Here is a 72089-nt window from a genome sequence, read left to right as displayed (position 1 = left end):
TATATGTGGAGTCACAGCCAAAATCATTAGTTATAGAAGCACCTCAAACACCAAATTCTCCCACAAACTCTCTGGATGTGGATATGATCAACACATCAATTCCTGATTCCCCTTCTTTAACTTTGTTGGGGAAGCCAAAATCTAGTGCAAGTGAGCATCATCTTTTGGATGATTTGTTGGCTCACTTGCCAATTCTTTCAGGAACTGTTGAAACATCTGTGCCCAAAATCTCATCAATCAGCACAGAGTCCACAATAGTTTCAATTCCAAGTTCATTCATTTCTACTCTCTCGATGGATATTGCTCATCCGTCGAGTAGTGATTGTATCTCGACGGATAAGCTTAACAGCATTTATCCGTCGGATAGTCAAACTGCTAACCTGATGGATATTCCTTATCTGTCGGGTGTCTCTGCACAACTTCAAATTTCATCTATTATCTCTAGTGCAGAAGACTTAGTGGTTGTACAATCACTTTTAGGATTGAGGGAAGAGAGTGTTATGAGTGAGAGTCTGGGTTGCTCCCAGGAAAAAGGAGAGGAAAAGAGTGAAGATAAGCAATCCAGTTCTTCAGGATTGGAAAAAGAGAGTGAGAGGATTCCCACCTTAGATGGTGAAGGTGAGGGTGTGAGGGTGTGGAGCCAGGGTGAGACCCTGATGCAACAAAAGAGAGAACAAGAGAGAAATGCAGGTACAAGAGCTATAAGGATGGATGTCATTGCTAGTGAGTTAATGAATGTCTAGGATGCAGACAAGGAGGGACTATCTCAGCAATCTCAAGTTGTTATAGATTCCACCTCCCTTGATGTTGAGGCATTTACTCACCCTGTTCCAGCTTATCAACTTCTAGCTGAATAGGGCAATGGTAATGCAGAAAGGATGCTCAATTTGGTGCATACTACTCAGTCAATGCTAAGAGCTAAGGATTCCATCACAGCTTTGCCCTCTACAGCTGGTGATGTTGATTATGAGACTGGTGGTTCAGCAGATATCTTTGGAGATGAAGGTGGAGATAGTGAAGAAGAGCCATTGGACATAGGGGAGAAGTAGGTTCCAGTTCAAGATCAGGCATGCCATCATGGGCATTTTCAAAATATTATGATAAACACTACTTCAAGACAACCCTGATCCAACTCATAAATCAGACAAATTCTGCTCTTCAAACCACTACAAATGCCAACACCAAGAAGCTCCTTCAAGCACATCTTGCTTCTCTGCAACTACAACAGATTCAAGGCTTCCAACATGCTAGGGATGTCAACACCATCAAAGGAGATATTGATGAGATGAAGAAGGCTATTTCTGACAAAATGGACTCTAATCTTTCAGAAGCTACAATGCTTGATATTAAGAGATAGCTCATGAAAAATTCTGATCTTGCCATAAAGATAGATGCTTTGGATACAAGGATGACATCTATGGAAGCATCTCTTACAGCAATTCATCTGCATCAAGCTCAACAGACAGACTTGCTTCAGAAACTGGTGGCTGCTCAAACCTCCTCCTCTACTCAACTTGATGATAACAAAAAGGGGGAGAAAGGACCAAGTGAGGGGGAGAAAGAGCTTAACATTCAAATCAGTAAAGTATTTGTGCCTACAATTTCTTTCATCAAGCCACCAGTTACAGACATCATTGAATAGATAAATAAAGCAGCAGCCAGTTTAAGAGCAGCTAAAAAGGAACAGTTGAAGCCAATCAACTGGGAGAAAATTGATGAGGACATTAAAAAGAAGTTTGGGCTAGTAAAGAAGCCAGAAAAGTCAGCCATTCATCACTCTCAAGTCAGGCAAATCTCTGTGAATGAAATTAGCATGAACTATCTGGAAAGGGGACAACCATCCTGCATCAAATCTCCAAAGGCTTAAATAATTCTGAAGCCAATGGTAAACTATCCAAAATCATCATTAAAGAACCCTTTGGATACAGTGTATGAGACACCTAAGCCTGATGAGAAGAAACTATTATCAAGGTCAATTGCCTTCTACAAGGATGCAGCTGATTCAGCCTTAAAAAGGATTGCTAAAGTTTTTAGGAATGGGAAAGAAATTTGTGTGGTGGCTGGACATCCTCAATTTGCTCAAGCAAAGAGAGAAGAAAAGGCAAGATTTAAGCAGGAAAAGAAGCAAGCTATTCTAGATGCTAAAAAGGCTAAACAAAAGAAAGAGCAAGCTGCTATCTTGGCCAGGCTATAAGCTGTGAAACCAACATAACAAATTCCTGCTCAGCCATCTGAAATCACTGAATCTCAAGATCCAAAGAAGCAAGTAGAACCATAACAGAAGAAATCTCAAAGATACAAGGAATTAGCCAAAAGAACCAAAAGGAAATTGAACTTTTTTGGTAAGGAATTGGAGGATCAGTTTCCCAAGGAATCCACTCCAACTGCAACTCAAGCACCAAAACCCTCAGTGGTATTTGAAGACATTAAGGTGGTGGATCCTTACAGGAACATTCATGCTGAACCTATTGTGCCTAAGGATGAACCAATAGACTGGGAGAGTCTACCAATTCCGGACTTCAATTTGCCAATCCTTAGCAAGCCAAAAAGAACAAAGTCAAGAGCAGTCAAGAAAGTGAAGTTGTCACCTCTCAAATCCAAATCTCTAACTAAAGCTTAATCCAAAGTCAACAAGGGAGATTGCATGTACTTATGTGACATCAAGGAATTATCTGATCTAAATCTCTATCTAGATGAACTAGAAAAAGTGAGAGGAATTGATGCCTACAGGAATCTACCTGAAAGGTTAGTTTTCAAGTACAAGGGAGGAAAGGAGATTCAATGGACACTTCATAGGATCCTTCAAGAAAGCCAAGCTGTACTGATAAAGGTTGATTCATCATTCAAGAAGAACTTTGGATTCAATGTAACTGCAAGAAGACTGGTTCTAAAGAAGATTGAAGAACTGAGGAGTATTAGAACTAAAGTTGCACTCCCAAAGACTCTAATTATTCCTTACACATGAAGTAGAGTGCATCTAAGGCCCTACTGGATGATGGAGTTCATGGATGACAAAGGAGTGATAAGATTTTTCAGATTAGAAGACCAATTGAGCATCCCTATAAATAAGACTCTTTTGGAGATGCAAGAAAAGCTAAATCTCTCAGAATCTGATGAACTGGAATTCCACAGACAGCTCCAAAATCAGATAGAAGAAAACAATAGAAAGCTTGGAAAGAGATCCAGACCTTCAAGGAACAAGATAAATCTGCTCAGACTAGAGGAGTATCTTGAAAATGAATGTGTGCTGATCTTTGTACATTTTGTTATTTGAAGCACTTTACAGTATTATCTACTTTCTTTTAAAGTTATATTTTTAGGGTGTTTTGTTATCATCAAGTTTCTCTTAATTTATGGCTACAATTCTAGTAGACATAAATTGGAGGAGATTGTTGTGGATATGTTGTGAACTTGATGATTTCATTAACAAAACACCTTAGTAGATTTTACTTAGTGAAAAATGTAGCACTCGACGAATAAGGATTATAGTCCCGACGGATGACTCAATATAGTCCCGACGGATGATGATTTATTATCCATCGAGTGAGTAGCTTATTTAACTATAAGTCTGTAGCACATTTCTGCATACACATTGTTTAGATTCTGTAGTAGTACTCAAGTCATGTTGACTTTAATTAGATATGCAAAATAGGTTGATTAATTGTACATAGATGATGTCTTATAAATGTGTAAATAAAATGAAGTCAAGTGCCAGATTGCTACCCGATGGATAAACAACAATGCCACTCGACGGATGATCAACTAGGCAACCCGACGGATGATCATGAACCCAACGGATATAGAATTCAAACATCTGTTGACAGTGACAATATAGTCACATACGTTGACTGTATGCAAATGGAATGTGGAAGCCTATTCAATTGGGTTTTAGAGAACAAAGAAGCATTTCCATTTCCATGCTATTATGAAGATATTCAAAGATGCTGGAATAGAGTAATGAAGTAGCATAGTATTAGGCTTGATAGGTTTTGTTTTATTATCTTGTCTTATTACTTTGTAATCTTGGTGATATATAAACCAAGAAGTAGCAAATAGAATAATGAACTAAGCAACCAAAAGAGAAATATTTGTAAGCTGTATTCTTAGCATTTCTCTGCAATCTTAGTTGTTCGAATTTGTAAGCAGCTGTGAGCTAATTGCTACACAGAGTTCTCTTGATATAATATATATCTCTGGTGGATACTTTCAAATCCACCAGAAAGTTTTTAAAGACTTGTGTTTTTAATTACTTGTGCATTGATTCATTCCAAGTTACTATTCTGCAATTTGCAAATCAATTCACACAGCTATATATTATTAAGATAGAACATTTTAGATCTTTGTGAAAAAGTTTCAAGAATTCCATTCAACCCCCCTTCTGTAATTCTTGTTGCATTGTTAGGGACTAACAGTATCAAGGTTCATCAGTTCGATAAATCGAGATATAATCTATGGAAAAAGAAAATGCTATTGTATATTCGGGCGTCGAATCCAGAGTATATGAGAATGTTAAGAGAAGGAAGACATGTGCCGATGAAGGATCATCTAGAGTTGCCTAATATGAGAATGTCATGTCTTGAAGCAGTATGGAGTGCTCATGACAAAGAACTGATAGCTTTGGATGAAAGCCTACAGCTTATTTTGGTGGATTCGATGGATGATGATATGAGCCAGCAAATTATGGTCTGTGAGAGTGCCAGGCACATGTGGGAGACCATAGAACTCCTTATGGAAGGAACTGAGGATGTCAGGCAGAATCGATTGGATATATTGACTGCGCAATATGAGGCATTTAAGTTCTTTCCTGGAGAAAGCATAACTCAAATCTTTGAGAGACTTAATAAATAGTTAAATGAATTAAGTATTCATGGCAAGATTTATCCTCAGATAGAAGTCTACCAGAAGTTTATGCTAGTCCTACCTCACCACTTGGAGAATAAGGCTTCATTTTTTCGTGAACGAGTTGATTTTGAGATCATGACACTTGAGAAGTTGTATGGTAAATTGAAGACACATGAGATGGAGCAGGAACAAAGGAAGATCATCTCTAGTGGTGGTACAATTGATAGCAAGAATGCTGAACTACTCAAGACAACTGCTCCTGTAGCCAGTGGAATCAAAGAGCTTGACGTTACTGCTGAAAAGCCTAAGTTTAAAGTTGAAGCGCTCTTTAAAGCTGAGAAGGATGATGGAAACCTCTATGGTAATCCGAGTGACTACTACACCATTGAGGAGCTGCAAGGAATGGAAGATCCTAATATGGCCAACTTAGCTGGGATGTTCAGTAACATCAGGTTTAGAAGGAAGCAAGGCTTAAGGGGTTCAGGAAGTAGCAACCGTGGTCAGAGGTCAAGTTCATCTTCTGGATCAGGTTACAAGACGGGGATGGTAGACAGAAACAAGTTCAGATGCTACAATTGTGATGAGGTTGGGTACTTTGCCACTGAATGTAGGAAGTCCCAACAAGCAAGCGATAAATGCAAAGCTTATTAGAAGAGGGACTCAGGTAGCTCAAGGTAGTATCCAGTGAAATCTTACGTAGCTGAGGGGAAGAGCTGGGATGACACTGATGATGAAGAAGAACAATATGAAAATCTTGCATTGATGGCAGAATCTTCATCTCAGGTAACATTTCAAACTATTCGTGTTTTCCCTTCAGATAACTTGTGTGAGAATGAACACTGTGTTGCCTTCAGGCAGACTGTCCTAGTGTATGGAAATGATGTTTCTCATCACTATCTTAAGGCATGGTGCAATACAAAGGAATGCATTGAATAATATGATGTCGTAAAAGAAGTGTATAGAAATGTTAGTACTATACTAAGATGTACTCTTCTTGATGTCAAAGAACTTAAAGTAGAACTAAAGAAAGTTAAAGATGAAAATGATAAGTTAGTTCTAGATAGGGTCAGTGTTGAGAATCTTAAGCAAACCAATAGATATTTAGAACTTAAAATTACTAAGCACCTTGAGACAGAGGAAGAGCTTAAGAACAAGAATACAGAATTAGAAACTAAATTGCATGATTTTACTGATTCTGCAAATCTTGCTAAGAAGCTCATAGCTGATCAAGTAGTAGGTGGAAAGGTTGGGATAAGTCTAGAATATGACGAACTTAGAAAAGCTTCTAAGAAACGATTAGTTGAATTAACCCTATAGAGAAAGTTGTTAATCCCCCTGATACACCTCATATTCTTAAGGAAGATAAGAAGCTTCTATTTAAGAAAGCTACTGTTGAGCCCTTTGATGAAGATAATCTTTATATTCATCACAAGATGCTTGTTGAGGATCTCGAGCTCTCAAGGAGACAAAAGGCAAAGAAACCTATGTCTGTTGCTAGTGACTCTGACTTATCTTTTGACGGACTAGGTTTTACTTCCAAGAATAAGAAGAATAGAAGTAGAAATGGCAGGATAGGAACTAATGGCCCTAGAAAGTTATGTAATAACTGTGGTTCTACTCCTTACGCATGATTGTAGAAAGGTTAAAATAGACAATGTTAAGAATGCTTATGTGCATAACATGCCTAACATGCCTAAAGTTTCTAAGTGCGATACATCTGTTTGCATGCCATGTGTAGTATCTTTCATGCACACTTATCTTGATTCCACACACAAACATAATACATCTCATGATAATGATAAGCATGTTAGTAAGAACACTGGTAGATCAAAGACTGTAAGCCATCTTAAAGCTAGGAAAGTGGCACCTATCACCAAGCCCAAGAGTAAGTCTGTTGGTGCTTCTGAAACTGATAAGGAAATAGTCAATGAAAAAGCAAAAACTGTTAAGCCTGTCAATATTGTTAAGAGAAATTTTATATATCCAAATGCTTCTAAGTCTTCTGGACCCAACTTAGTTTGGGTACCAAAGAAAACTTAATCATCTTTGTTTTCAGGGCATTAAGTAGAAGAAGGTCATGTGGATTCTAGACAGTGGATGTTCAAGGCATATGACTGGAGATAGAGCCCTTCTATCAAAGGTGGTTGAGAAAGATGGCACAGTGGTTAATTTTGGAGATGAGAGCAAAGGTTATACTACAAGATATGGCTGTTTGTGTAACACCCCCAGATCCGGGGTCGGGGATCCGGGTCGTCACGAGTTCCATTTCCCTTAATAACACCCAATCTTAATAATTACTCAACTACTCTGTACTATGACCCCACAATAAACACACACACCACACGTTATAGTCTCAGAGATGAACATCCAAAAATAACCACAAGTCATTTTATTCCACAATTATCTGCCAATACACCTTAAAAGGTTTTCTGAATAAATTTACATTTCTTTGCCATTATTACAATTCATAAATATAAATAAATCTGGTACATCAAAAGTTGAAAGCCTAGCCTATTGGTAGTTCCTACCTCAGCTACGGCGGCATCAATGCTTCTAGAAAACTGCGGAACGTCTCCTAATCGCTTGCGAATCGGGAGCTTGGTTCTGTTCATCTTTTCTATCTGTTGTTGTGTGATGAAAGAAGAAAGCAAGGGTGAGCAGCAAGCCCACCAAAATAATATGTATAATGATTAATAGTATATGAGCCTTCTCATAGTACTCATGAAAGTCTTGGTCAAAAGAAATGAACCAAGTTGATATCTTAATGCGATGAAGTCGCAAAATATTCAGTATATATACATATATACTTTTCAAAATCTTGGAAGTCCTCTTCCATACATAATATACACAGAGTTCCAGTTTATAACTGTATAAAAATATTGTTGCAAGGTGATCTCATATATCTAACCTTGTCTCAACGTTTTTTTTCTGAAAATCTTTGTCATGCATAAGATAATCATTTACTAGATATAAGTTTAAAAGATGAACTTACAAGATACTCCAATATACTTATATCTTTTCCAAATACTACTTGAACTACCACCGTTCAAGTTATAATTAGTTTCAAAAGTTCATCACGTAGATGAGACTACAAGACCAGATTTGAATAGATTAAATCTTTAAAATATCATCAAAATAAAATGAAGTTACGAGATACTTCATTTGATGCAAACATCATTTTAAAAACTTGACCCTGCCAACACTCAACAATCGCCCAGCCATAGCCTTTCTATCGAAGTGCTCTGGGTAGTGTTGCAGAAATATCCAATTGGATGATGAACTCATTACGGGAGTTTGCCGCGCCAGGAAGACCACTTACGATGATCAGTCGTAGTAGTACAACCCCACCATTTTCTACATGTAGAGGAGAACCTGTCGGATTTACTTGTCAACCGAACACTGAACTCCTAAGGAATGGACCGCCTTAGCGGAACTTCTAGGCCATTTGGGCCAATATAATAAGGCTGGGCCGGCGCCACTCGACCACTTACGCCACTCCTAGTTCAGATGAAATCCATGACTCTGAAACGTAAAGCTCGTTCCCCCTTTCCCCAAGTAGAAACTTGTTGATACGGCTCCACCAAGAAGTCGTATCTAGTTGGAAAGGAGAACTTACCGATATTTCCCAGGCGATGCCTGTTAATGGATTAACTTGTTCCAAGAATTTTACTTCCCGAGTGTTGGGTAAGTAATCGATTCATTTAACAAAACAGCAACCATGTTGCGAATATAAAATACACCACAGAGCCGGATCCCTCAGGTTTTGAGCGAGTATTTAAATCCCCTTCGAAAGGAGGATCTTAAATATAAAAATGAGTTTTGGGATCCGCTCTAACTTTTAAAAATCATTTTGAAGACTCGCAAAACATTTTTAAGAATGTTTGGAGTGATGCTGATTTAACAAAATAAATCAGTCCCAATATATTAGAAAATATCTGAATATTATTATTTAAATAATATTCCCATAAAGAATAATCTTTATAAAAATAATCGAAGTAGAAGTATTAAAACTTATACTTGAAATGGATATCAAATAACCAAAGATATACTTATATGAAAGTACTATTTTTATTTGAATAATCAAAAATAAGTTTGACTATTGACACCTTATTCTTTAATAAAATAAGGAATATATTTCAGTAATAAGCGGAGTCATAATACCTCGAATGAATATAAATAATATTCATTAAATAAAATAAAGGAGTCATACATCCTCAAATGAATATTCAAATAATATTCAATAATAAAATAAAGGAGTCATAAGTACTCGAATGAATATTCAAAATAATATTCATTAAATAAAATAAAGTTATCGAATAAACCTTATTCGATTAATAGTTTTGAAAACTATAACCATATATTTATATAAATATATATGTATATATACATATATACAAAATCTACTCGGGATCCTCGACTCCCGGTTTAGAAAATATTTCTACCTTTTGGGTCCCTATACTAAGGGTATATGCAAGTTACCGCTATCCTCTAGCATAGGTATTATCAACTGAATCAACAATTATATATGGAAAGAATATGAAACAGGCATGCATATATATACCATAGCAGCATGCTTCAATATATTGCAACATTTGCTAATATAAACATCATGCATCTATCGCAAGATAATGCATATACATATATACATCACAACAACAGTATAACGGGTAGAAAACTTGCCTGAGCGACTGGGGGTTACGAATGGCTCGGGACGAGTCTGGTAACCTATAAACAACAAGTAAGTTGGAATTAAACCAAAGTCACTTGTAAATCTATACTTTAACTAACTTAGACTCTAACGCTTGTTTTGCGCTTACTGATTCTCTTAAGTCACTCGAGTACCCTCGGCTCCACCATTTTTAATAATTTAACCTTTACGAGTTTTAAGGCGATTCCTTCGCGAGTGTCTTACCAACTGCCTAACACACTTACCATAAATGTTTCATACATTAATTAACCCCTTTTGGTCTTTAACCTATGTTTCAAAGTAAGGCGAGGGGAAAAGTTTCGTTCGCGAAACGCCGTTACTTGAAACGGTTGTTTCTCCTAAACCGTGCATCGGAATCGAACGAACTATATATCAAAACGAAGCTCGTAACATGAGCTATCTAAACATGGCAGTGGTCATAATCTAGAAGGGGGTTCTCGGGTCCTAATGTTATGCACAAAAACAGTCCAAAGAAAATCGGACGTTACGACGGCTATGTTTACGCGATTAACAATGTTTAAACTACTCCAATTAACCACCAACCAACTCATAACCATCAATACAACAAAACTTCACCTAAACCATACCACATCAGTCCATAATCTCCAAGGTTTTCAACTCAAAAAACCACAATCAAGACCTATGAACTATAATCAAGCTTCAATTACCAAAATACTTCCAAATCAAACCAAACTACTAATAATCACAATCCATGCTTCTCATTTCACAACACCAACCATTAAACTTACTAACAAATAAAGTAAAGGCTAGGGTTTGAAGTTTATACCTTCCTTGGGAGGTGTTAAGTTGCTAGGAAGCCTTAGGGAGCCTCCTACAAGCTTGATCTTTCCAAAAAAATCAAGAACACCAAGTTAGGCTTTGAAGTTTCTAAAAGTCTGATTTAAAGAACTGTAAAAATGAGGGTCTTACCATGATTATTTGGACGAGACTTGTGAACAAGAGTTGTAGACCATCTCAATACCTTTCCAATGAGCTATAGAACACAATATTTGAGTGAGAAATGAAGGAGATACAGCAGTTTTAGTGTTCTGGTTCTGTTTTGGCCGAGAGCATGAAGAACAATGCCTTGGTTTCTTTTTGATTTTGATGAAAAATGATTTGCTTGGCTTGGTTGGTTTGATTTTTGTGTTTGTTTTAGTAAATTACCTAGTTGCCCTTGATTTTGTGTGGTTAAAAAGCCACCACATCTCCTTCCTTCCCATGTCATGCTTGTGTCATCCTCATGATGTCATCCTCCCCTCCTTGTCCTCTTCTCATTGGTTGGGTGACATCATCCTCTCTAATCCCTTTGATTAACTTCCTAATTGTTTGCCTAATGACCGCTGATCTGTTATACGGTTCGCTTAACTTTCGTTTTCGTTTATCGTTTGAAGGATCATACCCGGGATCTTATTACTTAGGTTCCCTTAACCTTTCTCAATATATTATATTCCTTTTATGATCCTCTCCTATAATCCTTTAATTTAAATCCTTTTTATCCTGTTACCTTTTTCTCAAATCTTTCCGTATCTAGTGTATTTCCGGGAAAAATCAAAGTGTTCGGATTTGGATTCTGACGATCTTTACATACACTTATATCCCATATAAAGTACTAATAAAATCTCAGAATATCCATATCAGAACCCCTACATAGTGTGGCATGAAAAGTTTTCTCATTCAGCAAAAACACTATTCATAAGGGTTTCAAAAATTTCCCAAAAATTGGGGTTATTACAGTCTCCCCTCCTTAAAAGGATTCCGTCCCGGAATCAAATAGAAAATGAATAGGGATACTCTCTTAGCATTGCACTTTCTAACTCTCGAGTAAATTTTCCCACATTGTGGTTCTACCATCAGACTCTTACTAGTTTGATAACCCTTCTCCTAAGCACTCGTTCCTTTTTACTCTATACCCTTCCTGGTTGTTCCATATAGGTTACGTCTGGTTGCATGTCTATGCGCTCATATGCCCCTATTTGTCTGGCATCCGAATTACACTTCCTTAACATTGATACGTGGAACACGTTATGAACTTGCTACAGGTTCGGGGGTAGGGCTAGCTCATATGGTAACTTCCCAAACGTCTTAATATATCCAAGGGTCCAACAAATTGTAGACTTAGCTTTCCTTTCTTTCCGAACCTCATCAATCCTTTTCAAGGGTTTCCAAGGGGATACCTATAACATTACTAGGCCCCCTATTTCATACTCTTTGTCCTTTTTGAGTCAAATCAGCATACCTCTTATGTCCATCTTGGGTTACTACCAGCCGTCCTCTGATTAGATCTATTATATCCCTGGTCCTTTGGACTACTGCGGGTCCGAGCATCTTGCGCTCTACAACTTCATCCTAACATAAGGGAGATCGACATTATCTTCCCTCAAGGATCTCATAAGGTGACACCTCGATAATGACATATGATCTATTGTCGTGATATAACTAAATCCGCGTTAAGTGATCATTCCAAATTCTTTCAAGTCTATTGCACAGACTCTCATTATAGCGTTTAGCATTAGAGCTTTTGCTTCTCAATACCCATTCTTTTCTAGTTCGTAATCGCTACAACCTTCCGTTCCTAATATTATACTAGTTATACTTTTGCTCGTTAGCGTTCTATAACCTTTTAATGACCACGACAACCTTAGTATCACGAATGTGTTTCCATTCCGCATACTACCACCACTTTATTACTCCTTTTTCAGTTGTTTCTATTTTCCAAAATTTGATCAATCAAATAGAAGTAAAGGAATTTGTTGAGAGATCACTATGATCATGAACACTTGTTATATTGCATAGTTAGTACAGAAGGTGGCCAGCCTTTAGTACTTGACAAGCAATTAAACAATAGATGGTATCCTACTAGGCTTCTATCACACAGATAGATAGTCATTCGGCAATACCTCCCCTTCTGGAAGGGTTGTTCTTCTCAGATTACATGAAATGAAAAGAAGAGAAAAGAACGAACTGAAGAGAATTGTATATATAAAAAAATATATATACTGCCACAAAATATTTGGCTTGGAACCTACCTCTGAATTATAGAGGTTTGTTATAGGAGAACAAAACATAAACGTATTTATATCAGCATCAAGTATTATAGCATCGTATTTCCCATGCCTAAATATTTCTATTCCGTTCATCATTCTATGGACCCATGCTCTTCCTCGAGCTTATACACAATCACCTTTGAAACTCCCTCGACATTGAAAATCGAATCTGGGATCTCATTCTAGACCTCATCGTTACTAGAACCCATTTCTATACCGCAACCTTCTTCGTATAATAATACGACTCTCTATTGATAAGAAAGAATAAATATTCACTAGGTAGATACTCTACTTAATTAGTCTATCAATGATAACTTATACACTACCACGACCCGATTAGTGGTACTCAATCTCAACATCCATTCCAATACAACTCTCACGGTTGTAATCAGCTCGTTACTCGCAGAATCATTGCTGCCTTACTATGGTCCACCACTGACCCACTGTCATCATTCACTTTCCATGAAATCTTAATAGCTAACCATACGGAGTCCATACATGTCGTATCAAATCCTTCTAAGGAGGTAACATAATCACCATTCATGATTCATGGAGTACACTCCTGATTCTGACATACATACATGACATGAAGCAGATAAAATTTGCAGAAGAGTTTCGCTCAAAGCAACGATAGCAGGTTAATACCATTCTTAATCATATGCCTTCAATAGAAGACTTAACTCAAAGGTTTGTTTAGTCCTTTTTGAAATATGGTCCTGGCTTATCTCAAGATAGTATCTTCTGAGATAGATAGCCCGCTCATGGCGATTACACGAATTAAACCTTTACTAACTACTATTACGGCTGGGTATTGCACAGTCATCAGAAGGAATGTCAATCTTCCAAACCATAATACAACCTTCAACTTTTAACCATCATCACTGTATCCTTTGGCACAAGCGCCTACAATTATCCTTTTACCGTTAAAGTGTCGGCCACCTCTTTGGCCTTTCCTGGTAGTAATAGTTCCTTACAGTCAATGTCATTTTAACCACCTCCAAATAAATTTTCTACCTTATTTCAATCACAGCTTATGTGAAAATGCTTTTCTTTAATATCTGATGAGTAAATAAAAAAAATATCACCATTTTTCCATAAGTTATTGCCTCAATCTTTAGAGGCTAATCACTGTCAAGACTGACTCTTAATCATACTTAGAACATCTTTTATCTTAAGTCCTAATTGCCCTGAACAATTTCGACCATTACTGGTTCGATCCATACTTTCTCGTGGTTTAACACGTGCCCCACTTGGCAACATTATAATTACGTCATATTTTCTTTATCAACATTTCTATTCTTGAGAATTTTGAATATTACCTTTCTCCTTGTAAAACCTCTAAGGTTATCCTTCAATCGTTCCTCCTGTATTCCCTAGATACAGGGCATATCAAGATACCATTTATTAATACCAGAATCATTGTCTATATACTTCTGAAAAATTTCTCCACTGATTCTTAAAGGTTGTTGTTACCTTAACCCTTTCCCAATCATTCTGTCAAAACTCATACTGTCCCTATTAAGGGTGAAATGCCAACCTTTATGCATTCCCCTAGGATTCATTTTAAGTTACCGATGTTCTATCCTTAATTCCACCTTTAAAAGGTACCTGCATCCTTCCATGGATAAATCAAGTCATATATCCCTGATAAGGGTGTCTTATTCAATCATTTCCACCTCGATAGTCTATACCGAATTTCACAATAGCATCCTCATTCAAGTTAAGGTCAATCCACATGGCCTCCAAAAGAGAAAAATGGTTATCCACTTTTCTTTCCTGATTTGGTAATGATCACATGGATGATCTGGAAGATATTGGTCGTGTTCAACGTGAACTTCTTCTTAATAAATCCTTATTTACTTTTGTTGTTTATCTCAACAGTCATCTCAATGTTGGGATATCTTTCATACCTGGCGTCTCCCTTCCTGGGTATCAAGCCACCGGTCTTACACTTCACATTCTTGAAGGTCACATCCTTCATCCAATTTTCCTAATTTCTTACTTCCTTGTCTCCTCAGTCTATCCGCGTCTCAATATTTATCCTTCGAACTATCTCAAGGTTTTCCTCGAATCCTCCCAACTTAAAGGGGATAAAATATACATAACTCTTATGCCTTCAACCATCAATTTTAACTCATGGTGAATCACCCTCATCCTGACGATTACATACTCTTCTATTTCTATTTCTACGAGTCTTTAGGGTTTCCTCATACCCAACTCCCTTATCATTCCTCAAACTCTCTTGCCTTTATATTCCTTTCTCTTATCGTTATTTCATGAACCAACACAACATAAGCATTGATTTCAAACATCCCGTCATTCTGGATTCGTGTCTTCAGAACGAATCTTGATAACTTTTACAACTTAGATTCATAATTCATCATACTCGTCTGCCTTTGTTCTGGCTCTAAAGCTTTTACACTATTCCATAACCTTGGGAATTACTTTCCCGAAAACAATTGGCTGAACTTTAATCAGTTTATTATAATCTCTTGGTCCGTGCCTTCCTTGGCCTTTCACCAGCAGGTGGTCTCTCTCTTAGGAGGGTGAGTGATAAAAACAGTCTTTTGTGATTCGTCAATCATTTAGAATCTCAAATGATTCCTATATTTCCTTTAGCCAGGCTCTTGCCTCGACTAGGTCAACCTGTTCCTTGGAACTCTGAGAGCTTAACGATTTAAAGGTCATGAAAGAATTTCCTGCCGCATTGTCCCCTCAGGGTGGTGGTTGGGGATAATAGTCTAAGTTCTGTCTAGACAGGTCCATAAATTGCCATATAGGAGTACCGTCTCGGGTCTCCTTTCCTTACTCGACTTTCTGTTTCCTTAGTATGAAATGTTTCAACCTTCTCCCATAATCGGGGTTATCTTATATATTAAAAACCATGTTTTCCACTCTATTATGTTATGGGTTCTTTCTTTCTTGATGGCAACCTCCCTGACTATCACACTCTGGGTTTGCCCTAAATCCTATTCCTCAACTATGGCTCTCATCTAAGTTCTCATCCTTAAGCTCTTGAACTTTCGGAACCCAAATTCTATAGGAATACCTCATTATTCCCTTATCATCTTTCTCAGTATTAATCTCATATTTATTTGTTGGCTCTCTACCTTCATTCATCACCTTTTTCTGGCACAATATGCTCTTTTCCAATAATTCGGTCTCTATTGCAATCTCAAACAGCTTTTCGGTACCGGCTCCGGTTACCTTCACTACTATTTCCATTTTCTCAAAATCTCTTATCAACTCTCCCAAAGACATTATCATCTTGAGTCTCTCCTTTTTACTAATGGCATCAGCCACCACATTGGCTTTCCCCGAATGATAAAGAATCTCCCACTCATAACTCTTGATTAGCTCTAACCGCCTCCTCTGGCATATGTTGAGCTCTTTCTACGTAAAAAGGTACTAGAGCTCCTATGGTTTGTGTAAATCTTGCACTTCTCTCCATACAAGTAGTGCCTCCAATCTTTAGGGAAAAACTATTGCCACGAGCCCAAGCTCATGGGTGGGGATATCGAATTTTATATTCCCTTAATTATCTTGACGCGTACGCGATTACCTTGTTGTGCTGTATAAGAAGCACCCTAATTCCTTATGCGAAGCGTCACTACATTTCACAAAATCTCATTTTCCATCCGGCAACGCCAACATAGGGAACGTCACCAACCTTTGCTTCGGTTCTTAAAAGTTGTTCTCGCATTTCTCTGTCCATTCGAACTTCTCAGTCTTACGAGTAAGCCGTGTTAAAGGGGCTACTATCTTTACAAACTTGAACGAACCTCTGGTAGTGACCGGCCAATCCTACCTCTGGTAGTCGACCCAACCAGGGTCATCAATTCATCAGTGGTCCTTTATCCAATCTCATCAGGATCCTCCATGGGATCCTCCTCAGCAACTATCCCTTCTAGGACAACATCCTCAACCGCTACATCCTCAATATCAACATCATCCGGTCCTGCGTTAGGACGCTCTATTGGATCCACAATCTGATCTCCAATTAGTAATAAAACATCATCGCGTTGATGTTCCTCAACTTCAGGGTTCGGAGTCCCGCTACCATATACGATAACGAACTACGCTTCTATCGCTACATTTATAAGGGTTCCCATAAGGGTTTTAACTGTCAGTACTACGTTAGGTAGTCCGACTATGAACTTGGCAAGAGTTCTTATTATCTTAGTGAACTTATTATCTTAACATCCCATCATCTCTGAGGTTTATAACGCTTAGCTCTGATACCATTTCTGTAACACCCCCAGATCCGGGGTCGGGGATCCGGGTCGTCACGAGTTCCATTTCCCTTAATAACACCCAATCTTAATAATTACTCAACTACTCTATACTATGACCCCACAATAAACACACACACCACACGTTATAGTCTCAGAGATGAACATCCAAAAATAACCACAAGTCATTTTATTCCACAATTATCTGCCAATACACCTTAAAAGGTTTTCTGAATAAATTTACATTTCTTTGCCATTATTACAATTCATAAATATAAATAAATCTGGTACATCAAAAGTTGAAAGCCTAGCCTATTGGTAGTTCCTACCTCAGCTACGGCGGCATCAATGCTTCTAGAAAACTGCGGAACGTCTCCTAATCGCTTGCGAATCGGGAGCTTGGTTCTGTTCATCTTTTCTATCTGTTGTTGTGTGATTAAAGAAGAAAGCAAGGGTGAGCAGCAAGCCCACCAAAATAATATGTATAATGATTAATAGTATATGAGCCTTCTCATAGTACTCATGAAAGTCTTGGTCAAAAGAAATGAACCAAGTTGATATCTTAATGCGATGAAGTCGCAAAATATTCAGTATATATACATATATACTTTTCAAAATCTTGGAAGTCCTCTTCCATACATAATATACACAGAGTTCCAGTTTATAACTGTATAAAAATATTGTTGTAAGGTGATCTCATATATCTAACCTTGTCTCAACGTTTTTTTTCTGAAAATCTTTGTCATGCATAAGATAATCATTTACTAGATATAAGTTTAAAAGATGAAGTTACAAGATACTCCAATATACTTATATCTTTTCCAAATACTACTTGAACTACCACCGTTCAAGTTATAATTAGTTTCAAAAGTTCATCACGTAGATGAGACTACAAGACCAGATTTGAATAGATTAAATCTTTAAAATATCATCAAAATAAAATGAAGTTACGAGATACTTCATTTGATGCAAACATCATTTTAAAAACTTGACCCTGCCAACACTCAACAATCGCCCAGCCATAGCCTTTCTATCGAAGTGCTCTGGGTAGTGTTGCAGAAATATCCAATTGGATGATGAACTCATTACGGGAGTTTGCCGCGCCAGGAAGACCACTTACGATGATCAGTCGTAGTAGTACAACCCCACCATTTTCTACATGTAGAGGAGAACCTGTCGGATTTACTTGTCAACCGAACACTGAACTCCTAAGGAATGGACCGCCTTAGCGGAACTTCCAGGCCATTTGGGCCAATATAATAAGGCTGGGCCGGCGCCACTCGACCACTTACGCCACTCCTAGTTCAGATGAAATCCATGACTCTGAAACGTAAAGCTCGTTCCCCCTTTCCCCAAGTAGAAACTTGTTGATACGGCTCCACCAAGAAGTCGTATCTAGTTGGAAAGGAGAACTTACCGATATTTCCCAGGCGATGCCTGTTAATGGATTAACTTGTTCCAAGAATTTTACTTCCCGAGTGTTGGGTAAGTAATCGATTCATTTAACAAAACAGCAACCTTGTTGCGAATATAAAATACACCACAGAGCCGGATCCCTCAGGTTTTGAGCGAGTATTTAAATCCCCTTCGAAAGGAGGATCTTAAATATAAAAATGAGTTTTGGGATCCGCTCTAACTTTTAAAAATCATTTTGAAGACTCGCAAAACATTTTTAAGAATGTTTGGAGTGATGTTGATTTAACAAAATAAATCAGTCCCAATATATTAGAAAATATCTGAATATTATTATTTAAATAATATTCCCATAAAGAATAATCTTTATAAAAATAATCGAAGTAGAAGTATTAAAACTTATACTTGAAATGGATATCAAATAACCAAAGATATACTTATATGAAAGTACTATTTTTATTTGAATAATCAAAAATAAGTTTGACTATTGACACCTTATTCTTTAATAAAATAAGGAATATATTTCAGTAATAAGCGGAGTCATAATACCTCGAATGAATATTATAAATAATATTCATTAAATAAAATAAAGGAGTCATACATCCTCAAATGAATATTCAAATAATATTCAATAATAAAATAAAGGAGTCATAAGTACTCGAATGAATATTCAAAATAATATTCATTAAATAAAATAAAGTTATCGAATAAACCTTATTCGATTAATAGTTTTGAAAACTATAACCATATATTTATATAAATATATATGTATATATATACATATATACAAAATCTACTCGGGATCCTCGACTCCCGGTTTAGAAAATATTTCTACCTTTTGGGTCCCTATACTAAGGGTATATGCAAGTTACCGCTATCCTCTAGCATAGGTATTATCAACTGAATCAACAATTATATATGGAAAGAATATGAAACAGGCATGCATATATATACCATAGCAGCATGCTTCAATATATTGCAACATTTGCTAATATAAACATCATGCATCTATCGCAAGATAATGCATATACATATATACATCACAACAACAGTATAACGGGTAGAAAACTTGCCTGAGCGACTGGGGGTTACGAATGGCTCGGGACGAGTCTGGTAACCTATAAACAACAAGTAAGTTGGAATTAAACCAAAGTCACTTGTAAATCTATACCTTAACTAACTTAGACTCTAACGCTTGTTTTGCGCTTACTGATTCTCTTAAGTCACTCGAGTACCCTCGGCTCCACCATTTTTAATAATTTAACCTTTACGAGTTTTAAGGCGATTCCTTCGCGAGTGTCTTACCAACTGCCTAACACACTTACCATAAATGTTTCATACATTAATTAACCCCTTTTGGTCTTTAACCTATGTTTCAAAGTAAGGCGAGGGGAAAAGTTTCGTTCGCGAAACGCCGTTACTTGAAACGGTTGTTTCTCCTAAACCGTGCATCGGAATCGAACGAACTACATATCAAAACGAAGCTCGTAACATGAGCTATCTAAACATGGCAGTGGTCATAATCTAGCAGGGGGTTCTCGGGTCCTAATGTTATGCACAAAAACAGTCCAAAGAAAATCGGACGTTACGACGGCTATGTTTACGCGATTACCAATGTTTAAACTACTCCAATTAACCACCAACCAACTCATAACCATCAATACAACAAAACTTCACCTAAACCATACCACATCAGTCCATAATCTCCAAGGTTTTCAACTCAAAAAACCACAATCAAGACCTATGAACTATAATCAAGCTTCAATTACCAAAATACTTCCAAATCAAACCAAACTACTAATAATCACAATCCATGCTTCTCATTTCACAACACCAACCATTAAACTTACTAACAAATAAAGTAAAGGCTAGGGTTTGAAGTTTATACCTTCCTTGGGAGGTGTTAAGTTGCTAGGAAGCCTTAGGGAGCCTCCTACAAGCTTGATCTTTCCAAAAAAATCAAGAACACCAAGTTAGGCTTTGAAGTTTCTAAAAGTCCGATTTAAAGAACTGTAAAAATGAGGGTCTTACCATGATTATTTGGACGAGACTTGTGAACAAGAGTTGTAGACCATCTCAATACCTTTCCAATGAGCTATAGAACACAATATTTGAGTGAGAAATGAAGGAGATACAGCAGTTTTAGTGTTCTGGTTCTGTTTTGGCCGAGAGCATGAAGAACAATGCCTTGGTTTCTTTTTGATTTTGATGAAAAATGATTTGCTTGGCTTGGTTGGTTTGATTTTTGTGTTTGTTTTAGTAAATTACCTAGTTGCCCTTGATTTTGTGTGGTTAAAAAGCCACCACATCTCCTTCCTTCCCATGTCATGCTTGTGTCATCCTCATGATGTCATCCTCCCCTCCTTGTCCTCTTCTCATTGGTTGGGTGACATCATCCTCTCTAATCCCTTTGATTAACTTCCTAATTGTTTGCCTAATGACCGCTGATCTGTTATACGGTTCGCTTAACTTTCGTTTTCGTTTATCGTTTGAAGGATCATACCCGGGATCTTATTACTTAGGTTCCCTTAACCTTTCTCAATATATTATATTCCTTTTATGATCCTCTCCTATAATCCTTTAATTTAAATCCTTTTTATCCTGTTACCTTTTTCTCAAATCTTTCCGTATCTAGTGTTTTTTCGGGAAAAATCAAAGTGTTCGGATTTGGATTCTGACGATCTTTACATACACTTATATCCCATATAAAGTACTAATAAAATCTCAGAATATCCATATCAGAACCCCTACATAGTGTGGCATGAAAAGTTTTCTCATTCAGCAAAAACACTATTCATAAGGGTTTCAAAAATTTCCCAAAAATTGGGGTTATTACAGTTTGGAAATTGGCAATGTTATCATTGAAGAAATCTCTCTGGTTGAAGGTCTTATGCATAATCTCCTTAGTATCAGTCAGTTCTGTGACAAAGGATGCAAATTTTTGTTCAAGAAAGAGAAGTGTTTGATCTCTAATCAGAAGAATGAGAAGCTGACTCTCAATGGAGTTAGAAAGGGTGATTTGTTTGTAGCTGACTAGAATTCTGTAGATGGTCAAGTAATGTACTTCTACAGTAAAGTTTCTACTGATGAAAGTTGGTTATAGCATACAAAGCTCTCCCACTTGAACTTCAAGACCATGAATACTTTGGGTAAGAGGGAATTGGTGAGAGGATTTCCCGAGATGGAATTCAGTCCTAATGGACTTTATGAAGCATGTGAGAAGGGAAAGTCAAAGAAGGCATCACATAAGAAGAAAACAATGACTAACATCTCTGAACCACTACAACTCCTTCACATGGATTTGTTTGCTCCTGTCAACGTCATGTCTATGTCAAGAACAAAATATGGCTTAGTGATTATTGATGACTATTCCAGATACACGTGGGTGTTATTCTTACATTCAAAGGATGAAGCACTTGATATGATTATTGATCACATCAACAAGATTGAGTTAGAAGTTAGGGTTCCTGTGGGAACAATCAGATCAAATAATGGAACATAATTCAAAAAATGAAAATCTAAATGATTTCTGTGCCGAGAAGGGCATCTCAAGACAGTTTTCAGCACCAAGGACACCACAACAAAATACAGTGGTTGAGAGGAAGAATCGAACATTGGTTGAAGCTGCAAGAACTATGCTTAATGAAGCAAATTTTCCTACCTACTTCTGGGCTGAAGCAGTTAACACTGTATGCTATACTCAAAATACAACCCTGATCAACATGATGTACGAGAAGACCCCTTACGAGTTAATGGCCAACAAGAAACCATCAGTGGAATACTTTCACGTGTTTGGAGGATAGTGCTTTGTGCTTAAGGACGATGAGCATCTTGGCAAGTTTGATGCTAAAGCCGAAGAAGGTATCTTTCTGGGTTATTCTCTGGAGTCAAAGGCTTACAGGGTGTATGTGATTAGTGATCAAAAGGTCATGGAAAGCCTTAATGTAACATTTGATGACGTCAAGCTCCCAAGTATTCAAAAGGAAGATGATAGTGATAATCTTGATGTTGAAGGTCTTTCTGATAGAGAAGATGCGCCTGAAGTTGTTCCAGAAAACAATGAAAATGGAAATGATCCTGATGATCATAATTCTGATGCAGACTCTGAAGGTAATGGTCATGAGACAAGTAATGATAGTCACACTATCTCAGGGACTGGTCCTCAAGCTTCAGATTCTGGAGATCAAGTTGGCAACAACTCAAGGGGAGCAAAACAATAAGAAGAACAAGGATCCGGTAGTCAGACATAACACAACTCTGGAAATGCTGAGTCATCCAGGGATAGTCTACCAAGACATAGAGTATGGTGTAAAGATCACCCTCGGAACTTGATACTTAGTAATCCTGACAGTGGAGTCAAGACTAGAAGAGCTACAGAAAATGAATGTTTCTATTTTGGGTTTCTATCTCAAATGGAGCCAAAGAAAGTAGATGAAGCTCTTGGGGATCCTAATTGGGTGATTTCTATGCAAGAGGAACTCAATCAGTTCGAAAGACAGAAAGTGTGGAAGCTTGTACCCAGACCTAAAGACAAATCAGTGATTGGCACAAAATGGGTTTTCAGAAACAAGCTTGATGAAGATGGAATTGTAACAAGGTACAAGGCAAGATTGGTTGATAAAGGATATTCTCAAGAAAAAGGGATTGACTAAGATGAAACCTTTGCACCAGTTGCTAGACCTGAAGCCATCAGGATGTTTTTAGCATTTGCATCACATTCAAACTTCAAGGTATATCAGATGGATGTGAAAAGTTCTTTCCTGAATGGTGAGCTTGAAGAAGAGGTCTATGTGGAGCAACCCCCGGTTTCATAGATCCTGAATTTGAAGATTTTGTTTATTTTCTCTTCAAGGCTCTTTATGGTCTTAAGCAAGCACCGAGAATATGGTATGACACTCTCTCAAAGTTTCTTCTTGAAAATGGTTTCATTAAAGGTGTCATAGATAAGACTCTGTTTTATAAGAATCATAAAGGTGATACCATACTTGTGGAAGTCTATGTTGACGACAGTATATTAGGGTCTACGAATAATGCACTTTGTGCAAGGTTTGCTAAGCTTAAGCAGAGTAGGTATGAGATGAGCATGATAGGTGAGTTGAACTTCTTCCTTGGACTTCAAGTGAGTCAGAAATTAGATGGTATCTTCATTTGTCAAACTAAGTACATCAGAGATCTTCTGAAGAAATAACAGTTGGAAGATTCAACGCCTGCTAAGACTCCAATGGCAACTACCACAAAACTTGATCAAGACAAGGCTGGTAAGATGGTGGACATCACTTACTATCGAGGCATGATTGGATCATTACTCTACCTAACTGTGAGTCATTCATATATTATGTTTGCTACATGCTTGTTTGCACGGTTCCAAGCTGATCTGAAGGAATCTCATATGATAGCCGTCAAAAGAATTTTCAGATATTCGAAGGGTACACCTAATCTAGGTATCGGGTATCCTAAAGATACGGGCTTTGATCTCATCGGTATACAGATTCTGATTACACTGGTTGTAAGATTGATCAGAAGAGCACTTCAGGAAGTTGTCAGTTTCTTGGGAGAAGATTGGTTTCTTGGTTTAGTAAGAAACATCATTCAGTTTTTACATCTACTGCTGAAGCTGAATACATTGCTGCTGGTAGCTGTTGTTCTCAACTTCTTTGGATGAGAAACCAACTCCGAGACTATGGACTTGATTTGAAGAATATTCCTATCTTCTGTGACAACACAAGTGCCATAGCAATCTCAAACAATCCTGTTCAGCATTCAAGGACCAAACATATTGATATAAGGTATCACTTCAATCGAGAGCATATAACGAATGGTATTGTGGAACTTCATTATGTTCCCACAACGGACCAAATAACAAACATTTTCATACTGCCATTTGATGAGGCTACCTTCAATAAGTTGGTTAGTGAACTTGGCATGTTAAATTTGTCCAATTAATTGGAAATCAATAAATGTAATTTGGTGCGGGTAAATTTTACTACCCCTATAATGATGCTTTGAGGGGAAAGTAAGTTTACAAATCTATTTATTATATATATCCATGTTTTTAAACTTGTTTTGAAGCTAACCGATTACCATGCCTTACATGTTATATGCTAGTGGTAAGTAAGTTAGAGTTTTTGATGCAATATATGAGTTGCTTAAATGTTTACATGCTATATGTTTTCTCTGATGCAAACACTCGTGATATTGATATTTATTTTAGCACACACATATCTCAATATTGTTTACACTCTGATATAAGACCCTGTAATCTCATTTGTGATCTTATCATAATTCTGATTTATAGGCTTAGATCCTGCTTAAGATTCTGTACAACTAGATTGACTACTTTGATTAGATTCTGTGTTATTATATCATGTTTCTGAGTGATTTTACATGATTGTTGAGTTTCGGACCCTAGGTAACTCTTACAACAGATTCCTTGGCCACTTTGATTCTTTGTTTATGCTAGAATAACTCTGTCTGTTTTGTGCTAGAATAAATATGCAGCATAACTAATGATAGTTGTGATATGATTATGTTTGGAGTAGTTTTAATTGGTTCAGTCTTGTCTTGACTAATCAATTGATGCATACTTGTTGGATATAATCTTGGCATAATTGATTGATTTTAATATTTATGTGTTGATCATGTATGTAACTCGTATGATCTTTCTACGCTTATACTCTGTTTTGGTTATTAAATCCTAATATATTTATTATATTCTGATTACTTTATGCAAGTCTTATAAGTTTGGAACAATGTTTAGTCTCTTTCCTCTATAATATTGATCTATATTGGACTAATTTGAACTATTTTGAGCTAATGAGATTTGATTGAGTAATACTGTCAAAAGAATCAGAAAACATGATCTTCTGAGACATCCTTCATGAATCCATATTGTGGTAAGAAAAGGTAATAGATCTCTGATTCTGAAATCACTTTGTTCTTAATCATCAAACTCTATGATATGGTACTTCAGATGTTTGTGATCTTCAACATCCTCAGTGGGTTTAGGAACTGACTAAGAGCCTATCAAACCTCATAGGTTCTAACCCAAGTCATTAGAACCAAACATTTCTCAAACAGTATTCCATTACCTTACTCTGATACATCCCCCCAGAATTTGCTCTGATTCACTTAATTTTCTTGAGATATCAACTCAGTGATCAGACAAAATTACCATTTGGTATTGGAGTTGTGTTGAGAATGAGGAAGATAGTGCCAAGAAGCACCACATAAGGAAGGAAAGGTCAACCCTACAGCTCTATCTCTCACAAAGAAGTGGAGTATCTATAACCTGAGACATCTGTAATCCCATATGTATTCTCTCAAAAGGATATAGAATTGAAAGAGGTATATAAACAGTTACTAGGTGCATTCTCCCAACGGAATGTTATCTATTGAAAATTCGCCTGTCAGCCAGGGCATCTATACAAGAGTCACTACCCCATGATTAAAATGTTTCCAATGCACATGTGAGATTTACACACACAAGGCAGGTATTGACACATCAATCACTGTCAAACCATATCAAGGTCAATGGCAATAGGTTGAAATCCTTGATCATGTTCTACTCTTTATCTCTGATCTTGAATGAGAACATATGATCCTGGTTGGTTATGTTGATTGATCCTTACAGGCTTTAGAAGAAATCTTTGATTTATTAATCAAAGAAAATAAATGGGTCACAGGAGCTGAGCAAAAGATGCATAAAATTATTTGCTTGTTTACAAATGACCGTGGGACCCGCATGCATCTAAGTACTGAAAGAAAATAGTGAATTTTTTGTTGAATAAACAAGAGAAACAGTCAGCTCTGTAAAAAAATCCATGTGATTTGTACAAGAAATTGGCAAGCTAGCTCGGGTTCTTCCGAGAGTGCGCACATGGCGCGTGCAGTGCATGCACCACTCCTTCCTCTTTCAATTTTCCGCGTACCGCGTGTGTCGTGATCTTCCTCTTGGCGACTGCTGCTTTATTCAAATGGAAAACACAAGAAGTATTTGTTCTATTTATTTGAATTGAATGCAAAGGAAGTGCACTCCCTTTTCTTATTCTTTTGTACAATTCAATTTCAAAGCAAAGGAATTAAAAGGAAGTTGCAGGTTAATCAATTCTGCATCACAGGTTGGATATTAATTTGGAACAAAAAATGCAGCGCAGGTTGTATTACAATGGAACAAATTAGTGAAGCGTAGGTTGAGTTTTTAATTCAGATGGTCGCAGCTTAAAAACAAAAACCAGTCGCAGGTTAATTCAATAGGAAAGCGCAGGTTGTTGAGTTGCACCAAAATTATGGGGCGCAGGTTACATTTCTTGCAAGCTCTAAATTCAAATATATGGACTTGAATTTACCACGTATCTTCTTCCTATCTCCTCCACAATTTACCATCTATATAATCAAATTGCAGAAGATTGTAAAATTAACTTCTCAGCAAACATTCTAGCGAAGCTCTGCAGAATTTATTTCATTGAGAGTTGGTTGATTTCATTTATTGAAATTAGAGAGAAAAGTGCTTCCCAATTTGATTCACACCATATTCAAGTCTTATAAATTGTTACACTCATTATTTGTAGCCTCTTTGTGTGTATTGATTATCATTTGGTAAAGGAGCTATACATTTTTAGAGTGATAAAAAGAACCCTAAATTGATAGAAAATTGTATTGGTTCTTTTTTATAATTGTTGCTTCGGAACTTTGAATTTAAAGTTATAAGCAAACCTTCGGGTATTTATACTTTTGAATAAAAAGAATATTTACCCAGAATCTATTCGTGTGTTTAATTCATTTTAATTTTGATATTCCGCTGTAATTAATTTTAGAAAATGAAGAACATGCATTCACCCCCCTCTGTATGTACCTTTTGGACCTAACACAGAGTACCATCCAGAGAGTCGGTAGGGGAGGTTTGGGAGCCCTGTATGGTACCATAACATGAGTTCAGCAGTATGCAGGATGAGATGCAGTACTGGAGATCTCAGTGTCGCGAGATATTGGGACTATTTAAGGAGAGAGAGAGAGGACAAGTGACTGAGTATGAAGCCAAGTTTACTGAGTTGGCTAGGTTTGTTCGAGAACAAGTAGACACTAAGAAAAAATGGGCCAAGAGATTCCAGCAAGGACTGAAATCATGGATTCGCAATGTAGTGGCAGTATTTGAGCTGACAATATATACGGCCGTGGTGCAGAAGGCCATGATTATTGAAGGAGAAAGTGAAATGTCCCAGAAAGAAAAAGGACAAGGAAATTTTCAGAATTGCTTCAACAAAAGCCGGGACTTCAAGCCTGAACAAATATAAATTTCAAAAGGTCATAGCAAAGAAATCAGAGGATGGGTAATCGTTTCCAAGCCCCAAACCAGCAAAGAATTACGAGATTGCCACTGCTATATTGTACGACATGTGGTCAGAAGCATACGGGTGTCTGCAAGAAGGCAAATGTGACGTACTTCAGGTGTAAACAGAAAGGGCACTACTCCAATAAATGCCCAACACAGAAGATATATGTTACATATTTCCAGTACGGGAAGAAAGGGCATGTTGCCAGGGATTGTAGGGGACTAGTGATGGCAGCCAGTGTTTTGAGAGTATTGGCACTACCTTCACCACCACAGCAGAATCATCCTATGGCAAAGACTTTTAATATGAAAATGAAGGAAGCTGTGCAGAATATAAGTGTGGGTGCATGTACGTTTTCTATGAATTCTGTAGATGCAAAAGTATTGAATGACACTGGAGAAAAAGATCTTTTATTTCTGAAGAATTTATTTATAAGATATGCTGTGAAATTCAACGATTGGGTGAGACATTAATTATAAAATTAGCGAATGATGACCAAGTTCCCGTAGATTGGATGTGTCCAGAGTGTGATATCGAAATAGCAGGACGTCACTTTACTGTTGACTTGATATCTTTCAAGTTAGGGGAATTTGATGTCATCATAGGAATGGATTGGTTGGCCTGTCATAATGCTCAAATCGACTGTGCGAACAAGAAAGTGAAATTATGAACTGCGGATAATGCAACGATAATATTCAGAGGTGGGAAACAGAGGAAGAGGTTCTTGATGATGATGTAGACTAAACGAGTGCTACGTCATGGATGTAAAGCTTATTTAGCCTATGTATTGGATACTGAAAAGGAAAGTCCAAGAATTGAAGACATTCTCGTTGTCTGTGAGTATCCTGATGTATTTCCTGATGACCTTTCAGGATTACCGCTAGATCGAGAAATCGAGTTTATTATTGAGTTGGCGCCAGGCGCGAAACCAGTTTCCAAAGCTCCGTATCGAATGGCACCAGTTGAAATGAAAGAGCTGGAGACGTAATTACAAGATCTTTTGGAACGGGGAATTATAAGGCCTAGTATATCCTAATGGGGTGCACCGATATTTTTTGTTAAGAAAAAGGATGGTAGCATGCGACTATGTATCAATTATCGTGAGCTGAATAAGTTAACCATCAAGAATAAGTATCATTTACCATGAATCGATGATTTGTTTGATCGGTTGAAAGGAGCAGCATGGTTTTCTAAGATAGTTTTGAGGTCAGTTTACCATCAATTGAAGATCAAGACCGAAGATATTCCCAAAACTATTTTTCGTACAAGATATAGACACTATAAGTTCCTCATAATGGCATTCGCTTTGACTAATGCACCAACAACATTCATGAATTTGATATATAGAGTTTTCAAGAAATACTTGGACAAATTTGTAATTATACTATTGATGATATCTTGATTTACTGAAAGATCGAGGAAGAACATGCCGAGCATCTTAGAATCACTTTGGAAATCTTAAGAAGAGAACAACTTTACACAAAATTTTTGAAATGCGAATCCTGGTTAAGAGAAGTACAATTCTCGGCCATATAATCAGTATTGAAGGAATTAAAGTCAATCCAGCAAAGATTGAAGCTGTTTTGAACTGGGAAAGACCAAAGACACCGACAGAGGTCAGAAGTTTCTTAGGATTGGCCAGCTGTCACATCCCAAACCAATAACATACACACACAGAATAAAAGTGAACCATAATTATATTAAAAACTTATAAGTCCAAAAGATGATAATAATACAATTACAAACCCAACAAAAAATAATAAAAATCCTGAGATCTTTACAAGTTCAGAGTTTGGAACAACCCTTCTAACTAATACCACAATTACATACTGGCAGATTTCGCCTAATCTATATATATATATATTCTACCTGTGCCCTCAAATGGTCTTCACCCTGCCTACCGGTTGACTTACAGGCAGTCTGCTTGGTAAGAACCATGATTGCTAGCTGTAGAACAGGGTTAAATACAAGAAAATGAGCTAAAATGCCCAGCAAGTACTATCAGTTCTACTATACAAGGTATTGGGAATATGTTGTGAACTTGATGATTACATTAACAAAACACCTTAGCAGATTCAACTTAGTGAAAAATGTTGCACTCGACGGATGATCAAATATAGTCCCGAAGGATGACTCAATATAGTTCCGAAAGATGATGATTTGACATCCATCGAGTGAGTAGCTTATGTAACAATAAGTCATGTAGCACATTTCTGTAAACAGCTTTGTATAGATTCTGTAGTAGCATAAAAATCATGTTGACTTTAATTAGATATGCAGAATAGGTTGATTAATTGTAAATATAAGATGTCTTGTAATTCTGCATAAATGAAATGAAGTCAAGTGTCAAATAGCTACCCGACGGATGATCAACAAAGCTAACCGACGGATGATCAACAAGGCAACCCGACGGATGATAATCATGTACCCGACGAATGATCAAATCAAACATCTGTTGACAGTGACAACACAGTCATATGCGTCGAGTGTTTGCAAAAGGAATGTGGCAGCCTATTCAGCTGGATTTTTGAGAATAAAGAAGCATTACCATTTCCATGCTATTATGAAGATATTCAAAGATGCTGGAATAGAGCAGTGAAGCAGCATGGTATTAGACTTGATAGGTTTTGTTTTATTATCTTGTCTTATTACTATGTAATCTTGGTGATATATAAACCAAGAGTAACAAGTAGAACAACAACAAGACTAAGCAAATACATTCTCAGAGAAACAATTGTAAGCTGTATCATGTAGCATTTCTATGTAAGTTTAGTTGTTCATATTTGTAAGCAGATGTGAGCTATTCAAGCTTCACAGGGTTCTCTTGATATATATATATATATATATATATCTGGTGGATACATTCAAATCCACCTGAAAGTTTTTAAAGACTTGTGTTTTTATTACTTGTGTTTTGATTTATCTAACTCTTCATTCCGTACTTTGCAAATCAAACACTTATATATTATTAAGTTAGAACCATTTTTCATTAATCTCAAAAGTAGCCAGAATTACATTCAACCCCCCCTTCTGTAATTCTTGTTGTATTGTTAGGGACTAACAATTGGTATCAGAGCAAGCTCTTGAAGCACAAAGAATTTAAAGATCATAACAAACAACAAGATGAACAAGAAGGATGTTGGAGTCAAGATTCCTTTTCTGAACAAATAAAATTACCATCACTGGAAGGTAAAGATGCATCTTCATTTACTTTCTCAAGATGAGGCCTATGTGGATTACATAGAGAGAGGTCCTCATGTACCAATGAGAGCTGCAACTGGAAATGAGTCATTAATTCCCAAGCCAAGGCATGAATGGTCAGATCCTGATATTGAACAACTCAGGAAAGACAAGAAGGCCATGAATATCTTATTCAATGGAGTTGATGGTGACATGTTTGACAACATCATCAATTTCAAGACAGCCAAGGAGGTTTAGGACACCATTCAAATAATTTGTGATGGCACTGAACAAGTTAGAGAAAACAAGATGCAGTTACTAATTCAGCAATATGAGCATTTCCACTATGAAGAAGGTGAAACCCTCACTGATATCTTTAGTAGATTTCAAAGCTACTAAATGCTCTGAAGCTGCATGGAAGAGTCTACCAAACCAAAGATTCTAACCTCAAATTCCTGAGATCCCTTCCAAAAGAATGGAAACCAATGACAGTCTCCTTGAGAAATTCACAAGAATATAAGGAGTTTACACTAGAGAGACTGTATGGCATTCTAAAGACTTATGAGCTTGAAATAGAGCAAGATGAAAGAATGGAGAAAGGGAGAAAGAAAGGAGGGTCCATTGCACTGGTTTCTGAGTTAGAGAAGATATGGATGATATTTGTTAGTCGCTTAACAATATGACAAGAATTACAGAAGGGGGGTTGAATGGAATACTTGAAACTTTTTCTTGAAATAAAATGTTCTAACTCAAATATAAATATAAGTGTATTGATTAGCACAATGCGGAATAAAAACTTGAGTGAATCAAAATACAAGTAATTAAAAACAAGAGTCTTTAAAAACTTTCTGGTGGATTTGAATGATTCCACCAGAGATATATATTATATATCGAGAGAACCCTGTGTGCAGAAGTGCTCACAGCTGCTTACAACAATTGAACTTCTAAGACTACAGAGAAATGCTAAGAATCCTACTTACAAATGTTTCTCTGCTTTCTTGCTTAGTTCGATAGTTTCTTAGTTTCTACTATGTGGTTTATATATCACCTGTTAGTGTATACTGAAAATATTTATTTGAAGTATATACATTTATTTCTGGCCAGTTTAATTGAGAATCATTTGAATGTTTACATATTGTCTAATATTATATATTGTGAACAATCTAGTATCAAATGGGATACAGAATATTAGATTGTTAAATACGGTTATATAATATAATAAGGTTCACAGCACATGTGGTGTTGGACAATCCACTGGTATGACTGTAGTATTATTTAGATTAGTTTATATTGACTAATAAATAATGCTAGTATACTTTGTGTATATTGAACATGATCATATTTAGAATTGTTCCCTTAATACTGATTAAGAAGGAGAACTAATATTCTATGTTATTATTAATGCTTAGGTTCTTAATCCGGAAATAGTAATTGACACGTGTATATTATTTACATGCTTTGATTTATATATGAAATAATTCTTTTGAATTATATCATTATATTTTGGGTGATGGAATTATATACATGGTGGATATTATTTATTGAAGGAATCCATGTCCTGATAATATTCGGGGTAATGATGTCCCCTTGAAAGCTCAAAAAGATTTAATTATGTGAAACCCTGCAGGTGGAATTTATTCTGGCATAAATTAAATAAAGGTTGAGTGGATGATCAAGGATAAAAGATATTAATTAAATAAATTATCAGTAATTTATTTAATTAATGGACATATGATATTTTAAACATGGGGAATTTAATAAGCAAATAATATTGGAACCGAATTAATTAAATTACGATATTAGGAAAGGTAGTGCAAATACTAATTCTTTAGTGGATTGAATTAATATTCAATTACATTGGGCTAGGCTCAAGATGTAATTAGAAGGCCCAACCTAATTATCCATGGTCCCTATTGTAGCCTATATATATTCTTATTCTCTTCTTGCTTGGCAATTGTGTGAAAACATATTGTAGCCACCAAGGAGCAAGAAGAGAGGATAACTTGAGAAGACGGAGGCCACACTTCGCTCAAGGAAATTTGGGAATACAATAGAAGAGCGTGGAATCAACCATTAACAAGGTAATCCTCTTTTCGTAATCTTTATCGTAAAACGTAGTAACACCCTAAGTCTGTGGTTCCCAACAATTGGTATCAAGAGCCTGGTAATGGATTCTACGTTTTATGATATAATGTCCATGTCGTAATTATATATGCGTGTATATAGTATTTTTCTTGTATTGGTTTTGATGCAGGTTGTTAATCCACTATTATGGCCATGTATATTTTAATTATGTGTTTGGATCCCACGTGGTTTAATCGTGGTTAATTTTTGTTTTCGTTTCCACGTGGTTTAATCGTGGTTGTAATTTACACGAGGGTTGATCGTGTTAGAATAGATTTTACAAAATTAGTTTTGTATTAGATCTATTTTTTTGTAATTGTTCCGGGTATTTTGTAATAGTTATGTGCGATCGGAAATCAATTCCGGTAGTTTTTTTTGTTCCGCTGTGCGATTACATGGGGCTGTTGGGGCTGCTGGTGCTGCTGGGCTTGCTGGGGCTGCTGGTGCTGCTGGTGCTGCTGGGGCTGCTGGGGTGCTGGGGCTGCTGGGGGTGCTGGGGCTGCTGGGCTGCTGGGGCTGCTGGGGCTGCTGGGCTGCTGGGCTGCTGGGCTGCTGGGGCTGCTGGGGCTGCTTGACTGCTGGGGCTGCCGGGGCTGCTGGGGCTGCCGGGGCTGCTGGGGCAGCCGGGGCTGCTGGGGCTGCTGGGGCTGCCGGGGCTGCTGGGGCTGCTGGGGGCGTCGGGGCGCGCTTGGGGCAATTTTTTTTAGAGGTGGATTTTTTTTTCAAGGGCCATAATAGTGGAAAATTTATTTTAATTTTTTCTATTAAATTTTAATTATTGTTTTAATTTATTGATTATGTGTGTCGTTAATTATGTGTGTAATTCTTTTAAAATTGCATGTTTAACTTAATTAGGACGACATGGACATAAATTTTATTTATTGCTTTAATTAAATGTTATATGTTGCTAAAATTATGTGTGTATTTTGAATGCATGTTTAGACATAATTATAACAACATAGGGCCCCATTTAATTTTAAAATTCCTCAATTTTAATAAAAAAAATTCTAAGTGGGAGAGGGAATTAATATGAAATTAAATCCCATGGTCTCCATTATTGGTTGTAGGTAATTTAACATAAAGACGAATATAAATTATATATACGTCACCCATCGTGACATGTAATTTATGGTGTCTAGAATGTTATAGAAATTACTAGAACAAACTTCTTAAATTAATAAATTTTAAAAGGAATAAATACTGATTTTCTTTATTTCTGATTTGGGGCGATTTTGTCAAAAACGGGTTCATCGAACTTGTAAGGCTGTGGGTTTTAAGCTAGACCGATGTGACTCCTCCACTACCTGGAAATCAAAGCATTGATGAATATTGAATTGAAGTATTCTATTCAAGGCAAAATTACGAATATTGGAAGGTATACACGCCACCCATCGTGGCGTACCAAGTTCCATAGATTTTGAATAATTTAAGATTTGATGATGGTATACACTTAGCTATGAAAAATAATATAGTCCACCCCAACGTGGCATATTGTTTAGTAATAGGACCGAAGTAACATTTAAACAAAATTAGGTGGTATACATGTCACACATCGTGGCGTACCAGAAGCTTATGGTGTTTAGATGTTAGTGCATTAAATTTTAATAATTGTTAGAGGAATCAATAGATCTTAATAATTAATGCACCCTTATTTATGTGATGTTTTTATGCATGATTCTCAGGATAAAATGGGCTTTAATCCACTATTCACCATACTTAAGGATAACAAACTTACTGGACCTAACTATATTGAATGGAAACGAAATTTGGACATTGTGTTGACTGTTGAGGAGTACAAGTTTTGCACTTATGAACCCAAGCCTGAACAGCCTGCTGCTGATGCTCGTGAAGATGAGAAAGAGTATTATAAACGGTGGATTAAGGCTGATGAGATGTCGCGATGTTACATTCTGGCAGCAATGTCGGGTGTTTTGCAGCATCAGCATCAGTCTATGGCCACTGCTTCGGATATGCTCTTTAATCTCAAGGAAATTTTTGGAGATCAGAATAGGGCTGCTAGGCAAGTAGCCATGAAGGCTTTAATGAACACTCAGATGGCTGAAGGCACACTTGTAAGGGATCATGTTCTCAAGATGATGTCGCATCTGAATGAGATAGAGATCCTTGGTGCTGAACTTGACGGGGAAACCCAGATTGACATTATCCTTATGAGCTTGTCGAAGAGTTTTGAGCAGTTCCACTTGAATTACAACATGAATAAGAGGCAGTATAGTCTCGCGGAACTGCTCACAGAACTTTAGGCAGCTGAAGGATTATTTCGGCAGAGTGTTCAAGTGAATGTGGCTGAAAAAGGTTCTTCCTCTAAGCCGAAAGTTATTAAGAAGAAGAAAAAGGCTCAGACACAGAAAGCTGTGAAGGCAGTGGGAGTTCAGGGTGGTGTGAAAAAGCCTAAGGGAAAGTGCTTCAGATGCAAACAGTCAGGTCACTGGAAACAGGATTGTCCTCTTCCTAAGAAGACAAACAATACTGGTATGTCTCTTTCTCTAGTTACAGAAACATTTATAGCGGCTATATCTACGAGCACTTGGTGTGTAGATGCAGGAGCCACTGATCATGTTTGTAATTCTATGCAGGGGTTCTAACTATCCAGAATGCTTAGAGATGGTGAGATATACGTGTTCATCGGAGATGCTACGAAAGTAGCAGTAGTTGCAGTAGGAGTTATTCATTTATCTTTTGGTTCTGATAGGATTTTGGTTTTGAACAATTGTCTTTATGTACCTTCTTTTAGAAGGAATTTAATTTCGGTTTCTAAACTTGCTTTGGATGGTTATAATGTTTGTTTGGATCGTAATGTTTCTATTATGATGAATAAACGAATTATATGTTCTGGTACATTGCAAGACAATTTGTATATAATTAATCCTAGTTAACCTGTACTGCAACTGCAATTTAGGGAATTGAACAACACATCTTCTAACTCTACTAAAAGAAAGGAACCTTCTAGTTTGAACCAAACATATCTTTGTCACTTGAGATTAGGTCATATTAACTTGAGGAGGATTCAAAGAATGGTAGTAGACAGGCCTTTAAGCTCATTGGCAGTGGAGCCATTTCCAGTTTGTGAATCCTGCTTGGAAGGTAAAATGACTAATAGGCCTTTCAAGGCAAAGGGGAATAGAGCCAAACAAGTGTTAGAATTGGTTCACTCTGATTTATGTGGACCCATGAATATCCAAGCAAGAGGTGGTTATGAATATTTCGTCACTTTCATTGATGATTATTCTAGATATGGGTACGTTTATTTATTGCACCGTAAGTCTGAGTGCTTTGATAAGTTCAAAGAGTACAAAGCTAAAACGGAGAAGCGACTTAATAAAAGTATCAAGTCACTACGATCAGATCATGGTGGCGAATACTTGTTTGGAGAATTTAGGGAATATTTATCAGAAAATGGGATAGAATCCCAGTTAACTGCACCAGGCACACCCCAGCAGAACGGTGTAGCAGAGAGAAGGAACCAGACTCTTTTAGAGAGTATTAGATCGTTGATGAGTTATTCGGATTTACCCAAGTCATTTTAGGGACATGCCTTAGAGACATCAGCTTATCTTCTGAACTTAGTACCTTCTAAGTCGATTCCTAAAACCCCCTTAGAATTGTGGACCGGGGATAAAACGAGTCTAAGACATATTCGAATATGGGGTTGTCCAGCACATGTGCTGAATAAGAACGCGACTAAGTTAGAATCTCGTACAGAAGTAAGGTTGTTTGTAGGCTACCCCATGGGAATGAAAGGATATTTATTTTATAGTCCGAAGAATCGGGATGTCATTGTTAGCACCAATGCAAGATTCTTGGAGGAGGACTATATAATGAATCACAAACCCATGAGTAGTGTCGTTTTAGAGGAACTAGTGGGAGGGACAGATAATACCCATGAAGCTGTAGTACAAGTAGAACAACCACAACAAAATGTATAACCTGTCACTAATACCGCACCAGTGCCTCGTCGTAGTGGGAGGGTTGTTCAACAGCCTGATAGATTCATGTTTTTGGGAGAGTCTTCAGACTTGGTCTCTGGTGAACATGATGATGATCCCCGTACATATGAAGAGGCAGTACAAGACAAGGATGCAGATCTTTGGCAAAAGGCGATGGAATCTGAGATAAAATCAATGTATTCTAATCAGGTCTGGGAGCTCATGGAACCACCCAAAGGTATAAAACCTATTGGATGTAAGTGGATCTACAAGAAAAAGAGGGGATTAGATAAAAAGGTGAAAGCCTGGAAAGCAAGACTTGTTGCGAAAGGGTATACTCAGAAAGAAGGTATCGATTATGAGGAAACCTTTTCACCGGTAGTCATGCTTAAGTCAATCCGTATTCTTTTATCTATAGCAGCTCATCTCGATTATGAGATTTGGCAAATGGATGTCAAGACAGCTTTTCTTAATGGAAGTCTTGAAGAAACCATCTATATGCAGCAACCAAAAGGATTCATTAAGGAAGGCCAAAAGCATCTGGTATGTAAGCTTAAGAGGTCTATTTATGGACTTAAACAAGCTTCTAGAGACTGGAATATTCGTTTTGATCAGGCAATCCAGTCATATGGATTTGATCAAAGTCCAAGCGAATCGTGCGTGTATAAGAGAAGTGAAGGTAATGCAGTGGTTTTTCTAGTACTATATGTAGATGACATTTCACTCATTGGAAACAATGTTGAGATGTTGTCATCAGTAAAGGCATGGTTGTTCAAACAATTTGACATGAAGGACTTAGGTAAAGCGGCATACATCCTTGGGATCAAAGTTATAAGGGATCGCAAGAAAAGGATGTTGGATTTATCTCAAGAGCCCTACATTGATGAAGTATTAGCTCATTTTAACATGCAGAACTCCAAGAAAGGTTTTCTACCTTTTAAGCATGGAGTTGCTCTATCTAAGAAGCAGTGTCCTTCGACACCTAAGGATATAGAGAGCATGAAAGCAGTTCCTTATGCTTCAGCATGTGGAAGCTTAATGTATGCTATATTATGTACGAGGCCTGACATCTGCTTTGTTATAGGCATGGTTAGTAGATATCAGTCGAACCCAGGTCAGGAACATTGGAGTGCAGTAAAAACTATACTCAAGTACCTGAGAAGGACTAAGGAGTATATGTTAATTTATAAGGCCTTAGATCTATTTCCTTTGGGATATACTGATTCAGATTTCCAATCAGATAGGGATAAGAGGAAATCAACCTCGGGATATGTTTTTACTTTGGGAGGTGGAGCCGTTATATGGAGGAGTGTAAAGTAGAAATGCATTGCAGACTCCACCATGGAGGCCGAGTACGTGGCGGCCTCTTAGGCTGCCAAGGAGGCTGTATGGTTGGACACATAGATTTTTATGTAATAGTGGATTAAATAAACACTGATATACACATAGAATATTTTGAGTATAAGTGGGAGATTGTTAGTGTATACTGAAAATATTTATTTGAAGTATATACATTTATTTCTGGCCAGTTTAATTGAGAATCATTTGAATGTTTACATGTTCTCTAATATTATATATTGTGAACAATCTAGTATCAAATGGGATACAGAATATTAGATTGTTAAATACGGTTATATAATATAATAAGGTTCACAGCACAGGTGGTGTTGGACAATCCACTGGTATGGCTGTAGTATTATTTAGATTAGTTTATATTGACTAATAAATAATGCTAGTATACTTTGTGTATATTGAACAGGATCAAATTTAGAATTGTTCCCTTAATACTGATTAAGAAGGAGAACTAAGATTCTATATTATTATTAATGCTTAGGTTCTTAATCCGGAAATAGTAATTGAAACGTGTATATTATTTACATGCTTTGATTTATATATGAAATAATTCTTTTGAATTATATCATTATATTTTGGGTGATGGAATTATATACATGGTGGATATTATTTATTGAAGGAATCCATGTCCTGATAATATTCGGGGTAATGATGTCCCCTTGAAAGCTCAAAAAGATTTAATTATGTGAAACCCTGCAGGTGGAATTTATTCTGGCATAATTAAATAAAGGTTGAGTGGATGATCAAGGATAAAAGATATTAATTAAATAAATTATCAGTAATTTATTTAATTAATGGACATATGATATTTTAAACATGGGGAATTTAATAAGCAAATAATATTGGAACCGAATTAATTAAATTACGGTATTAGGAAAGGTAGTGCAAATATTAATTCTTTAGTGGATTGAATTAATATTTAATTACATTGGACTAGGCTCAAGATGTAATTAGAAGGCCCAACCTAATTATCCATGGTCCCTATTGTAGCCTATATATATTCTTATTCTCTTCTTGCTTGGCAATTGTGTGAAAACATATTGTAGCCACCAAGGAGCAAGAAGAGAGGATAACTTGAGAAGACGGAGGCCACACTTCGCTCAAGGGAATTTGGGAATACAATAGAAGAGCATGGAATCAACCATTAACAAGGTAATCCTCTTTTCGTAATCTTTATCGTAAAACGTAGTAACACCTTAAGTCCGTGGTTCCCAACATCACCAAGATTACAAAGTAATAAGACAAGATAATACAACAAAAACTATCTAGTCTATTACAATGCTACTTCATTACTCTATTCCAGCATCTTTGAATATCTTCATAATAGCATGGAAATGGCAATGCTTCTTTGTTCTCGAAAACCCAGTTGAATAGGCTACCACATTCCATTTGCATCCACTCGACGCATGTGACTGTGTTATCACTGTCAACAGATATTTAAATTCTTTATCCGTCGGGTTCATGATCATCCGTCGAGTTATTGATCATCCGTCGAGTTATTGATCATCCGTCGACTTCATTATAGGTTATCCGTCGGGTAGCAAACTTGCACTTGAGTTCATTTCATTTATGCAAAATTACAAGACATCATTTATGTACAATTAATCAACCTATTCTGCATATCTAGTTAAAGTCAACATGACTTGAATACTACTTACAGAATTATACAATGGTGAATGCAGAAATGTGCTACAGACTTATAGTTACATAAGCTACTCACTCGTTGGATAATAAATCATCATCCGTCGGGACTATAATGAGTCATCCATCGGGACTATAAAACTTATCCGTCGAGTGCTACATTATTTCACTAAGTAAAATCTACTAAGGTGTTTTGTTCATGAAATCATCAAGTACACAACATATACACAACAATCTCCCCCAATTTATGTCTACTGGAATTGTAGCCATAAATTAAGAGTAATTTGATAATAACAAAACACCTTAAAAATATAACTTTAAGAGAAAGTAGATATTACTAAAAAATGCTTCAATTAACAGAAATGTACAAAGTTTTGCTCACAGTCATTTTTCAAGATGCTCTTCTAGCCTGAGCAGATTTGTCTAGTTTCTTGAAGGTCTGGATCTCTTTCCAAGCTTTCTGTTGTTTTCCTCAATCTGATTTTGGAGCAGCCTGTGGAATTCCAGTTCATCAGATTCAGAGAGATTTAGCTTTCCTTGCATTTCCAAAAGAGTCTCATTGCTAGAGATACTCAATTGGTCTTCCAATCTGAAGAATCTTCTCACAACTTTGTCATCCATGAACTCCATCATCCAGTAAGGCCTTAGATGCACTCTTCTCCCTGTGTAAGGGATGATTAGATTCTTTGGGAGTGCATCTTTAGCTCTAACACTCCTTAGTTCTTCAATCTTCTTCAATACCAATCTTCTTGCAGTAATGTTGAACCCAAAGTTCTTCTTGAAGGATGAATAAACTTTAATCAGTACAGCTTGACTTTCTTGAAGGATCCTGTGAAGAGGCCACTGGATCTCTTTTCCTCCTTTGTACTTGAACACTAACCTTTCAGGTAGGTTTCTGTATGCATCAATTCCTCTAACTTCACCTAGTTCATCCAGATAGAGGTTTAAATCAGAAAATTCTTTGATGTCACACAAGTACAGATAGTCTCTCTTACTGACTTTAGATTGAGCTTTGACTTGAGACTTGGATTTGAGAGGTGACAGCTTTACTTTCTTGACTGCTCTTGACTTTGTTCTTTTTGGCTTGCTAAGGATTGGTAGATTGAAGTCAGGAATTGGTATGTTCTCCCATTCTATTGGCTCATCCTTGGGCATAATAGGTTCACCATGAATATTCCTATAGGGATCCACCATCTTGATATCTTCGAATACCACAGAGGGCTTTGATGCTTGAGTTGTAGATGGTGTGGATTCCTTAGGAAATTGATCTTCCAATTCCTTATCAACAATATCCAGTTTCCTTTTAGTTCTTTTAGCCAGTTCCTTCTTTTTTGGAGATTCCTTCTGTTGTTCAACTAGCTTCTTGGATTCATTAGCTTCAGATGGTTGAGAAGGAATTTGTTGTGATGAATTTACAACATGTAGCTTGGCCAAGATAGCAATCTGCTCTTTCTTTTGTTTAGTTTTTTTAGCATCTAGAGCAGCTTGCTTCTTTTCCTGCTTCAATCTAACCTTTTCTTCTCTCTTTGCTTGAGAAAATTGAGGATGTCCAGCCACCACACAAATTTCTTTCCCATTTTTGAAAATCTTGGCAATTCTCCTTTTGGAAGCTGAATCAGCTGGATCTTTGTATAAAGTAATTGACCTTGACATAAGCTTCTTCTCATCAGGCTTAGGTGTCTCATACACAGTGTCCAAAAGGTTCTTCAATGATGATTTTGAGTAGTTTACCCTTGGTTTAAGAATTATTTCAGCCTTTGGAGATTTGATGCAGGAAGATTGTCCTCTTTCCAGATAGTTCATGCTCATCTCATTCATACTAATTTGCTTGACTTGAGAGTGATGGATGCCTGACTTAATTGGCTCCTTGACAAGTTCAAACTTCTTCTATATTTCCTCATCAATCTTCTCCCAGTTGACTAAACTCAACTTTTCCTTATCAGCTGCTCTTAAGTTGGTTGCTGCTGCATTGATCAGATCTATGCTATCTGTAACTGATGGCTTTGAGATAGTAATTAAAGGTACAATTACTTTATTGATTTGAATTTGAAGCCTCTCCCCCTCACTTGATCCTTTCTCCCCCGTTTTGTTATCATCAAGTTGAGTAAAGGAGGGAGTTTGAGCAGCCACCAGTTTTTAAAGTAGATCAGTCTGTTGGGCTTGATGAAGATGAATGGCAGTTAAAGATGCTTCCATGACTGACATTCTTGTGTCCAAGGCATCTATCTTGGTTGAGAGATCAGAATTTTTCCTTAATTGCCTCTTTATGTCAAACATTGTAGCTTCTGGAAGTTTAGAATCTATCATGTCTGAAAGGGCCTTCTTCATCTCCTCAATATCACCCTTCATGGTGTTCACATCCCTAGCATGCTGGAAGCCCTGAATTTGTTGAAGTTGCAGGGAGGCTAGATGTGCCTGAAGGAGCTTCTTGGTGCTGGCATTGGTAGTGGTTTGTAGGGCAGTATTTGTTTGATTGATTAACTGGATCAGGGTTGTCTTGAAGTAATGCTCATCACAGTGCTTTGAGAATGCCCATGATGGCATACCTGACCTTGAACTTGAGCCTACTTCTCCCCCTATATCCATTGCTTCATCTTCACTATCCCCACTCCCATCTCCAAAGAAATCAGTTGAACCACCAGTCTCATAGTCCACATCACCAGCTGTAGAAGGCAAAGCTGTGATGACATCCTTAGCTCTCATTATAGACTGTGTGATATGCACCAAATTCAGCATCCTTTCTGCATTGTCATTGCCCTGTTCAGCTAGAAGTTGATAAGCTGGAATAGGTTGAGTAAATGCCTCAGCATCAAGAGAAGTGGAATCTATAACAGCTTTAGGATGCTGAGATAGTCCTTCCCTGTCTGCATCCTAGACATTCATTGACTCACTAGCAATGACATCCATCATTATTGCTCCAGTACCTGTATTTCTCTCATTTTCTCTCTTTTGTTGCATCAGGGTCTCACCCTGGCTCCCCACCCTAACACCCTCACCTTCACCTACTAAGGTGAGACTCCTCTCACTCTCTTTTGCCAATCCTGAAGAAATGGATTGCAGATTTTCACTCATTTCCTCTCCTTTTTTCTGGGAGCAAACCAGACTCTCACTCAAAACACTCTTCTCTCTCAATCCTAAGAGTGACTGTACAACCACTAAATCTTCTGCACTTAAAATAATTAAAGTTATCCGACAGATAACTGCTGTTAGGCTTATCCGTCGGGATACAATCAGTACTCGATGGATGAGCAATATCCGTCGAGAGAATAGAAATGAATGAGCTGGGGATAGAAACTATTGTTGACTCTGTGCTGATTGAAGATATTTTAGGCACAGATGACACAACAGTTCCTGAAAGAATTGGCAAGTGAGCCAACAAATCATCCAAAAGATGATGCTCACTTGCACTAGATTTTGGCTTCCCCGACAGAGTTAAAGAAGGGGAATCAGGAATTGATGTGTTTATCATATCCACATCCAGAGAATTTGTTGGTGAGTTTGGTGTTAGAGGGGCTTCTATAACTAGAGAATTTGGCTGTGACTTCACATTTATTGGAGCCAAATCAAACTAAATTTGTGAAGGTGCAGTGATTGTGTCTTTAGCACCATTTTGCACAGTGTGTGTACCCTGTGCATCCCCAACGGTTTTAGATTTCTTCTTTCTAGCATAAGTTTGGGGTGAGCTTTTGTCCCTAACCCTCTTGGCATGTGCTCTTGGTTGAGATATTTGTTCAATAGCTACATCCTTTTGGGAGGATGCAGCTAGAAATGAGCTTTTCTCCTTTTTAAGCACTGCAGTTTGTTGGGAAACTGCAGTGTGGCTAGGCTGGGATTCACTCAACTCTCCAACCTTATTCTTGGGGTTTCTTTTATGTTCACCCCTTCCCTCACCTAACTTACCCTCCTTCACACTCCCCTCTTTGGCTTTATTAGATTTTTCAACTGGCATCTTTTGGGAGATACCAGAGGGGGCTTTCTTTGATTTGGACTTTGAAATAATTGTAGGTTTGGCAGCTTTGGTAGGCAACTGTTTGGTTATTAACACAGTTGCCATAGCCACACTTGAACTCAAAGAAATTGTGGAGGTTGGAATAGTTTTAGGGATAGATGAACTTACCTCACTTACCTGAGGTGCTTGCATTACAGGAAAATAGAACATTGGCACATCCTTGTGATGATTGGCCCTGTTTAAATCTGTAATGAGCTTTCTCTCTTGAACCCAACAATCTAGTTTGTTGTTAGGGTTCTCAAGCACAATCTCTTCACAGAGGTGGTTAGCTAATAGCATGAGAAATCTAGCATAATACACATTCTTACCTCTTTTATTTAACTCTCCTAATTTAAAACCTAACTCAAACAAGACAAGGTCACTGAAATTGTAGAATTTATCTGTAACTAGCATGTAGAGCATGTTAAGCATGGAAATATTCACTGAATCAAAATTACTGACCTTTCTTGAGAAAACTTTTATAACTAAATCACACAAGAAACTCCACTCTTTCCTAAGACCCATTCTCCTAATATCACTCAGTTTAGAAGTAGGAAGTGCATAGTGCATGGAATTAAGTATATTGATTATATCAGTATCAGTGTGTGGCGAAGTCACATTGTTATCAGGAATTTTGAAACATGCTTTTATCACATCACTATTGATACAGAATTCTTTACCATTGATGGTTAGAGTGATGGTCTTATCTATAGAGTTGTAGGTAGCAGTGGTCCACATCTCTTCAACAACTTCACAGAAGATTGTGGGTGATTCCAGCATGGCATAGTTGAGCTTGCAACTCTTCAAAAAATCCATCATCTTGTGATAGTCTCTAGATTGCTGAATACCCTTGTTCACTTGTGCGGTGAAATTGTTCTTCTCATAAATGAACCCAGTTTGAGACATAATCTTTACAACAGGTGCCATTGTTAGAGAATAAAAGCTTGAAGAGAAAGAGAGTAAGTGCTTTGAGAGAGAATGAAATTAGAGCAGCTGAATTGAGAATGATAAAAGAAAAGCAATTGCAATGAAATAAGCTTTTATACTATCTCAAAAATAACTGATAAAATTAATAAAGTAAAATAAAGTAACCAATAGAAATTGTCTAAAATAGCCGTTTAAAAATAAACTATAAAAATTCCACCCATTATTAGTCGTGTTATGCTTACAAACTATAAGTATACTCGATGGATAATGTCCAGGGAATTAACAGCTGAGATTAAGACAATTCGATGGATGGGGATAGATTATTATCCGTCGAGACATAAAATATTCCAGAAACATAATTGATTTTTGTTAGCAAATAATATATCGATGGATGATTAAACTCGATGGATAAGGATCATCCGTCGAGATGTAAATTTTTGACTTAGCCAAAATTTCATCCAAGACTGAAAAATCAATTAAGTTTTTGGCTGCATTTCAACTTGCAAATTAACTTATATAGATTTAAGAGTAATTAAGCATACCTAACTCACTTACCAACCTTCAAAAGGTGGATTCATCCAGTGGCTTGGTGAAGATATCTGCAAGCTGCTTCTCACTTGGAACAAAATGTAGTTCCACAGTACCATGCATTACATGTTCCCTATGAAATGGTACTTGATATCTATGTGCTTTTTCCTTGAATATTGTACTAGATTTTCAGTTATGGTAATTGCACTTGTGTTATCACAGAAAATAGGAATCCTTTCAACTTGCAAACCAAAGTCTAACAATTGATTCTTCATCCATAATATATGTGCACAGCAACTACCAGCAGCAATATATTCAGCTTCAGCTATAGAAGTAGAAACTGAATTTTGCTTTTTACTGAACCATGATACAAGCTTATTTCCTAGAAATTGACAGGTTCCTGTTGTACTTTTTCTATCAATTCTACAACCTGCATAATCTGCATCTAAATAACCAGTTAGATCAAAACCAGAATCTCTAGGGTACCAAATGCCAAGATTTGGTGTTCCCTTAAGATATCTGAAAATTCTCTTAATAGCTATTAAGTGAGATTCTCTAGGATCAGCCTGAAATCTAGCACATAAACATGTAGCAAACATTATATTTGGCCTACTAGCTGTTAAGTACAAAAGTTAGCCAACCATGCCTCTATAACTTGAAATATCCACAGACTTTTCAGTAGTGTTTAATTCAAGCTTAGTTGCAGTGGTCATGGGAGTTTTTACAGATGTGCAATCCATTAGATCAAACTTCTTTAAAAGATCAAAAATATATTTAGTTTGACTAATGAGTATTCCATCACTAACTTGCTTAACTTGTAAGCCAAGAAAGTAAGTTAGTTCTCCCATCATACTCATTTCATACTTACTTTGCATCAATTTGGCAAACTTTTTGCAAAGTTTCTCATCTGTAGAGCCAAAAATAATATCATCTACATAAATTTGAACAAGTATACTAGAGCCATTAACATTTCTGAAAAATAAAGTTTTATCTACAGTACCTCTTGTGAAGTGATTTTCCAAAAGGAACTTTGATAAAGTGTCATACCAGGCTCTAGGTGCTTGCTTCAGTCCATAAAGTGTTTTCAAAAGATAATAGACATGTTCTGGAAAATTTGGATCTTCAAAGCCAGGAGATTGACTGACATAGACTTCTTCCTCCAACTCTCCATTCAGAAAGGCACTTTTGACATCCATTTGATAGAACTTGAAATTGGAATGGGCTGCATAGGCTAAGAAGATTCTGATGGCTTCAAGTCTTGCAACAGGAGCAAATGTTTCATCAAAATCTATTCCTTCTTGCTGATAATAGCCCTTAGCAACCAATCTAGCTTTGTTCCTGACTACTATTGCATTTTCATCCATCTTGTTTCTGAATACCCATTTGGTATCTATTGGATTCTTTCCTTTAGGCTTGGGCACCAGCTTCCCTACATTATTCCTTTCAAACTGGTTTAGCTCCTCCTGCATAGCTAAAATCCAATCAGGATCCAACAAAGCTTCTCCTACCTTCTTTGGTTCTTCCTTAGAAACAAAGCTGCTGTATAGACATTCTTTCTGAGTTGCTCTTCTTGTTTGAACTCTAGAAGAAACATCACCAATGATAAACTCAAAGGGGTGATCTTTTGTCCATTTCCTTTGTTAAGGTAGATTAGCTCTAGATGAAGAAACCTCATTGTTGTCTTGATGTGTGATTGAGTTTTGATTGTTAGAAAGTCCCCCAGAGTTTGTGGATCTTTGATTTGAGAAAGGGGAGCTTTCTATAGGTGATCTATCTTGACTTCCTGCTCCTTTTGATAACCTGACGGATGGTGAATTTTGAGTACCGATGGATGAAGCTGGTTGTCTCCCGACGGATAATGCAGATTGCCTTCCGAAGGATGAAGCATTGTGCAACTCGACAGATGTTGAGTTTTGTGCTTCATTGGTAGTAGATTTATTTGCATTATCCTTAGACACTGTTTCTTGATCACTTTCATCATCACTGTCATCACTAACCATCTCCACATTGTCGAATTTGAGGCTCTTATGGTAATCTCCATCTTTCAGTCCTTCAATCTTTTTATCATCAAACACAACATTTATTGATTCCACAACAATGCTGGTTCTTAGATTGTAGACTCTATATGCTTTACCAACAGCATATCCAACAAAAATTCCTTCATCTGCTTTAGCATTAAACTTCCCATTTTGATCAGTTTGATTTCTCCGAATATAGTACTTGCATCCAAAGACATGAAGAAAATTTAGAGTTGGCTTCTTGTTCTTGAACAATTAATAGGGAGTCATGCATCTTGTTTGATTAACCAGAGAAATATTCTGAGTCTAGCATGCAGTATTTACAGCTTCAGCCCAGAAGTATGTTGGCAGTTTAGATCCTTCAAGCATTGTCCTTGCAGCTTCAATAAGTGATCTATTCTTTCTTTCCACTACTCCATTCTGTTGTGGAGTCCTTGCTGCTGAAAACTCATGCAGAATCCCATTTTCCTCACAAAATGCTCTCATGATAGAATTCTTGAACTCAGTTCCATTGTCATTCCTGATTCTTCTAACCTTGATAGGATGATTATTGACTTGCCTTATATGATTGATGATTATTTCCCTAGCCTCATCTTTAGACTTTAGGAAATATGTCCAAGAGAACTTTGAGAAATCATCTGCAATTACTAGGAAAAATCTTTTCCTTGAGATGGACAACACATTGACTGGTCCAAACAAATCCATGTGAAGCAGTTGCAAAGGCTCTTTAATTGTTGAATCAAGTTTCTTTCTGAATGATGCTTTAATCTGCTTCCCTTTTTGGCAGGCATCACACATTCCATCCTTAAAAAACTCCACTAGAGGAATGCCTCTAACCAGTTCTTTCTTTACTAGCTCATTCATGGTCTTGAGGTTTAAATGTGATAGCTTCTTGTGCCATAGCCAGCTTTCATCCTGACTTGCTTTACTGAGAAGACAAGTTACAGATTCTGCATTAGATGAGTTGAAATTAGCTAGGTACACATTTCCTTTTCTTACACCAGTGAGAACCACTTTGTTGCTTCTTTTATTATTCATAACACAGGCTTCTGAATTGAAGGTTACTGAGTTGCCTTTATCACAAAGATGGCTGATACTTAACAAGTTGCCATATCCCACAGTATAACCCTTGCTGTCATCTCCAAAAGTAATACTTGGGCCAGCTCTCTCCTTAAACTCTGTGAGCAGGGTAGAATCACCAGTCATGTGTCTTGAACAACCACTATCCAAGTACCAAAGATTCTTTTTATTTCCCTGCATACATCAAAATCAAATAAAGTTGATTTTGGTACCCAAGTTGCCTTGGGTCCTGCCTTATTAGCTTTCTTTTTCTGTTTCTTAGGCTTTATCTTATTTGACTTAGGAACTTCAGATTCATCCTTAGTCATTTGAGTTGGGCCTTTGAAACCATTCATTGCAACAGAATTATCATGCATATTATGACTAACAGGAAATGGCATGCTATGTGTAAACATGTTATTCCAGTAAGGCATGCTAAATGGCATTTGTGGCATACTATATGCAGCATAATAAGGATTAGGTGTAAATGGCATATTAGCAAACCGTGCATTTATGTTCCGTGTAGACATAGCATTAACAGGCATGGGAGGCATGGCATTCATGTTAGGAAATTGAGGTGGCACAGACATGGAAGTAGGCATGGTAGATTTGTAATTAACAGACAAATGATTTACACTACCACACTTGACACAGATTTTTGTAGGAGCATATTTATCAGGTGTGTAGTTATTGTGTTTGTTAATCCCTACTTTACCATTCCTATTATTTTTCTTTTTAGTCTCTGTTTTTACCTCAATCTTTTGAAATCTGTCACTTGACTGTTTGACAGTCATGTGACCAACATTAGCCTTTTTCCCTTTTTTTAACTTGACTCGATTCTCCTGAAACAAAGTTCTTGGAAACAGACCCATACTTTTCATTCAGCTTAACAAGTTTTGCTTTACTGATAGGCTTACTCACAGCCGACGGATGAGGATTTTCATCATTCAACGGATAACCCTTTTTGTTATCCGACGGATGATCCTCATCATCCGTCGAGTCTACATCTGTAAGCACTCCATCTACCAAATTTGGTTCTAGTTTCTCTTTGTTATTTTTCCAGGCTGCACCACAGAAAGACTCAATTCCTTGAACTTTGGTGATTTGAGCATGGACATCCCTGGATGTTTTCCATGCTTTAATCACCTCTTGTTCACGCTCGAGCTGCTTCTTTAAAATTTCCTCTTTCTTCAAGGACTCAGTTAATTCTTCCTTGGCAATTTTACACTCAATTCTTAATATTTCAAAATCAATGAACTGAGACTCAAGCACATTATTTCTCTCACTCAAAAACAAATTGTTTTCTTTGACTTTAGCATTTTCTTTAGTAAGAGACTTAAGTGTAACACACAAATGATATAACTCTGTAGACATGTCATTTATGGCATCATTACACTCAACTTTAGATAAATGTGCAAGGTTTGTAGTAATTACCTGATTACTTGAAGAACTTGTCTCTGTCTCATCAGACTTGACATTAGGGCTAGATTGACATAGCTGACATCTTCATCTTCATCCAGACCATTTGCTGCCCAGTCATTTTCTTGTCATGAAAGAGCTTTTATTACACAAGAAAATGATTGGGCAGCAGATGGTTTGGATGAGGATGAAGATGTCATCTATGTCAGTCTAGCCCTAATGGCCAAGTCTGATGAAACAGAGACAAGTTCTTCAAGTAATCAGGTAATCACCACTAACCTTGCATATTTATCTAAAGTTAACTGTAATGATGTTATAAATGACATGTCTATGGAATTATATCATTTGTGTGTTACACTTAAGTCCCTCACTAAGGAAAATGCTAAAATCAAAGAAAATAATTTGTTTTTAACTGAGAGGAATAATGTGCTAGAGTCTCAGTTTATTGAATTTGAAAAATTGAGAATAGAATGTAAGATTGCTAAGGATGAATTAACTGAGTCCTTGAAGAAAGAAGAGATTTTGAAGAAGCAGCTTGAACGAGAACAAGAGGTGATTAAGGCATGGAAATCATCTAGAGATGTCCATGCTCAAATTACCAAAGTTCAAGGTATTGAGTCCTTCTGTGATGCAGCCTGGAAAAAGAGTAAAGAGAAGCTGATATCCAATTTGGTTGAAAGATTGCTAACAGATGTAAACTCGACGGATGACGAGAGTCATCCATTGGATAATCAAAAAGGTTATCCGTCGAGTGACATAAATCCTCATCCGTCGGCTGTAAGCAAACCTGTGAGTAAAGCCAAACTTGCCAAGTTAAATGAAAAATATGGATCAGTTTCCAAACACTTTATTTTATGAGAATCTAGTCAAGTGGAGAAGGAGAAGAAAGTGAATGTTGGTCATCCGTTCATCAAGCAATTGAATGATAGACTAGAAAAGATTGAGGTTAAAACATGGGCTAAAAAGAAAAACAATAGAAATGGTAAAGTAGGGATTAACAAACATAACAACTACACACTTGATAAATATGCTCCAAGAAAAATCTGTGTTAAGTGTGGTTGTGTTAATCATCTATCGGTTAATTGCAAACTTGCCATGCCTACTTCCATGACTGTACCACCTTCTTTTCCCAACATGAGTGCTATGCCCTCTATGCCTATGAATGCTGTGGCTACACAGATTATGAATGCACAGTTTGCTAATATGCCATTTGCACCTAATCCTTATTATGTTGCATTTTGTATGCCTCAAATGCCATTTAGCATGCCCTACTGGAATAACATGTTTGCAAATAGCATGCCATTTCCTGTTAATCAAAATGTGCATGATAATTATGTTTTAATGAATGGTTTCACAGGTCCAACTCAGATGACTAAGGATGAATCTGATATCCCCAAGTCAAATGAGATCAAACCTAAGAAACAAAAGAAGAAAGCTAACAAGGAATGACCCAAGGAAACTTGGGTACCAAAATCAACTTGATTTTATTTTAATGTGTGTAGGGAAACAGAAAGAATCTGTGGTACTTGGATAGTGGTTGTTCAAGACACATGACTGGAGATTCTACCCTGCTCACAGAGTTCAAGGAAAGATCTGGCCCAAGTATTACTTTTGGAGATGACAACAAGGGTTATACTGTGGGATATGGCCTGATTTTAAAAGACAATGTCATCATTGAGGAGGTTGCCTTAGTGGATGGTCTCAAGCACAATTTATTGAGTATCAACCAGCTTTGTGATAAAGGCAATTCAGTAACCTTCAATATAGAAGCCTGTGTTGTGACAAACAAGATGAGCAACAAAGTGGTTCTCACTGGAGTGAGAAAAGGAAATATGTACCCAGCTGACTTCAACTCATCAAGTTCAGAATTTGTTACTTGTCTTCTCAGTAAAGTAAGTCAAGATGAAAGTTGGCTATGACACAAAAAGCTATCCCATCTAAACTTCAAGACCATGAATGAGTTTGTAAAGAAAGAACTAGTTAGAAGTATTCCTCAAGTGGAGTTTTCTAAGGATGGACTGTGTGATGCTTGCCAAAAGGGAAAGCAAATCAAAGCATCATTCAGAAAGAAGCTTGATTCAACAATTGAAGAACCTTTGCAACTGCTATACATTGATTTGTTTGGACCAGTCAATGTGTTGTCCATCTCAAGGAAAAGATTTTGCCTAGTAATTGTAGATGATTTCTCAAAGTTCTCTTGGACATATTTCCTTAAGTCTAAAGATGAGGCTAGTGAAATCATCATCAATCACATAAGGCAAGTCAACAATCATCCTGATTTCAAAGTTAGAAGAATTAGGAGTAACAATGGAACTGAGTTCAAGAATTTTGTTATAAGAGTATTTTGTGAAGAGAATGGGATTATTCATGAGTTTTCAGTAGCAAGAACTCCACAACAAAATGGAGTAGTAGAAAGAAAGAATATATCACTTATTGAAGCTGCAAGGAAAATGCTTGAAGAATTAAAGTTACCAACATACTTCTGGGCTGAAGCTGTAAATACCGCATGCTACACTCAGAATATTTCTTTGGTTAATCAAGCAAAATGCATGACTCCCTACCAATTATTCAAGAACAAGAAGCCAACTCTAAATTTTTTTCATGTCTTTGGCTGCAAATGTTATATCTTGAGAAATCAAACTGATCAGAATGAGAAGTTTGATGCTAAAGCAGATGAAGGAATTTTTATTCGATATGTTGTTGGTAAAGCATACAGAGTCTACAATCTAAGAACCAACATTGTTATGGAATCAATACATGTTGTGTTTGATGATAAAAAGATTGAAGGACTGCAAGATGGAGATTACCATGAGAGCCTCAAATTTGACAATGTGGAGATGGTTAGTGATGACAGTGATGATGAAAGTGATCAAGAAACTACTAATAAGGATAGTGCAGAAAAATCTAAAACCAATAAAGCTAATAACTAAACATCCATCAAGTTATAAAATCTTCATCCGTCGGTAGACAATCTGTATCATCCATTGGGAGACAATCAGCTTCATCCGTCGGAACTCAAAATTCACTATTTGTCGGGTCATCAAAAAAGGCTGAAAGTCAAAATAGATCACTTGCAGAAAGTTCCCCTTTCTCAAATCATAGATTCACAAACTCAGGGGGAGTTTCTAATAATCAAAACTCAATCACACATTAAGACATCAATGAGGCCTCTTCATCTAGAGCTAATCTACCTCAACAAATAAAATGGACTAAAGATCACCCATTTGAGCATATTATTGGTGATGTATCTTCTAGAGTTCAAACAAGGAGAGTAACTCAAGAAGAATGTCTGTATACCAGTTTCCTATCTAAGGAAGAACAAAAGAAGGTAGAAGAAGCTTTGTTGGATCCTGATTGGATTTTAGCTATGCAGGAGGAGCTAAACCAATGTGAAAGAAACAATGTATGGAAGCTGGTACCCAAGCCTAAAGGAAAGAATCCAATAGACAACAAATTGGTATTCAGAAACAAGATGGATGAAAATGGCATAGTAGTCAGGAGCAAAGCTAAATTGGTTGCTAAGGGCTACTGTCAACAAGAAGGAATAGATGTCGATGAAACCTTTGCTCCTGTTGCAAGACTTGAAGCCATCCGAATCTTCTTAGCCTATGCAGCTCATGCCAATTTCAAGGTCTATCAAATGGATGTCAAGAGTGCTTTTCTAAATGGAGATTTGGAGGAGAAAGTCTATATGAGTCAGCCTCCTGGTTTTGAAGATTCAAATCTACCTGATCATGTATACTATCTTTTGAAAGCACTCTATGGATTGAAGCAAGCACCTAGAGCCTGGTATGACACTTTTTCAAAGTTTCTTTTAGAGAATCACTTCACTAGAGGTACTGGAGATAAAACTTTATTCTTTAGAAATGTTAATGGCTCTAGCATACTTGTTCAAATTTATGTAGATGACATTATTTTTGGCTCTACAGATGAAAAACTTTGCAAAAAGTTTGCCAAATTGATGCAAAGTAAGTATGAAATGAGCATGATGGGAGAACTAACTTACTTTCTTGGTTTGCAAGTTAAGCAAGTTAGGAGATTGGGTCTTAGGAAAGAATAAAGTTATTTGTGTGATGTAGTTACTAAAGTATTTTCTAGTAAAATAATCATTTTTGATTCTGTTAATATCTCCATGCTCAATATGATCTACATGCTAGTAATTGATAAATACTTCAATTTTAGTGATCTAGTCTTGTTTGAGTTGGGTTTTAAGTTAGGAGAGCTTAATAAGAGGGGTAAGAATATTTATTATGCTAGATTTCTCATGATGCTTGCTAACCACCGCTCTGAAGATATTGTGCTTGAGAACCCAACCAACAAATTAGATTATTGGATTTAAGAAAGAAGAATTATTGCAGATCTCAATATAGCAGATCACCACAAAGAGGTGCCACTCTTCTACTTTCCAGTAATGGAGGCACCTCAGGTAAGTGAGGTAATTTCAACTATCTCTACTCTTCCAACCTCAACCATTTCTTTGCCTTCTAGTGTAGCAGTGACATCTGTGTCAATGACCAGACATATACCTTCCCAAGCTACCAAAACCAAAGTTTCAAAACCAAAGACAAAGAAAGCCCCCTCTAGTGTCTCTCAAAAGATGCCAGTTGTAAAGTCCACTAAACACAAAGAGGGGAGTGTGAAGGTGGGAAAGACAGGTGAGGGACATGGTAAAAATCAAAGAAACCCTAAGGATAAGGATGGTGAGCATAGTGTACCCAAACCAAGCCACATCACAGTTTTTCAACAAACTGTGGTTGTTAATAAGGATTATAGCTCAATTCTAGAGTCATCCTCCCAAAAGGATGTAACTATTGAAACAAGCTCTCAACCAGGAGCACAGAACAAAAGGGGTAGGGACACAAGTTCACCACAAACCTACACAAGAAATACGAAATTTAAAACCCTTGAGGATGCACAGGGTACACACACAGTGCAAACTGGAGCTAAAGACCCAGTCACTGCATCATCTCAAAGTACAATTGATGTGGCTCCAACAAATGTGGAGTCACAACCAAAATCTGTACAAATTGAAACACCTCAAACACCAAATTCTCCCACACACTCTTTGGATGTTGACATGATTCAAACATCACAACCATATTATCCATCTTTAACTCTGTTAGAGAAACCAAAAATCCATGCAAGTGAGCATCATCTTCTAGATGATTTGTTGGCTCACTTGCCATTTCTTTCTGAGGCTGTTGAGACATCTATCACAAAATTTTCATCAATCTACACAGAGTCCACAATAGTTTCCACTACAAACTCATTCATTTCTACTCACTCGATGGATATTGTTCATCCTTCGAGTAGTGATTGTATCCCGACGGATGTGCCTAACAGCAATCATCCGTCGGACAGTCAAATTACTAAACCAATGGATATTTCTCATCCGTCAGGTGTCTCTACATAGCTCCAAAGTTCAACTATAGTCACAAGTGCAGATGACTTAGTAATTGTGCAATCACTATTAGGATTGAGGGAAGGTAGTGACTTGAGTGAGAGTCTGGGTTGCTCCCAGGAAAAAGGAGAGAAAAAGAGTGATCCAATGCAGTCCATTTCTTTAGGACAGGAAAAAGTAAGTGTGAGGAGTCCCACCTTAGATGGTGATGGTGAGGGTATGAGGGTGGGGAGCCAAGGTGAGACCTTGATGCAGGAAAAGAGAGATAATGAGAGAAATGCAGGTACAGGAGACATAAGGGTGGATGTCATTGTAAGTGAGTCAATAAATGTCCAGGATGCTAACAGGGAGGAACTATTTCAGCAAAGTCAAGCTGTTATAGATTCCACCTCCTTGGATGCTGAGGCATTTACTCACCCTGTTCCAGCATATCAACTTCTAGCTGGACAGGGCAATGACAATGCAGAAAGGATGCTAAACTTGGTGCACACCACACAGTCCATGTAAAGAGCTAAGGATGCCATCACAGCTTTGCCTTCAACAGCTGGTGATGTTGATTATGAGACTGGTGGTTCATAAGAATTCTTTAGAGGTGAGGGTGGAGACAGTGAAGAAGAGCCATTGGACATAGGGGGAGAAGTAAGCCCTAGTTCAAGATCAGGCATGCCATCTTGGGCATTTTCAAAGCAATATGATAAACACTACTTCAAGACAACCTTGATTCAACTTATAAATCAGACAAATCCTGCTCTTCTAACCACCACAAATGCCAGCACCAAAAAGCTCCTTCAAGCACATCTTGCTTCTCTGCAACTATAACAAATCCAAGGTCTTTAACATGCTCAAGATGTCAACACTATCAAAGGTGATATTGATCAGATGAAAAAGGACATTTCTGAAAGGATGGAATCTAAACTTCCAGAAGCTCTACTTGACATTAAGAGACAACTCAGGAAAAATTCCGATCTTGCCACAAAGATAGATGCCTTGGATACAAGAATGACAGCAACAGAAGCATCTCTTATAGTAATCCAACTACACCAAGCTCAACAAACAGACTTACTTCAGAAATTGGTGGCTGCACGGACCTCCTCCTCTACTCAGCTTGATGATAACAAAAAGAGGGAGAAAGAGAGCTCTAGGAGTGAGGGGGAGGAAAAAGTGCTCAACATTCAAGTGAGTAAAGCAATTATGCCAACAATTGCTTTCACAAAGCCACCAGCTAAAGATAACATTGATCTAATTAATGAAGTAATAACCACTTTGAGAGCAGCTGAGAAGAAGCAGTTTAGTACAATAAACTGGGAGAAAATTGATGAGAATATTCAAAAGAAATTTGGTCTAGCAAATAAGCCAGAAAAATCAGCCATTCATCACTCTCAAGTCAGGCAAATTTCTGTGAATGATATGAGCATGAACTATCTGGAAAGAGGCCAGACATCCTGTATCAAGTCTCCAAAGGCAGATCTAATCATGAAGCCAAAGGTGAACTACCCAAAATCTTCACTAAAGAACCCTTTGGACACAGTGTATGAGACACCAAAGCCTAATGAGAAGAAACTATTGTCAAGATCTATTGCATTCTACAAGGATCCAGCTGATTCAGCATTGAAAAGAAGAATTGCCAAGGTTTTCAGAAATGGTAAGGAAATTTGTGTGGTGGCTGGACACCCTCAATTTGTTGAAGAAAAAAGGGAAGAAAAGGAAAGATTGAAGCAAGAAAAGAAGCAAGCTGCTATCTTGGCCAAGTTGCAAACTGTGACACCCATACAACAAATTTCTGCACAACCATCTGTAAATGTTGAATCTCAAGATCAAGTAGTGCAAGATAAAACCTCCATAGACAAAGAAACCAAGGTACAAGCAAAGAATCAAGAGAAAATTGGATTTCAGTGATGAGGAGATGGAAGAATACTTTCCCAAAGAGTCTACTTCTACAATAACTCAAACATCCATGCCCTCTATGGCACATGAAGAATTCAAGATAGATCCATCCAAGAATTTCTATGGTGAACCTATCATTCCAAAGGATGAGCCAATAGACTGGGATAGTCTACCAATTCCTGAACTCAATCTACCTCATTTCATGAAGCCAAAGAAGACAAAGACCAGAGCAGTCAAGAAAGTGAAGCCTTCAACTCTCAGATCCAAGTCCCTAACCAAAGCTCAAAACAAGGTCAACAAGGGAGATATTATATAAATCTGTGACATCAAGGAATTTTCTAATCTAAATCTCTATCTAGAAGAATTGGAAGAAGTTAGAGGAATTGATGCTTACAGCAATCTACCTGAAAGGTTAGTATTCAAGTACAAGGGAGGAAAAGAGATACCATGGCCACTTCACAGGATTCTTCAAGAGAGCCAATCTGTACTGATAAAAGTTTATTCATCCTTCAAAAAGAACTTTGGATTCAATGTGACAGCTAGAAGATTAGTTCTAAAGAAAATTGAAGAACTAAGGAGTATTAGATCCAAAGATGCACTCTCAAAGACTTTACCTATTCCTTACACAGGGAGTAGAGTGCATCTAAGGCCCTACTGGCTGATGGAATTAATGGATGATAAGGGAGTTAGAAGATTCTTCAGATTAGAAGACCAGTTGAGTATCTCTAGCAATGAGATTCTTCTGGAAATGCAATGAATGCTAGATCTTTCAGAATCTGATGAACTTGAATTCCACAGACATCTCCAAAATTAGATAGAAGAAAATAATATGAGGCTTGGGAAGAAATCCAGACAATCAAGGAAATAGATCAATCTGCTCAGACTAAAGGAGCACCTTGAAAATGATTGTGAGCAAATCTTTGTACACTTTGTCTTGTAAATTTTCAGTAAATATTGCAGCACTTTTTAGTTTTATCTACTACTTTTTAAATCTTTATTTTTAGAGTGTTTTGTTATCATCAAGTTTCTCTTAATTTATGGCTACAATTCTAGTAGACATAAATTGGGGGAGATTGTTGGGAATATGTTGTGAACTTGATGACTACATTAACAAAACGCCTTAGTTGATTCAACTTAGTAAAAAATATAGCACTCGACGGATGATCAAATATAGTCCCAACAGATGACTCAATATAGTCCCGACAGATGATGATTTGACATCCATCGAGTGAGTAGCTTATGTAACAATAAGTCATGTAGCATATTTCTGCAAACACCTTTGAATAGATTCTATAGTAGCATAAAAGCCATGTTGACTTTAATTAGATATGCAGAATAGGTTGATTAATTGTAAATATAAGATGTCTTGTAATTCTGCATAAATGAAATGAAGTCAAATGTCAAATAGCTACCCGACGGATGATCAACAAAGCTACTCGACGGATGATCGACAAGGCAACCCGACGGATGATAATCATGTACCCGATGGATGATCAAATCAAACATCTGTTGATAGTGGCAACACAGTCACATGCGTCGAGTGTTTGCAAAAGGAATGTGGCAGCCTATTCAGCTGGGTTTTTGAGAACAAAGTAGCATTACCATTTCCATGCTATTATGAAGATATTCAGCTCCTCAATCTTCTTTAGAACTAATCTCCTTGTTGTCACATTGAATCCAAAGTTCTTTCTGAAATATGAGTAGATCTTTATTAAAACAGATTGACTTTCTAGAAGAATACTGTGAAGTGGCCATATTATCTCGTTTCCTCCCTTATATTTAAACACCAACCTTTCAGGAAGATGTTTGTGAGCATCAATTTCTCTTACTTCTTCTAATTCATCTAAGTAGAGGTTTATGTCAGAGAACTCCTTGATGTCACAGATATAAAGAAAATCTCCCTTGTTGACTGTAGATTGAGATTTTGTTAGGGTCTTGGATCTGAGAGTTACATGCTTCACTTTCTTGCTTGCTCTAGTCTTTGTCTTCTTTGGCTTGTTGAAGATAGGAAAATTTAGCTCATGAATTGGCAAACTATCCCAATCTACTGGCTCATCCTTAGGAATAATGGGTGCATCATGAATGTTCCTAGTTGGATCCACCACCTTGAATTCTTCAAATACCACTGAGGGTTTTAATATATGAATTGAAGTTGTAGGCTTTTTGGGAATATAGTCTTTCATTTCCTCATCACTAAAGTCCAATTTTCTTTTGGAGTGGAGCTTGTATTTGAATCTTCTTTTCTGTTGTGGTTCATCTTGCACTTTCTGATCTTGACGTTCAGCAATTACAGATGGTTGTGCAGAAATCTCAGTTGTGGTCTTTACAGCTTGAAGTTTGGCTAAGATAGCAGCTTGCTTTTTCTTTTGTTTGAGCTTCTTAACATCTAAAGCAGCTTGCTTCTTTTCTTGCCTTATTCTTTCCTTCTCTTCCTTTTTAGCTTCCACAAACATAGGGTGTCCAGCCACCACACAAATTTCCTTACCATTTATATAAATCTTGGCTAATCTTCTTTTGAGTGATGAATCTACTGGATCTTTGTAAAATGCAATTGACCTAGCCAATAGCTTCTTCTCATCTGGCCTAGGTGTCTCATACACAATATCCATAGGATTTTTGTCTGAGAACTTTGAGTAGTTCCTTTTAGGCTTCATGATCGGATTTTCCTTTGGAAATTTGATACAAGATGTTTCGCCTTTTCCAGATAATTCATACTCATTTCATTCATAGAAATGTTCTTGACTTGAGAGTGATAAATGGACGTTTTGGCTGGCTTCTGAATTGGCCCAAACTTATGTTGAATTTCTGTATCTATCTTTCTCCATTTATCATCTAGTTCCTTCTCCACAGCTGTAACATCAAGCATCTTAGGAATTGACTTTGACTCAAGCTTAGCAGCTGCTATGTGGATCAGATCAATAATGTCTAATACCGGTGGCTTTGGCAGAGTAATTTATGGAACAATTACTTGGCTGATTTGTACATTTACCACTTTCTCCCCCTCACTAGATGGCTCTGCTTGACTGACTTGAGATAATGATTTCTCCCCCTTTTTGTTATCATCAAGTAGAGTAGAGGAAGAGGTTTGTGCTGCCACCATCTTTTAAAGCAAATCTGTATATTGTGCTTGATGTAGATGAATTGATGTTAGAGAAGCTTCCATAGCAGTCATCCTTTTGTCCAAGAACTCTACCTTTGTGGCAAGATCAGAGTTCTTCCTTAGTTGTCTCTTAATATCAATCATTGTTGCTTCTATAAGTTTAGCATCCAATCTTTCAGAAATGTTCTTCTTCGTTTGATCAACCTCATTTTTGATAGAAGTGACATTTTGACTGTGTTGAAAGCCTTGGATTTGTTGTAACTGAAGAGAAGTAAGGTGTGCTTGTAGGAGCTTCTTGGTGCTGGCATTTATTGTGGTTTGTAAAGCAAATTGTGTCTGACTGATGAGTTGAATGAGGGTGGTCTTGAAATAATGTTCATCACATTTCTTTAAAAATACCCAAGATGGCATACCAGATCTGGAACTAGGGACTACTTCTCCCCCTATATCTAGTGACTCCTCTTCACTATCATCACCAAAGAATTCTTCTGACCCACCATCCTCATAATCTATGTCATCACCAACTTTAGAAGGCATAGATATGATATCATCCTTTGCTCTTTGCATGGATTGAGTGGTGTGCACCAAATTCAGCATTATTTCTGCATTTTCATTACCCCGTCCAGCCAAAAGTTGATATGCTGGAACATGATGAGTAAATGCCTCAGCATCCAAAGAGGTGGAATCTATAACAGCTTGACTATGTTGAGATAGTTCCTCTCTATTTGCTTCATTGACATTTATTGACTTACTAATAATAATGTCCACCCTTATTTCTCATGTATCTGCATTTCTCTCATGATCTCTCTATTTTTGCATCAAGGGCTCCCCTTGGCTACCCACCCTCACACCCTCACAATCACCATCTAAGGTGGTACTCCTCTCACTCACTTTTTCCAGTCCTGAAGAAATGGACTGCATTTGTTCACTCATTTTCTCTCCTTTTTCCTGGGAGCAACCCAGACTCTCACTCAATTCACTCCCTTCCCTCAGTCCTAAGAGTGATTGCACTACCACTAAGTCTTCTGCACTTGTAAGAATTGAAGAAATTTGAAGTTGTGCAGAGACACACGACGGATGATGAATATCCATCAGGAGAGTAGTATGGCTATCTGATGGATGACTGCTGTTAGGCTTATCCGTCGGGATACAATCACTACTCGACGGATGATGAATACCCATCGGGATAGAAGAATGAATGAGTTTGGAGTGGAGACTATTGTAGACTTTGTGCAGATTGATGAAAATTTAGGCACATATGTCTCAACAGACTCAGAAAGAAATGGCAAGTGAGCCAATAAATCATCTAAAAGATGATGCTCACTTGCTTGGATTTTTGGCTTCTCCACAAGAGTTAAAGATGGAGAATTTGGAAGTGATGTATTGATTATGTCAACATCCAGTGAGTGTGTGGGTGAATTTTGTGTTTGAGGTGCTTCTATCACTAGAGATTTTGGCCGTGACTCCATATTTACTGAAGCCACATCAAACTGACTTTGAGAGGGTGCAGTGACTGAGTCTATTGCTTCAGTATGCACTGTGTGTGCACCCTGTGTATCCCCAGTTGGTTTAGATTTCTTCTTTCTGGTATAAGTTTGGGGTGAGCTAGTGTCCCTTACCCTCTTGGCCTGTGCTCTTGGCTAAGAGCTTTGTTCAATAGTCACATCCTTTTGGGAGGATGCAACCAGTAATGAGCTTAAGCCCTTTTTTAGCACTACAGTTTGTTGAGAAGCTACAGTGTGGCTAGGCTGGGAAACACTCACCTCTCCAACCTTATTCTTAGGGCTTCTTTGATTTTCACCCTGTCCCTCACCTTGCTTACCCTCCTTCACACTCCCCTCTTTGGTTTTAGTGGATTTTGCAACTGATTTCTTTTTAAAGAAACCAGTAGGGGCTTTCTTAGACTTGGATTTTGAAATTTGTGGTTTAGTAACTTGGGTAGGCATCTGTTGGGTCATTGACACAGATGTCATAGCTATACTAGAAAGCAAAGAAATGTATGAGGTTGGAAGAGTGGAGACAATAGAAATTACCTCACTTACCTGAGGTCCCTCCATTACTGGAAAATAGAATAAGGGCACCTTTTTGTGGTGATTTGCTCTATTAAGATCTGCAATAATTCTTCTTTCTTGAACCTAACAGTTCAGTTTTTTGGTTGGGTTCTCAATTACAATGTTCTCAATAAGATGGTTAGAAAGCATAATAAAGAATCTAGCATAATATACACTTTTACCTCTCTTATTGAGTTCTCCTAACTTAAAACCTAACTCAAACAAGACCAAGTCACTGAAATAAAAGTATTTATCAGTAACTAGCATGTAAAGCATGTTAAGCATGGAAATATTAACAGAGTCAAAGTTGCTAACCTTACCAGAAAATACCTTAGTTACAACATCACACAGATAACTCCATTCTTTTCTAAGACCCAACCTCCTAATTTCACTTAATTTAGAGGTAGAAAGTGCATAGCCCATGGAATCTAGCATGTTAACTATATCAGTGTCTGTGTGTGGAACAGTAGCAGTATTATCAGGAATTCTAAAGCATGTTTTGACAATGTCACTATTAATGCAAAACTGTTTACCTTTGAGAGTGAAAGTGATAGTCTTGTCAGTTGAGTTGTACACTGCAGTTGTCCATATCTCTTTTACAACCTCACAATAGATTGTGGAAGATTCCAGCATAGCATAGTTGAGTTTATAGCATTTCACAAAATCCATCATTTTGTGATAATCTCCAGACTGTTGAATCTCCTTGTTCACTAGAGTTGTGAAGTTGTCCTTTTCATAGATATATCCAGTTTGAGACATGATTTTTACTACAGGGCCATTGCTAAAGATTTGAAATATGCGGAGAGAGAATTTGCTTTTGGGGAAGAAAGAAGTTAGAGCAATTGAATCTTGAGAATGATAAGAGAGTAGAATAAAAATGAATTCTGCTTTTATACTATCTCAGAAATAAACTGTCAAAAATAAAAATGTAAAATAAAGTGACCAATCAAAATAGCCCAAAATAGCTGTTTAAAAATGAATAAACTGTAAAAAATCTGTCACTCATCCGTCGTGTCATGCTTACAAACTGTAAGTATACTCGATGGATAATGTTCAGAGTTTTAACTGCTAAGATTGAGACAATTTGACGGATGAGGATAAATCAGTTATCCGTCGAGTTATAAAATACTCCAGAAAAATAATTGATTTTTATTAACAAATAATATTCCGACGGATGATCAAACTCGATGCATAATGAGCATCCATCGGGATGTAAATTTCGACTAAACCAAAAGTTCATCCAAAATAGAAAAATCAATTAAATTTCTGGCTGCACAACAACTTGCAAAAAAATATCTGAAATGGTTCAAGAATAATTTAGCATGCCTAACTCACTTACCAACCTTGAAAAGGTGGATTCATCAAGTGGCTTGGTAAATATATCTGTAAGCTGCTTTTCACTTGGAACAAAATGAAGTTCTATAGTACCATTCATCACATGTTCCCTTATGAAGTGGTACTTGATGTCTATGTGCTTTGTTCTTGAATGGTGCACTGGACTTTCAGTGATGGCAATTGCACTTGTGTTATCACAGAAAATGGGAATTCTATCCACTTGTAGACCATAGTCAACAATTGATTTTTCATCCACAAAATCTGTGCACATCAACTACCAGCAGCAATATATTGAGCTTCAGCTGTAGAACTAGAAACTGAATTTTCCTTTTTCCTGAACTAGGACACAAGCTTGTTCCATAGAAATGGACAGGACCTGTTGTGCTTTTTATGTGTATTTTATAACCTGCATAATCTGCATCTGAATAACCAGTTAGATCAAAACCAGAATCTCTAGGGTACCAAATGCCAAGTTTTGGTGTTCCCTTGAGATATCTGAAAATTCTCTTAATAGCTATTAAGTGGATTCTCTAGGATTAGCCTGAAATCTAGCACAAAGACAAGTAGCAAACATTATATCTGGCCTATTAGTTGTTAAGTACAAAAGTGAGCCAACCATGCCCGTATAGCATTAAATATCCACAGACTTTTCAGTTGTGTTTAATTCAAGCTTAGTTGCAGTGGTCATTGGAGTTTTTGCAGATGTGTAATCCATTAAGTCAAACTTCTTTAAAAGATCATGAAAGTATTTAGTTTGACTAATGAATATTCCATCACTAACTTGCTTAACTTGTAAACCAAGAAAGTAAGTTAGTTCTCCCATCATGCTCATTTCATACTTACTTTGCATCAATTTGGCAAACGTTTTGCTAAGTTTTTCATCTGTAGAGCCAAATATAATATCATCTACATAAATTTGAACAAGTATACTAAAGCCATTAACATTTCTGAAGAATAAAGTTTTATCAACAGTACCTCTTGTGAAGTGATTTTCCAAAAGAAACTTCAATAAAGTGTCATACCAGGCTCTAGGTGCTTGCTTCAGTCCATAAAGTGCTTTCAAAAGATAGTAAACATTTTCTGGAAAATTTAGGTCTTCAAAACCTGGAGGCTAACTAACATAGACTTCCTCCTCCAAATCTCCATTCAGAAAGGCACTTTTGACATCCATCTGATAGACCTTGAAATTGGCATGAGCTGCATAGGCTAAGAAGATTCTGATGGCTTCAAGTCTTGCAACAGGAGCAAAGGTTTTATCAAATTCTATTCCTTCTTGTTCACAGTAGCCCTTAGCAACCAATCTTGCTTTGTTCCTGATTACTATGCCATTTTCATCCATCTTGTTTTTGAATACCCACTTGGTGTCAATTGGATTCTTTCCTTTAGGTTTGGGTACCAGCTTCCATACCTTATCCTCTCAAATTGGTTTAGCTCCTCCTGCATAGCTAAAATCCAATCAGGATCTAACAAAGCTTCTTCTACCTTCTTTGGTTCTTCCTTAGATAGGAAGATACTGTATAGACATTCTTCTTGAGTTGCTCTCCTTGTTTGAACTCTAGAAGATGCATCACCAACGATGAGCTCAAAAGGGTGATCTTTAGTCCATTTCCTTTGTTGAGGTGGATCAACTCTAGATGAAGAGGCCTCATTATTTTCTTATGTGTGACTGAGTTTTGATTATTAGAAACTCCCCATGAGTTTGTGAATCTTTGATTTGAGAAATGGGAACTTTCTGTAAGTGATATATTCTGACTTTCAGCTTTTCTTAATGACCCGACGGATGATGCCCTTTGTGTCCCGACGGATGAAGCTGATTGTCTCCCGACTGATAAGACAGATTGTCTCCCGACGTATGAAGCATTTTGTAACTCGACAGATGTTGAATTATGTGCTTCATTAGTTGCAGATTTTCTGTATTATCCTTATTCACTGTTTCTTGATCACTTTCACCATCACTGTCATCAGTAACCATCTCCACATTATCAAATTTGAGGTTTTAATGGAAATCTCCATCTTGTAGTCCTTCAATCTTTTTGTCATCAAACACAACATGTATTGATTCCATAACAATGTTGGTTCTTAGATTGTAGACCCTATAATCCTTTCCCACATCATATCCAACAAAAATTCCTTCATCTGCTTTAGCATCAAACATCCCATGTTGATCAATTTGATTCCTCAAGATAAAACATTTACAGCCAAAGACATGAAGACAATTTAGAGTTGGCTTCCTGTTCTTGAACAATTGGTAGGGTGTCATACACTTTGTTTCATTAATCAAAGAAATATTCCGAGTGTTGCAGGTAGTATTCACAGCTTCAGCCCAAAAATATGTTAGTAACTTTGATTCTTCAAGCATTATCCTTGCAGCTTCAATAAGAGATCTGTTCTTTCTTTCCAATACTCCATTTTGTTATGGAGTTCTTGCTGCAGAAAACTCATGCATAATCATATTTTCTTCACAAAATAATCTCATCACAGAATTCTTGAACTCAGTTCCATTGTCACTCCTGATTCTCCTTACTTTAAAATCAGAATGATTGTTGACTTGCGTTATGTGATTGATGATGATTTCACTAGCTTCATCTTTAGACTTTAGGAAATATGTCCAAAAGAACTTTGAGAAATCATCCACAATTACTACGCAAAATCTTTTCCTTGAGATGGACAACACATTGACTGGTCCTAATAAATCCATGTGTAACAATTGTAAATGTTCTTCAATTGTTGAATCAAGCTTCTTTTTGAATGATGCTTTAATCTGTTTTCCTTTCTGACAGGCATCACACAATTCATCCTTAGAAAACTCCATTTGAGAAATGCCTCTAACTAGTTCTTTCTTGATAATCTCATTCATGGTCTTGAAGTTTAGATGGGACAGCTTCTTGTGCCATAGCCAACTTTCATCTTCACTTGCTTTACTGAGAAGACAAGTGACAGATTCTGCATTAGATGAGTTGAAGTCAGAGAGATACACATTTCCTTTTCTCACTCTAGTGAGAACCTCTTTGTTGCTTCTTTTGTTTATCACAACACAGGCTTCTGAATTGAAGGTTACTGAATTGCCTTTATCACAAAGCTGGCTGATACTTAACAAATTGTGCTTGAGACCATCCACTAGGGCAACCTCTTCAATGATGACATTGTGTTTTGAAATCAAGCCATATCCCACAGTATAACCCTTGCTGTCATCTCCAAAAGTAATACTTGGGCCAGCTCTTTCCTTGAACTCTGTGTGCAGGGTAGAATCTCCAGTCATGTGCCTTGAACAACCACTATCCAGGTACCAAAGAGTCTTTCTATTTTCTTGATTACTTGAAGAACTTGTTTCTATTTCATCGGATTTGGCCATCAGGGCTAGGTTGACATAGCTTGTTTCTTCATATTCATCCAATCCATCAGCTGCCCAGTCATTTTCTTGTGTAATGAAAGCCCTTTCCTTTTGCTTGAGCAACTCAAAGTATTTATGTTTATAATCAACAGGCTCAAATTTCTTTTTTCTAGAATTTGACTTTCTACACTCACTGGCAAAATGCCCAGCCAAGCCACATTTGAAACATTTGAATTTAGATTTATCCACCATGTTTCTACTTGGCTTGGCTCCTCCAAAGTTCTTTTTGAACTTTAGCTTGGAAAATCTTCTGGAAAGGAATGTTAAATGTTCATCAATATCATCCATATCATCTTGGCTCAAATGATCTTCATTTTCAGCTACCAGCTCTTTGCTCTTGCTTTCACAGACCTTTGATGTAGACTCAACAGCTTCTACCTTCATCTCTTTCTCCTTCTCTAACTCAGCAACCAATGTTGTGGACCCTCCTTTCTTCCTTCCTTTCTCCATCCTCTCATCTTGCTCTATTTTAAGCTCATAAGTTTTCAGGATGCCATACAGTCTCTCCAAGGTGAACTCCTTGTAATCCTGAGAATTTCTCAATGAGACTGTCATTGGTTTCCACTCCTTTGGAAGAGATCTAAGGAACTTGACGTTAGATTCTTTTGTCTGATAGACTCTTCCATGTAACTTCAGAGCATTTAGTAGTTTTTGAAATCTACTAAAAATATCAGTGAGAGACTCATAATCTTCACAATGGAAATGCTCATATTGCTGAATTAGCAGCTACATCTTACTCTCCCTTACTTGCTCAGTACCATCACAAATAATCTGGATAGTGTCCCAAACCTCCTCGGCTATTTACAGTTAATGATGTTATCAAACATATCACCATCAACTCCATTGAACAATATATTCATGGCCTTCTTGTCTTTCCTGACTTGCTCAATATCAGGGTCTGAGCATTCATGTCTTGGTTTTGGAACAGATGGCTCATTTCCAGTTGCTGCTCTCATTGGTACATGAGGACCTCTCTCTATGCAATCCACATAGGCCTCATCTTGGGAAAAAAGATGTAGGTGCATCTTCACCTTCAAGTGGTGATAATTATCTTTGTCCAGAAAAGGAATCTTAACTCCAACATACTTCTTGTTCATCTTGCTGTTTGTTGTGATCTTTACACTCTTTGTACTTCAACAGCTTGCTCTGATACCAATTGTTATTCCCTAACAATACAACAAGAATTACAGAAGGGGGGTTGAATGTAATTCTGGCTCCTTTTTCAAGATTTTAGAACTATTCTTACTTGATAATATATATGTGTTTGATTTGCAGAGTGCGGTATAAATAATTTATATGAATCAAAACACAAAGTAATAAAAACACAAGGTTTTAAAACTTTATGGTGGATTTGAAAGTATCCACCAGATATATATATATATATATATATATATATATATATATATATCGAGTGAGAACCCCGTAAAGCTTGTATAGCTCACAGCTGCTTACAAGTATGAACAACTAAACTTATAGAGAAATGCTACAGAATACAGCTTGAAAATGTTTCTCTGAGAATGTGTGTGCTTAGTTCGTCTACTTGCTACACTTGGTTTATATATCACCAAGTTTATATGACAATAAGACAAGATAATAAAACAAAACATATCTAGTCTAACTTCATGCTACTTCACTACTCTATTCCAACATCTTTGAATATCTTCATAATATCATGGAAATGGTAATGCTTCTTTGTTCTCAAATCCCTGCTAAACAGGCTGCCACATTCCTTTTGTAAACACTCGACGGATGTGATTGTGTTGTCACTGTCAATAGATATTTGAATTTGATCATCCGTCGGGTACATGCTTGTCATCCGTCGGGTGGCTTTGTTGATCATCCGTCGGGTAGCTTTGTTGATTATCCGTCGGGTAGCTATTTATCACTTGACTCCATTTCACTTATGCAGAATTACAAGACATCTCATATTTACAATTAATTAACCTATTCTGCACATCTACTTGTAGTCAACATTACTCATATGCTCCTACAGAATCTACACAAATTGTTTGCAGAAATGTGCTACAATACTTATTATTACATAAGTTACTCACTCGATGGATGTCAAATCATCATCCGTCCGAACAATATTGAATCATCCGTCGGAACTATATTTGATCATCCATCGAGTGCTACAAATTCACTAAGTTAAATCTACTAAGGTGTTTTGATTAATTTATCATCAAGTTCACAACATATTTCTAACACTATTAAAAGTATAATTAAAAAGAATGAGTTTTAGTAATTAAAATTTATATCCATAAATCACAAAATTAATACAATAAATACTATGAGATTTTAGAAGTTTAATAAAATTATTTTCAAAATTTCGGACAAAAAAATTTATGTTAAAATAGTTTTTCTAATATTATCATACTAATAATTAAATCATGAAAAATATAATTAATACATTATATATCCCACAAGAAATTACAAGTAAATTGACCATATTCCATAATATTACAATAAATGTTTTTTGCCTAATCACATCTATTCAAATATTATGGCGCCCTCCAAACCCGGGTCAGAAGTTTGGGGTCCACAACACATACCCAATATATATAAACCTGTATATGAAATATTATTTACAATGACCCTGCTTTACATAACCACGGATCGCAACAGGTTAAAGTATGAAATCAAGCCACAACCTTAACTTTTATTACAACGTACCAAATCCCAACTAATTCAAATTACAACTGATAATAAAATTATTCTTATAATCTTACTATCTCACTACCGAAGTAAGCTCCTGCTAGCTCGATCCAACTCAATCTGGAATCCTAGCTCGTACATTGAACCGGGAAACCTCGCTATCAACCGTATCATTCTTAACATTATAATACATAAAAAGATTCGCAAGAGTGAGCTAACTAGCTCAGCAAGTCACAATAACAATAACTGAGGTTAATCAATGATCAAACGAGATGATTCATAGGAATTAAGATTCTTGTTAAACAATCATTAGAATTGGATATTCATTTTAAATTTTAAAAATAAGGTTAGGCTGCTGATCAGTCACGCACAAACCCCGAGCAAGGCACATAGCTCTACTCTATAAACTGGATCCAAGGCACACATTGGCCTAATTCGACCACGAATTTGGTTTGACCACGAATCTGGTCCATCTAAAGAAAACTATCCAATTGTAGAGCAGTTCAGTATGATAAACAATATAACTCAATAAAACAAGGTCATAATCAACAGTAATAAAACTTTTGTATAAAAGCATGGTATAATGCATGAGTATCATGAGGGAATATCAAAGTATATATATAGGAAATGGCTTTCAGCCTATAGGAGAATCAGGTATTAGATGAACAATAATTTTACAGGGTTTAGTTCTTTGGTGCCAAAGGGTATGGTTGAGTATAAAAGTTTCGGTATGTTTAAACAATTATGTTCCGGTGTTTGGTATATGATGAACATATATTTGTGGGGTAGTATCGTATTTGTGTGGGTTAGTATCTGGTAGTTCAACAAGAAATGGTTCCCAAAGAATAAGGCTTACGGCTCAAAGATCAAATGATGTGGCTCAAGTTCAAGGCTGAATGATTCAAAAGTACTTACAATATAATACAAAGCTATTTTGAATACTTAACGATATGTTATGAGAGAGTTTAGAAATATTTGTACCATATTTCGAGAAAGGGTTAGAAGTACTTTCCTTATCACAATCGATTCCAACTTCACTTGTACTTGTCTAATGACTTTATTCAACAGCCACTCGTCTACTTTTCTATGCCTTGCCTCTATTCACTGATCACATGCTGTATTTTCTACTCATCGATTCCATTTTCTGATCACCTTCTTCCCTTTTCTACGCCTTGTCTACTCTGCTAGGCATCATAAGTATCTATCAATATTCATCTACATTATTCTTATCGCCACATGGACGTCATAAGGTTTCATCTACCCTTCGTTTCACCCAAATCCGATTAACGGATTAAAAGTTATGCTAAAAACAAGTAAACACTGATCACATAGTCCGACAACCAAACAAACGAGTCACATATAACACATAACACATCAAACAATCAATGAAATTTCATTTATAAGGAAGTCTCGGGTCAAAAATAGTCTTTCGGGTATTTAATACCATTTTTTAAAATATTTTTCGGAGTCAAAACGGGTCGTTGGGTCACTTTTAAAGCAATAAATAGGGTTCGGTTGGCCAAATATGGCTTCAGAATAATTTTATAATAATTATCGAGCCTTGAAAACAATTTAAAATAATATTTTAAAGCTCGAAACTATTTTTCGGAATTTTTAAATCATTTAAAAATAATTAAATCCAATTAAATAATTAACTAAAATTAATTAATAAATAATTAAACTAATTAATCAATTAATATTTGAATTAATTGATTAATTAATTAATTAATTATTAATTAAAGTTAATTAATTAATTAATTTAGATTTATTTTTGAATTAAAAATGATTTTTAGAATTTAAAATAATGATTTTTGGAATTTTGAGAAATTAAAAACAATTTTGAAAATAATTTATAAAAGGAAATCCGAATTTTGAAAGAATTCAAAACAGGAATCCAGAATTTGTAAGGTTCTGGAAACTTTGGGGGCTAAAGTGCAAAAACAGGAAGCAAGAATTGATTTTACCAAAAAAATCTGGATCAAAACCGGGTCAGACCCCGAGTCAAAATTGACCCAAATGTGTCACCTGGGTTTTGAAGAACACGACGGCCGGAAAATAATCTGGCGAGGCTAATTCAGACAAATACGGAATCATTTGATTCGTTTCTACACTCCAATCAATTCCTTAACACAGCAGCAACTCAGACATGGGTTCAGTTCAGGTTTATAACCCCTGGACAGTGTTTTCAAGCGAAACTCAATAGAACTCCGGCGAGCTCGATTACGTGTTTTCCAGAAATCAGTTGTTACACAAATATACATAAATCGACTCCCCATTCAACAAGGAACACAACCTATGTAACAGAACCAGCTAATAAACCCTAATCAAGAAATACCTAAAATCGATCAAGAACATTCAAAATAATTAAAAACCCTAATTTATATAATCTGAAGATCAAACTCAAATTTAACCATGTTATTGAACTCCAAATTTGAAGTATAATATACCAAAATGATCAGTATCAAAAACTCTACAACATACAAGCATCAAATCATTCAAACAATCATCCGTATAAAAATT

Source organism: Apium graveolens, chromosome 5, assembly GCF_009905375.1.
Source record: "Apium graveolens cultivar Ventura chromosome 5, ASM990537v1, whole genome shotgun sequence".
Lineage (NCBI taxonomy): Eukaryota > Viridiplantae > Streptophyta > Magnoliopsida > Apiales > Apiaceae > Apium > Apium graveolens.
This window is presented reverse-complemented; position numbering follows the sequence as displayed.